The 53,081-nt window shown below is 32.5% G+C and overlaps 5 protein-coding genes across 8 annotated transcripts; 4 read left to right on the top strand and 1 right to left on the bottom strand.

Moving 5' to 3' along the window:
- Positions 1 to 8,166: 8,166 nt before the first annotated feature.
- Positions 8,167 to 12,800, top strand: LOC18588837 (Voltage-gated chloride channel family protein). 2 transcript variants are annotated; one of them, XM_088809463.1, is made up of 8 exons: positions 8,167 to 8,591; positions 8,681 to 8,881; positions 9,076 to 9,253; positions 9,622 to 9,884; positions 10,696 to 10,965; positions 11,082 to 11,805; positions 11,968 to 12,210; positions 12,556 to 12,800. In XM_088809463.1, the coding sequence occupies exons 1-8, from the start codon at positions 8,446 to 8,448 to the stop codon at positions 12,688 to 12,690; spliced, it is 2,160 nt and encodes a 719-aa protein (XP_088665589.1). In that variant the 5' UTR covers positions 8,167 to 8,445; the 3' UTR covers positions 12,691 to 12,800. The 2 variants fall into 2 exon arrangements, with proteins under 2 accessions (XP_088665589.1, XP_007013577.3); XM_007013515.3 differs by having other exon boundaries at positions 8,168 to 8,591; positions 11,082 to 12,210.
- An 843-nt stretch (positions 12,801 to 13,643) lies between these two features.
- On the bottom strand, positions 13,644 to 19,052 carry CRCK3 (calmodulin-binding receptor-like cytoplasmic kinase 3). Of its 2 annotated transcripts, none has more exons than XM_018127381.2 (8): positions 18,811 to 19,052; positions 17,807 to 18,597; positions 17,444 to 17,659; positions 16,877 to 17,145; positions 15,686 to 15,851; positions 15,504 to 15,593; positions 14,959 to 15,257; positions 13,644 to 14,141 (listed from the first exon to the last, which is right to left on the bottom strand). In XM_018127381.2, exons 2-8 carry the CDS (start codon positions 18,093 to 18,095, stop codon positions 13,932 to 13,934), a joined length of 1,539 nt encoding a protein of 512 aa, XP_017982870.1. In that variant the 5' UTR covers positions 18,096 to 18,597; positions 18,811 to 19,052; the 3' UTR covers positions 13,644 to 13,931. The 2 variants fall into 2 exon arrangements, with proteins under 2 accessions (XP_017982870.1, XP_017982869.1); XM_018127380.2 differs by having other exon boundaries at positions 18,857 to 19,052.
- Positions 19,053 to 25,156: 6,104 nt separating this feature from the next.
- Positions 25,157 to 32,618, top strand: SPS1F (sucrose phosphate synthase 1F). Of its 2 annotated transcripts, XM_018127918.2 has the most exons (13): positions 25,158 to 25,543; positions 25,688 to 25,777; positions 26,781 to 27,022; positions 27,401 to 27,464; positions 27,570 to 28,268; positions 28,525 to 28,641; positions 28,767 to 28,898; positions 29,064 to 29,240; positions 29,771 to 29,824; positions 29,907 to 29,969; positions 30,081 to 31,025; positions 31,225 to 31,352; positions 32,061 to 32,618. In XM_018127918.2, the coding sequence occupies exons 1-13, from the start codon at positions 25,361 to 25,363 to the stop codon at positions 32,332 to 32,334; spliced, it is 3,168 nt and encodes a 1,055-aa protein (XP_017983407.2). In that variant the 5' UTR covers positions 25,158 to 25,360; the 3' UTR covers positions 32,335 to 32,618. The 2 variants fall into 2 exon arrangements, with proteins under 2 accessions (XP_088665887.1, XP_017983407.2); XM_088809761.1 differs by lacking the exon at positions 29,771 to 29,824 and having other exon boundaries at positions 25,157 to 25,543.
- Positions 32,619 to 44,844: 12,226 nt separating this feature from the next.
- On the top strand, positions 44,845 to 47,866 carry HHP1 (heptahelical transmembrane protein1). Its single transcript, XM_018128415.2, has 4 exons — positions 44,845 to 45,365; positions 45,516 to 45,608; positions 46,695 to 46,752; positions 46,872 to 47,866. Exons 1-4 carry the CDS (start codon positions 45,049 to 45,051, stop codon positions 47,541 to 47,543), a joined length of 1,140 nt encoding a protein of 379 aa, XP_017983904.2. The 5' UTR covers positions 44,845 to 45,048; the 3' UTR covers positions 47,544 to 47,866.
- A 2,520-nt stretch (positions 47,867 to 50,386) lies between these two features.
- Positions 50,387 to 52,317, top strand: LOC18588832 (xylogalacturonan beta-1,3-xylosyltransferase-like). The gene is made up of 2 exons (XM_018126792.2): positions 50,387 to 50,750; positions 51,485 to 52,317. Exons 1-2 carry the CDS (start codon positions 50,400 to 50,402, stop codon positions 52,145 to 52,147), a joined length of 1,014 nt encoding a protein of 337 aa, XP_017982281.2. The 5' UTR covers positions 50,387 to 50,399; the 3' UTR covers positions 52,148 to 52,317.
- Positions 52,318 to 53,081: the final 764 nt, after the last annotated feature.

The following is a 53,081-nucleotide window of genomic DNA, read 5'->3' as shown; positions in this document are numbered from 1 at the left end:
TCTCTCCTCTTTTCCCTGCGTCGATAGCCAAAACTCTTTCTTCTCTTTTTCACCGCTAGCCGAACACCTACACAGATCAACTCCCTCTCTTCTCACCCACTACCCAAAAAAAACTTTTTCTTTACCCTTGAACCCCCCTCTCAGTCATTTCTCAGATCTAACTAGTTTTCTTTTTTGTTTTTTTTTTTCGTGTTTGTTTTGATTTTTTGTTGCTGTTGATTGTGGTTGTTTTCGGCTGCTAGAGATTTTAGGTTTTTTGGTTTTCTCAAAACGTTTTCTCTTCCCCCTTTTTTGGCTCCCCCCTTGGTTCGATTTTTAATAGCTGGGTTGTCCAAAAATTTGGACAACTCGACAATGGGGTTCTAGCACCAAGGAGTTGGTAGCCAGAGCCCCATCATTTAGGGTGGTTGGGGGAAGGGATGGCTGGGCGTACGCCCAGCCATTCCTTCTCTCTTTTTTTTTTCTTTTTTTTTTAATTATTTTATATTATATTATATTTTATTATAATTAAAAAAATTTATTTATTTTTTAAGTGTCTACATTGTCAAATCAATACTTTCGAGTATTTCATTATACACGATTCAAACAATTTCTATTCCATTAGAAATTTGTAAAAAGATAGAGTGTTTGTATAGAAATTTTCTGTGGCATGGTGAAAATCAAGACAGGAAGGTAAACTTGTTGAGGTGGAATACACTTTGTAAACCTGAGTCACAAGGAGGGATGGGCATTCGAAGATTATCTTTGATGAACAACGTTTTTATTCTAAAACTTTGTTGGGGACGGTTTTCTAAGTCTGATGCACTTTGGGTAAGGGTTATTGTGAACAAATATAATTTTAGCAGAGCAGATTATTCAAAAGATCCTATGTGCTATGGGTGTTCAAATGTATGGAGATCAATGAGTAGGTTATAGGGTGAATTCACCAAACATGTGAGATGGTCAATTGGCGATGGCGCTTTTGTTAATTTCTGAACAAATAGTTGGGTGGGTGAAAGGCCATTGATTAATGTTGTAGCATATATGGGTTTCATGTTAAATTCAATAGCACGGGTAAGGGATTATATCATGCCTAATGGAGATTGGGATAAGGAGAGGTTAACAGCTTCTCTACCAATTGAAGTGGTGAATCAAATCCTCTGCATTATCCCTCCCACCTTATTAGCCTCACCAGATACGTCTTATTGGGCTCTTTCTCCTTCTAGGTATTTTACTATTACCTTAACATATGAGCAATTAGGGAGTTTTGCCGATTCTAGTCGAGTAGAGAACAAAAAAATGTGGCACTTGACTTGAGATTAGAAAAGTCCCCATAGAATTTGTCTTTTTCTATTCCTCTGTTTGCATAAATGCATCTTGAAAAATGTAGAAAGAGTTAGATGCAGGATTTCATTAGAAGCGTCATGTCCCCACTGTCATGGAGTAGAGGAAACATGTCTGCATGTGCTTAGAGATTGCCCTTTAGCAGAGGCTCTTTGGAGGCGTATATTGCCTCATAGTGGTATTAATCAATTCTTCCAAGCACCATTGATTGATTAGTTGTCTATGAACCTTAGTCTTAAGTATCTTTATACCATTTATGTCCCCTGGAATATTGTTTTTGGTATAGCTTGTTGGTATATTTAGAAATGGCGAAGCTTGTTTATATTTAAAAGTCGCGAACTCTCCATTGAAGGCTAACTGAGTATAATCAAAAGCATGGTTGTGGATACTCATAGCACATGGACAACTCTCCCTTTGATAAGTGGGGATACGAGGCGACAAGAGGAGATCCTAGTGGGATGGACACCACCACCAAAAGAATGGATAGCAGTGAATTCAGATGGGGCGTACAAGAGTGCAGTAAGGATTGCTTCTGCTGTATGAGTGCTGAGAGACAAACATGGTACTTTGATAATGGGATATGCTTGCAAGGTAGATACAAGTTTAGCCTATCGTGCGGAGTTGTAGGGGGTTTACAAAGGTCTCCAACTAGCTTGGGAGCGAGGCTTTCGCAAAGTTAAATTACAAAATGATAATAAGGCAGTGGTTTAGGCGATCAGCTTTTATTCTGCTCATCCTTGCTCTAATCTAGACTTAATTAGAGCAATTAAAGGCTTGTTAAGTAGGCATTGGGAGGTTAGTATAAGTCATATATATAGGGAAGTCAACAAAATTGCTGATTTTATGGCTAATCTAGGGTTTAAGTTAAACTCTGATAGTATTTTGTACTATTCTCCACCAGAAAAGGTTTCCTCTCTACTCCTGAATGATATGATGGGAGTTTGTACTCCACGTTTGATTAATCAATAAATTTCATTTAAAGAAAATAAATTACTATACTTTAAGTATATTATTAATTAAGTTTATTATCAAATTTTCTTAATAAATATAAAAAATATTATATATATTAATATATCTATAATATATATAAAAGTAGGATGTTTCAATTTTTTTCAATTTGTTTCAATTAAATGACAAGTGTCATTCAATTATAACTCTTTTTTATTTTTTTGACCTTTCATTTTCTATTGAATTAATTTTTTTTACACCTTATGTCAAAAATAAGTTGTTTTTGACATTTAATGGGTTTTTTTTTTACTTTTATTTATTTTAATAAAAAAACTTAAAAACAATAATTTCTAACTTTTAATACTTAGAAGATAGATTCATTTAATATTTATCAGTTACAATTTAATATTATTTTTTATCTATATTCTCTTATTCTGCATGAATCTAAATCTATAGTATATAGATATCTCTTTTATACTTAAATGTTTAAATTTCAATAAATATCCATCCAATTCGTTATATAAAAGTAGGATAATTGATTGGGTCAATTGATTGACATTTGTCATTCTTAATTAAATTAATTTTTTTTACACCTTATGTCAAAACTACATTGTTTTTTGACATTTGAAGGGTTTTTTGTTTCTTTTTTACTTTTATTTATTGTAGTAAAAAAATATTTGAAAACAATAATTTTTAACTTTTAATGCTCATAAGATAGATTCATTTAATATTTATCAATTGTAATTTAATATTATTTTTTATCTATATTCCCTTATTCTGCATCAACCTGAATTTTTAGTATATAGACATCTCTTTTGTACATGAATTTTTAAATTCTAATAAACATCCATTCAATTCATTGAATAAAATAAAAGTAAAAAAAAACCTACTCATTTCTCAATATACATGGCATACAATCATCAATGAATAAATAAATCAATTAACTCTTTTTTAGAGGCGGAGGTGGGAGGGCATATAATTAAAGAACAATTAACTCTTTACTCACCTAACAGTTATAGGTAATTGCAAAGGAAAAGTATATAAACTGCAAGGAGATCTAATTACCACATTATGAACTTTTTATCATCTTGCAAGGAGAAAGCATTACTAAGCCTAAGATTTTAAGGCCAGCAACAATGAGTTTAGCATGTTGCGGGTGTTCTGAAGTCAAAACATATAATAGTAGAAATTACTGACTATTTTATATTGGTAGGATCTTTACATTATACTGTTGCCTTATATTCTACAACTGTTTATTTTAATCTGTTAATAGTATAGGTTATATACTTTCTCATTTCTTAATAGTTTATTATACATCTAATAATCTTTGATAGGATTATCGTCTTTTTTTGGATAAATTCTGTTTTAAATAGGATAACTTATTAGGTCAATTGGTTGTCATTCTCAATTGAATTATTTTTTTTTTTTACACCTTATGTCAAAGCTGCGTTGTTTTTTTACATTTGAAGGGTTTTTTTATTTTTATTTATTGTAGTAAAAAGAACTTGAAAACAATAATTTTTAATTTTTAATGTTTAGAATATAGATTCATTTAATATTTATCAATTGTAATTTAATATTATTTTTTGTTTATATCCTCTTATTCTACATGAACCTGAATCCATAGTATTTAGACATCTCTTTTATACATGAATGTTTAAATTCCAATAAATATTCATCCAATTCATTGAACGAAAAAAAAAATCAAGAAGGTTTATTCATTTCTTAATATACATAGCACATAGCATCTTTGAACAAATAAATCAACTAAATTTGATAACCTTTAGCCATTCATTTTATATATAAAAGATATATTATTAGAAATTAGTAATTATTTTATATTGATAAGGTATTTATATTATACGATTGTCTTATATTGTACAACTGTTTATCTTAATCTATTAATAGTACATGTTATATACTCTCTCATTTCTTAATATTTTACTATTTTATAATCATATATGTAGGTGCAAGTTTTCAGCAATTGAAATCAGAGCAAATAATTATTTTAAATTAATACCAATTTATTTTTTTCTCTACCAGTACAAACTAAACATTTATACAGTTGATTAATACATTATTGCTTTCTCTACAACCTCTTTTAAAGGTACCAAATTGAAATTTACTCTAACATAATCAATATTTCTTGTGATTTTTTTCGTAGCGTAGTTACGAACACCATCCTAGTATATATAATATATAAAAAAATTAATTTAGTTTTTTAGATGAATTGATCTACAAATTTTAAAATCGAAAATCGATCAAAATATCAATTAAATCAAACATTTTAAATCCATTAATTCAATAAACTAATTAAATCAAATCATCTTATTTAAATTATATTTAATTTAAATAAACAATTAATCTAATTTAATTTTACTCACCTCTAACTGCAGGCATCCAAACCTTTCGTCTGGTAATGATGCTGTTAACTTTTGAGAAGGAATTAGTAAACCAGCAACAATGGATTGACTGACAGGCAAAGAATAAACAGCCTACAAACATTCTATCTATATTTGTTGGGCTGCTCAGATCCAACTGATCACAATTGAAAAAGCACATCCATAATAAATTAAAAATGGGTTATGATTAATTTAAAGACAATTTTCATAGTTATCTACTTTGTGCGGTGGCAGCTTTATTGTCTAGCATGTTAGGTCCTTTTGGATTAATTAGATCTAATCAAACACTAAACATAGTTTATATGGGCAATTTTTTAATCTTCAATGTGAGCTGGAAAATAAAGAAATGGACCACACGGATCCAGAGTCAATGTTGTCAACCAGTCCATAACCAAAAGCCTCTGAATTTGGATAAGACTGCAAACCAAATTATATAGCACCAATTATTATTTTCCTCTGAGTCCAATAAGGCAGAATGGTAGATGCACATCTGCATGTGCATGTGATGTTAGCTTGTTATTCAAACTACGAAAAAAACCCATGTGATTGGAAAGGACAGAATTGATTAAAATGAATTTCACAGCGCTTCTTCAATTAGCTCAGTGTTAAAATTGTTAAGATCTTGTACTTCAGTTGGGTCTGTTCACTTTTTTTCAATTATTTTCAAATATATGTATCTAAAAGAAAAAAAATATATAATGGTAGGTTAAATGTCATCAAAAGCTGTTGTTTGTTTCCTCCCCAAAAAAAAGCTGTAGTTATTTTCGTTACTACGACATTTTTTTTGCGATGTTATCTCTCTTGTCTATTATAATATACTTGGCCCATTTTGCTTCGACGTTTTATCTTCGGTGCGGTGCAGCTGGGACGTCCAACTGCCATCGGACCCCGCTCGGCAAGTAGGGGTCGGCATGGTTGGGGACTTGGGGCCATTTCAATCGTCCTGAAGCCGCCAAAGCCACTAGACCTTCCCGCTCCAGTGGAACTCCTCTCCCCTTTGTTTTTTTCCTCTTGTTTTTCTTTTTTCTTTTTTAACTTTGCTATTAGTATAGTTTATTAAATTTTTTCTCTATAATACTTTTTTCTATATAATAATTTATTTCCTTTATGTTATTTCATATTCTTTATTTTCTTTGTAATAAACAAATAGCTAAAAAATAAAAAATAAATAATTATATACTTATAAAAGTAAATAATTATACAAATAAACACGTAAAGAAGTGAATAAGTAATGATTAAATAATCATAAAATATAAAAGCAATTCATTTTGTAAATAGATAAATACATAAATCAAAATACATATAAATAACATTACTTTATCAATTTCAAACATGTGTAGTTATATTATTAATTATTTTTAACAATAATTTATTATTTAATATAAGAATAATTTTTATCGATTTTCGTTTATAAATTTCATTAGTTTAATAAATGTGATATACATTATAAAACGAAAAATAAGGGCTTAAAAAGGTCAAAAAAAAATATTTTGAGGAGTTAATTGAGTACAACAAAAATACATGGGCCTAGATAATAAATTTAATTAAGTTTAGGGTTCTTTTTGTATTTAAACATTAATTTTATATCATCCAATTTATTATAAATATAAAATATCTGTCCACCCGTTAAATCAACGAGTTACTTTTTTGTCATTATTGTCCATATCGGATTACGTAATTATAAGATGCTTAAACGGCGTTACTACATATGTCGTCATGTCATTTTTTTTCTTTTTCATGGGACGTTATCCTCATGTTGTGAAATGGATAAAGCATGAGTCATTTTCTTTTTTTATATATTTCAGCAAAGCATAAATTCGAATGTATTTCTGATTATTGTCAAATTTCCGTCTTATTCCTTATCATGAACGGAAATCAATTGTGCTTATTCCAATCTTTGCGTTAAAATGCCTTTTGTTTTTATACAAAACAGTAACAGTAATTTCATATAACCTGAACTATGAGTCTATCAGGCCATCTAAATTGTAATAATTTCAAGGTTTTTTCTTATAAAGTTTGTTGTGCCCTCAATCTCCATTTTAAGTGAGGAAAGGAACATATAAAAATATCCTGGCGTATGATCTCAAAACTTGTATATATGGGCTTAAATTCAGGAAATTTTATTATAGGAGGGACTTAATGTCCAAAATATTAAAGGTGCATCACTGTGGAAGCAACAAAATAATTTTAAGAATAAAGCATGAAATTATGTAAAGAGTCGATGATTTTTGTCAATTGTATTAATTTTAGATTTGAAAGAATAAAATTTAAATTTTATTTTTTAAGTAAAAAGATTATATATGAATTAATGAGTTAAATACAAATACATTCATTAGCTTATAATTGAATACGATGTAATAGAAAAAAGACTGCAAACTGACATTGAGAGAGTGAAATGATGGAGACTGGTTTCGAACTAAAAGATAAGAGACGGTGAGGAGGGACGAGGCTGTCCACACAATCACAGAGATTTGCGTTTCAGAGAGAGCGAGACAGAGGCCGCCACAGCCAGTGCCAGGATTCAGGCGAAGGGCATCAAAAAAGTCGCTAAACGCGAAGTTTCCACCTTCAGGACGTGGACGGCGCATGAGGACTTGAGGAGTGAGGACATCTGGATACGGACTTCCTGTCTGATGCGCATTTCCACTTTCGTCATCTTCCAATTTGTAAATCGAACAGCTTCGCTGTGGCCCCCTTTTTGTCCCACTAATTGACTTCTCACTACTTTTTTTTTGTATCACTTTCGGTTTTAGGAGGATCACGTTTTTCTGCTGTATCACTAAATTTCTCTGGTGGTGTCAGTTTTGCATCTCGAAAAATAACAAATTCGAAAAATTTCCGGTTACCTATGGGCAAAGCGAAGGCTATTATTTTTACTACTAAAGCGTTCAATTGAGAAAAAAAAAAAAAAGAAAGAAAGAAGAAAAAACACAGATTTCTTTATTATGTTGGGAAGATTTAGGACGAAGGGGAAAGTTATCCATTACGTCCTACTGTCTTTAGGAAATTTGTTACACGTCCCTAGATCGTTTAACACAAACCAGTGGAAATTTTTGGAAGAAAATTCATATTCACTTTATTTTATGAACTAAAAAGTAATATAATAATTGATTAAAATTATAAATTGTATTATAATAGCGGCCAAGCATAATTATTTTGTGTCGTATTTGAGTGTAAAGGAGGTGGTTGAGATGTTACTTTTTACTCAGATCATGATTTTATTAAAATTGTTTATTATAGTTGGACAACGCAAAAAAAGCTTTCTCTATTCACTCTTGAATAATTGATTTGGTTAATTACTAAAAAACCTTTGGCATTCTACTTTAAAAACTATTATGATATTAGTATATATTTTGATAGTAATACAGTGATTCACCATTTGGATAATCAGACAAAAAAAGCAATTTCCCCGACGCAATAATAAGAAGAGAAAATAAGAAGTAAGAAAGAAATGTGTTAAATCATACTATAATAAGAAGGGAAATAAAACAGCACCACCAACTGAAATTCAAAAGTGAACGGAAGCATATCATCTCTTGGCGCTAGACTGGGAGGGATTAGGAGTGTTCCACTCTGTCACAAACTCTTCCTCCTCTCATTTTCTAAGTGATTCTTTATTTTATTTTATTCATAACCGAAATTCTCCTTTCCTCCCTTGAACCTTTGACTCTTCGGTCTCTCTCTCTCTCTCTCTCTCTCTGTGTCTCGAATGCTCCTCGCTTCAGCCTAAGCTCCACCAAATCCAAAACCCCGCGCCACGCCACGTGACGCCATGTCAGACAATGCGCCACCGGACCAAAACCAAGACCATGAGTCGCTAACCATTCCTTTGCTCTCTCACGAACGATCCCTCAATTCCACCTCTCAGGTCGCCATCGTCGGCGCTAACGTCTGCCCTATCGAAAGCTTCGACTACGAGTAAGCCAGCCTCCACGGGGTTTTCAATTTTTTTAAAATTTTTTCTGTGGATTTGTTTATGGATTCGGTTTTTTTTTTTTTTTTTGAAGAATTGCGGAGAATGATTTTTTCAAACAAGACTGGAGGACACGTGCCAAGATCCAGATTTTTCAGTATATTTTCATGAAATGGCTTCTCTGCTTCTTGATTGGCGCTATCGTCAGTCTTGTTGGTTTCTGTAACAATCTCGCCGTTGAGAATATCGCCGGCATTAAGTTCGTCGTTACTTCTAACATGATGTTGGCTCGCAGGTCTCCTTTTTTCTTTTTTACTGATTGGTTAAATTTCATTTAGTATTCTTTTTTTCTTAACGGAAAGTAATTTGCACCAAATTATTTGAAAAGTTCCCTCCCGAAGATTTGCTTGATTGTTGAGAAATTCTTAAATACTTCTTTTTTGTCTCACTATATTTTAAAGAAAATCTGGTTGTATTTTTTTGGTGCAGATACGGGATGGCATTTCTAGTGTTTTCTCTATCCAATTTGGTTCTAACTCTATTTGCCGCCATCATTACGGCATTTATTTCGCCGGCAGCGGCTGGTTCAGGTATACCGGAAGTGAAGGCTTACTTGAACGGTGTAGATGCTCCGGGAATATTTTCACTGCGAACTTTAATTGTTAAGGTTGTTTTTTTTTTCTTTCTTATAATGTTTTTTTTAAAGTTGTTTTTAACTTAAATTGCAATCTATAAATTGTTATTAGTCTTATGGAAAATCCTTTAGCTGAAGAGCTTCTTTTTTCTAAGTTTTTTAATCTATTTGAATTTTTTACTTGTAAATCGCTAATAGATTGAGTTAATATATAATTAGTCATCAAGTTCTCAGATTTGTAATTTCACATTATTTATTAAAAATTGAATTTTTTCACCTACTGTGTGAAGTATGATCTATACCTTAGATTTCTTATGAATTGAGAGAAACCATTGTTGGTTCTTTCTTTTCCTTTTCTTTCATTTCTGTGTAGAAATTTCATAATTTTGTTGCATGTGCAGATTGTGGGAAGCATTTCTGCCGTGTCTTCATCTCTGCTTGTTGGAAAGGCAGGGCCTATGGTGCATACTGGTGCATGTATTGCATCATTGCTGGGACAGGGTGGGTCTAGAAGATATGGTTTAACATGGAAGTGGCTTTGTTTCTTTAAGAATGACCGAGACCGACGAGATCTTGTAACGTGTGGGTCAGCAGCTGGAATTGCAGCTGCTTTCCGAGCCCCAGTTGGAGGTGTGCTGTTTGCTCTTGAAGAAATGGCGTCTTGGTATGTAGATCAGATGCATTTGCTTCTTTTGTGGGTCATGGTCTTTTTAGCACATATAAAATTGTGTTGAATGAGAGGGTTCTGTAAGGACCTAGAATATTCCACCCAATATTTATGGATTCCCAGTGCCATGTTGATATATTATTTACCTTCCTTTCGGCATATCATTCATTGTTGGTATTCTTTTTGAGTTTTTACACTTCTCTCATTTCTTTTTCTCCCCCCATTGTTTAACCAAAAATGAAATCATATCTGGCAATAGAATAGCTCAGCCTTTCATGTTAGCTACACACATTTTTTGCTTATTGTTCCTTGACACTCTAAGACTTTGTAATACTATAAAGCATGCTTTTTCAATACTTTATTAAGATTGTTTCCCTGCTTGATAGGTAATAATTTATTACAATTTATGTTATCTATTTCTATAGCCTGCCGATCTTCAAATTGTCACATCTGCATTTGCTGATTCATGAAACATATCTTCTCTTGTTTGTATTGCTGGTTTGTTAAATTGTCTTTATGGATGTTCTTTACTTCATAGATGAAAGGCAGAACAGCTTTGGGGACAGTATAGCCAATAATATGCTCAGGAAATGGCTCTTCTAAATATGTGTAGCCAGTTCATTCATAATCATAACTGGATTGAAAGGCAAATTAAGCTTCCTTTATGCCCATGACATAAATTATTTTACTCTGAGAATCGCCTTCCTTTCTTTCATTCATCATCTACAGGTTTTCATGATGTCTGTTGGACAAGATGAAACGGCCAAAAGTTGGTACCTAATGATAATATCATGGTTTGGTTCTGCAGGTGGAGAAGTGCCCTTCTTTGGAGAGCTTTCTTTACAACTGCTGTAGTTGCAATTATTCTTCGAGCTCTAATTGATATTTGTTTAAGTGGCAAGTGTGGGCTGTTTGGTAAAGGGGGTTTGATAATGTTCGATGCCTATTCAGCAAATGTTTCGTATCACCTAGCTGATGTGCCTCCTGTACTTGTTCTTGGAGTTATAGGGGGCATATTGGGAAGTTTATATAATTCCCTTTTGGATAAGGTCCTGCGAGTTTACAACCTCATTAATGAGTAAGTTCTGTTTTCATCTTTGTGTTGTTTGCACCAATTACTATTTCAATATCTGGCATAATATAATTTTCAGGGTTCATTCTCATTGCTTATTCCACCCTTTTTTCTCCTCTCAGGAAAAGCGTTGTTTATAAAATTTTTCTTGCTTGCTCAATCTCCATTTTTACATCCTGTCTACTTTTTGGATTACCATGGCTTGCATCTTGCCAACCATGCCCATTGGATGCATCCGAAGCCTGTCCCACAATAGGCCGATCTGGTAACTACAAGAAATTTCAATGTCCTCCTGGTTACTACAATGATCTTGCCAGCCTCATTTTCAACACAAATGATGATGCTATCAGAAATCTTTTCAGCAAGAATACTGACTCTGAGTTTCAGAAGTCAACGATGATCATATTTTTTGTCACCTGCTTCTTTCTAAGTATTGTTAGCTATGGGATTGTTGCTCCAGCAGGTCTTTTTGTACCTGTCATAGTTACTGGTGCATCTTATGGGCGCTTCATTGGTATGCTACTTGGTTCACACACAAATCTTAATCAAGGTCTTTATGCTGTGCTTGGTGCTGCTTCATTTCTTGGTGGCTCAATGAGGATGACAGTCTCTTTGTGTGTTATTATTCTGGAATTGACCAATAACCTATTATTATTGCCATTGATAATGATGGTTCTCCTCATTTCCAAGACTGTAGCTGATGCTTTTAACGGCAACATTTATGACCTCATTATGAAAGCAAAGGGTTTTCCTTACCTAGAAACTCATGCTGAACCTTATATGAGACAGCTGACAGTTGGTGATGTTGTCTCTGGCCCTCTTCAGCTCTTTCATGGAATTGAGAAGGTTGGTAATATAGTACATATCCTCAAAACCACAAGGCATCATGGGTTTCCTGTTGTTGATGAGCCTCCACATTCTGAATCCCCAATTTTGTATGGTTTAATCCTCCGTGCTCATCTTATTGCACTGCTAAAGAAGAGAGTTTTCTTGTGCACCCCTGTGCAGATAGGTGTTGATGCTTTTAGGCATTTCTCAGCAGAGGATTTCGCAAAGAAGGGCTTAGGTAATGTTGACAAGATAGAAGACATAGAATTAAGTGACGAAGAGAAGGAGATGTTCTTGGATTTACACCCTTTTACCAATGCTTCACCATATACGGTTGTGGAGACAATGTCGCTGGCTAAGGCTCTCGTACTTTTCCGTCAAGTTGGTTTGAGGCACCTACTTGTCATACCTAAGATCTCTAACGTAAGAAGCTTTGTCATGGTCATTTGCTTAAAGCTTGATTTCTCATTCTTTGTCTGCTTCTTCACGTTTCTACCTTCTGATTTAAAGTTTTTACTGCATTTTGTTTTTTTCATTCCAAAACCAAAAGCCTACTCTGCTTTGGCAGTGCTAGTTAACTCCACCATAGCGTTCAGTCTTTCTTTTTCCCTTTTGTTTTTTTTTTTATTTAAAATTTTTTGAATCCTTGCATCCATTGATTTTCTCACTCTCTTACTCACACACCAAACACTGATGTTTTTATTGTAGATATTAGTTTTATGCTTGTCTACTAACTATGTTATTCCAATGCTGATGTTGGGATTGCAGAGAGCACCCGTGGTGGGCATATTAACAAGGCATGACTTCATGCCGGAACACATATTAGGTTTGCACCCCTTATTGATAGGGAGTAGGTGGAAAAGATTAAGACTTCGATGGCCCCGTTTATTGAAACTGTTTTAGGGGATCTCATTCACTCATCCTAGATTGGGTGGGGGGTTTGCTTACCCTTGAAAATAAATTTTGTACATAGTCTTGTACTCTTAATTGAACTGCACAAGTTTGTGGGATCATTCTAGCCCTTTGTTACTCAGCCGAAGGCAACCAGACGGGGGAATCACACTGTACTCTTTCCAGCTGTATTTTTCATTTACCGTATGAGTTGCAAGGAGGCAAAGTCCGAATGATTCAACCTTTACAAATTTTGGTCAGGTGAAATCTGTGTATGCCAGTTCATGCCGTTCCAAGATTACATTTGTTCTCATCAAAAGCAGATAGCATGTTTTTGGGCTTTTGGCCACAAACTGAGACTCATGTTTTGATACCATCTGTGGGGAAAATATGTTGTTGAAACTGGAGCAACGCCTATCATAATTTATTTGCCCAAACAACTTGTATAACTTGGGGATAACAATAAACAACACGTTTCAACATGTCACGCAATGGAATCTTATATCCCAAAGCAGTTGTGTAACGGTAAAGAATGATGAATTTATTTGTTATTAGTTATTATTATATCATAGTAAGTGAGAAGCAAATGTAACCATTGGTAACAATTCAAGCTTGGTCTAGTGTTACTCCCCAATCGGAGGGTTGAGGTTTATGGTTCAGCTTCCCTCTGAATTTATCCAAATACACAACAAAGTTTCACCTGTTCATTCCATAATATAAGAATTTGGGCTACATTTTAGTAGCTTTGGCTACCGCTTTTCAAAAAACAGAAAGTAGCTTTGGCTACCCTAATTCTCTAATGACAGAAAAGAATAACATGTAAAAGTATTACAAAGGCTTCTACAATCGCCTCAACATAAACAATCTGTATTGGGGGAGCTGTAATAGATTGCCATACCATAGGTGATCAAGCCAATTAAAATGGAAAGGTAAGCCTCCAAACCTAGGTCAGTAAAATCGATCACTGAAACAAAATGAAATCAAATATAATTGAAGTATATATGCTCTTCATATTTACTCTTGACGCTTTGCCACAATGACACTGTCAGAAACTTGAAGCAATAGAACAAGGCAAAAGCGCACAATATCTTTTGGTTTACACCAATTTCGGTTTTACAGTAAGCTTGAAAAGAGGGTGGAAAACAAAAGAAAAGAAAGTGAACAGCAAGAAGCAGCAAGGAAAAACACAAAACAAACAAGAAAGGAAGGAAAAAATTTAAAGGGAAGAGGAGACTACTCTTCAATCTCTTGTGCTACCTTTGCCTTGAACCCTTAAGGTAGTCAGCCCTTATCGCCCATAACTGTTCAGCCACAGATTTCATGTCCGGACGGTCATTTCTTACGGGTGCTGCACATTGAAATGCCAAAGCAAATATCTTCACTAGTATCTCTGCATCTACAACTTCTCCCATTGCAGGATCCACCAATTCCACTACATGTCCGTCATTATACTTACGGAATGCCTGTATGACATTGACACCATTAATTCTGAGTACACTCAGTTGGAAGCAAACAAGAAGGAGTTAGTTTTGAAGACTCAACAACTTGGGTCTTGGGTAACTTAAAGGCAACTTAACTACCTTGCTTCTTTACCCCTGTTATTTGTTCCTAATGTACGCCATGTTAGACATACATCTTTAAAATGGAAAAGTCTATTTGAACATGATCCGCTAAAAATATAAAGAAAACCCGTAAATTGAGTGTACTCATGTTGGACACAAACACCATATCCAACACTATTCCCAAGTCCAGTAGCATAGGTCCTTAGCAAGATGTATCAAATTTTTGAGAATTCCCTTCAATGCTAGTTGATTGTAACCGTGCAGCTGTCGTCATCAGAAGTTGCACTACCTTATTGATAAATGGAAGTGACTTGAGACTACTAACAATAAAGATTGAGGTCGTGAGTTTATCAATCCATGCCTACCAGGTTGAAGTCTGGAGTTAGTTCTCATAACTCAACCAGACTTTTTCCCTGTATCTAAGGAAACTACAGAATAGTTCTTATATCCTTGGTCCATATCTCCATGTGGCAGAACCAAGGCAAGTTATGGCCATCCTCATAAAAGGTTTTGCTTGCTGGACTCTGCAATAGATCTACTTCTTTTTAATTAAGACATGAGATTCCTAATAAAAATAAATTATATGGCCCAAAAAAAAGGATTCTAAAATTAGATGCAGTTGCCTCTCTTTCTGACAACTATTCTATGTGCCCTGTACTGAAATAAACACAACAGCCATGAAGTAAAAATTTAACAAGGGAATGAAGGGCAAACTTACCCATCTAAGTGTCACACGCTCTTCAACCGGTCTCCTTAACTCCACAGGACGGCGGCCAGTTAAAATTTCTACAAGTAAAATCCCGAATGAGTACACATCACTCTTGGGTGTGAGTTGATAGGTTTTCATGTACTCAGGGTCAAGGTAACCGACTGTTCCTTTCACTTTGGTTGAAATATGTGTTTGGTCCGAGTCCATTGGGCCAAGTCTTGCAAATCCAAAATCAGCCACTTTAGCTCTCATGCTTTCTGTCAGAAGAATGTTGGATGACTTCACGTCTCGGTGAATAATTGGCTTCTCTGTTGCAAGATGAAAAGAAAATTAGGCATTATTTCACTTACTTTTTTATATGAAAAAGCACAGGCTGAAATTGCTTAGAAATGAGGAGAGTAAAGCCATGTATAGCTGAAATTAGTCACGGGGATACAATGGGCCGGGTGTGATTTGGCATTAACTAAAATGTGAAACAAAGACAATGAATGAGTGTGTTTTACTGGTGCCATGGTATGGGCCAAAACCAAGATATTTCAGCGGGTTTTTCTCACCTGCATAGAGATGGAGATAAGTAAGGCCATGTGCAACATCAATGGCAATTTCAAGCCGCTGATTGAAATCCAGGATTCTGCCACGCTGACCTGCCAGGAATAGGAGCAAAATATTATTTTTAAGCCTTTAACAATATTGTTGACCAAAAACTTTGGCAGTTATTACAGTCAAGAGAACATACCATCCAAATGATCTCTCAGAGTACCATTTGGTACATATTCTGTAATAATAAGCCGTTCATTTCCTTTATCGACATAACCAAGTAGCTTCACAAGGCTCCTATGGTCAATCTTGGCTAGAAGTTCTACTTCACTGCTGAACTCAGTTCGCAGATTCTCAAAATGTTCCTAGACAATATTCTTATGTCAACCGAAATAACATGCCCGAATAATAATATGGTTTGAATCATAAAACAAGCACTATAAAGAAAGAACAACTTAAATTCTTAAGCCAGTTCCATGTCTGTCACCAACAAAGCCAATGTAAAGCCCTTTGCTTAGAGACCTACCAGGTCGTTATCTGAGAATCCAAATGGAAAAAAGAACAAGAAATTTTCAACCATGTTATGAACTATACCTCTAGTATTTGCCACATTTGATCCTATTTGCACATTTTCCTATGTGTGCCATTAGCCCCAACTGTTAACAATATAAGGCACCCCCCCCCCCCCCCCCCCCATAATACAATTAAACCACTCCACAAGTTTACTGTCTAATAAGTGAATAATATGGCAGTTCCTTGTATAACCTAAGTGGCATTTCTTTACCATGAGCCATATAAGATGTGTTTAACATACAGAACTGAGATGCCTCCAGAATGCAGAGGTTTACTATATTTACTCTTCAAAGGAAAGATTCATAGTTTTAGACCAGGGAAAAATACAGCCAGCCATACAAATTGTTTAAACTTTTACAGAGTATATATTTTTAAACAATTTGGGAAGCAAGGATAGTGTATTTGTAGGTCACTGTTATCTTCCCTACAAATTATTAGATGATGAAAGCCCTGATGCTTCCATAATTCTGTTTTAATCTAATGTTTAAAAAAAAAAAAATAGAGCATGTCAAAAGAGAGCCAGTCACTGGACTCTGATACTTCTAAATATACTTTCTTCCCTTGTGCTTTTATATGTGGCACTCCGGAACACAGGCAATAGGAGAATCCTCTGTATCTCTAATATGCGGATAGTTAACTTAGTTAATGATCTGAAAGTTCTATCTTGTAAGTTTAATGATCAGAGCAATGATTCACACTTGTTCAGTCCATATATAACATAAATTTCACTAATCAAGCAGAAAACCAGTTTAAAGAATTACTGTACCAACAGGGGCAATGTTGCAGAAATAGTATCTCCATGATCATATTTACTTACTTTCTTTGCTCGTTTAATGGCAACCACCTGGCCAGAATCTAGCTGGGCCTTGTAGACAGTTCCAAACCCTCCTTCACCTATCTGTAGTGCTGATGAGAAATTACAGGTAGCTCTGGCCACCTGTGTCATATTAAGATGCACTGACCCAATTCTACTAAGTTTTGGAGACATTGAGAATCTGGAAGGACTAGGTGGTACCCTGAGTGGGCTGGCTGGAACCTTTGCAGGAGGAGAATGAACACTCATTTCCAAAGCGGAAGCTGAATCCACTGCAAGAACAAAACCATCCATTTGTAACTAGAATCCAAAAAACAATCAGCAAATTATGCTGCATTAAGGAAAAAGCTAAACTGACAAATATGTGATAACAAAGAGGACATACACAATTACTATGCTGTTTATAGATTATAAAGAGTACACTTGAGAACTGAACTATTATTCCTGACTACTCATTTAAAACTCGCATCTAATTGTTGAATCTTATCTACAGCAAACTTGTTCAGAAATTCTCGAATTTTGATAAATTACAAAATTGACCAGATACAGCTTAGGTAAGTTAAGACTTACTTGAATTTGGATCCTTTTCAAGAACAGTGTGGGCAGTTGCTCTCTTTTTCCTATAAAAACAGGGGCACATAAAAACGCAGCATGTCAAAAAAATTCCAGCTGCTACCATCCCTACTTTGGTTTTGACCGAATACCCTTTTTTATTCTTATCCTTTGGCTTCTGAGCAGATTTATCATGTTCCTTCAGTGTCTCCTGCAATAACTCTCTTCCTCCTCCTAAGGACAAATCAGCAGCCAAAACCATTACACATTGATAAAGGTTCTACGAAATTTACTTCTATCATGCAGTAAACTTCATAACTAAAATAATAAAATAAATCGTCTAAATTAGAAACCTGACACCTCATGTGTTACAGTGCATACCTAATGAAAGGTCCAAACCACAGTAATCAGTTCCAGTATAGCCTTCAAACACACAATCATCGGCATAGTGCAACCGTAGGGCCTTACAGAACAACACTTTATCTACTAAATTCCCATTCAAATAAAGCAATTCATGACCATACAAATTTGAATAAGCAATGTGATCTGCACCACAAATCTTCGACTTTACTTCAAGCCCAGAGGCAAAGAATCTTGATAATTGCATAAACAGCAGTAGACTAAACATAGAAGCAGCCATTCTCGGTAAATTAATGCACTCAACTTCCATAAAAACTAAATTATAAATGAAGCAGCACTTATTCTGCGAATCACCTCCAAGTGCCAAAAGAGAAATATGCAAAATCAACTCCAGAAGCCTTAATTACTTCAATCAATGTTGTCCATACTCAACACAGCAAACCAATGATGCATGATTACCAAGATAAACCCCAATAAACTTGATTCAAAGGTGTGAATTGGTCTCAACAGAACAATCTAGTACTCAACAATCACAGGAAAAAAAAAAACCCGCATATTGAATTCCCTTTATCCAAACAAAAAATTAACAAAGCTGGTGCATATCCAGGCAATAAAGGAGATGACTCCAAGAGACTTTCTAATTGCTAAGTTCTATTTCTTCAACGCCACTGCAAAATTTGACCAAAGTCTTCACGGCTGAGTTGCCTGAATCAACATGATTCCTGAATCCCTGATAGATAATACAGCTGAGCACTTTATTTAAAGCGTACCAAAAAGTGTTTCAAACAGTTAACTCCAACATCTAGCAACCCCTGCAAAATCCAATCAAAGCTTTAAACTGTATGACCAAGCACATTTAGCTGACAAAGTAATCAAAAAACACAGTTGGCACAGTACTAAGAGACATGTTCAAACCCTTCAGAAACCCAAAAAACCACAACAGATAAGCTAAATTCCAACGACCCAATTCACCAAATCATGAAATGAAACAAACCCAGATAGCAGAAACATCAAAAAAAAAAAACCTCAAAAGAATCGAACAGCATCCAAGAACTTGACAGATATCCCAACCTTAAAAGTGACAGAGGGCGGCTAGCTAAAGGTGAAGGGCAAAGAGCTAAGGTCGTTGTTGTTGTAGTTGTGGTTGCTGTTTTAGCGTGTGAAATATCAAGGAAAGACCTGACCGGCCTTTTGTTTGAGAGAAGAAAGCAGAAAGAAGGAAGAATATGGTGTGGTGTTTTGACGTAACGCACTGCTGTCTCCATGTACTTTACTTGGAAATATACTTGCACAAACAACAAAACTTAAAACCCACCAAAAAAAAAAACAAATAAAAGAAAAAAAACCTGACTAGTTGGACAACGTTGACCTCTAAGAACTTTCCCCATTGGTGGCTTGTCCTCAGGGTCATTTAGGTCATTTGCTGGTCCTTTTAATAATGATCAACGGTTTGATTTGAGATTTTATGCAAGTTGGCAATTTTTTCTTACTCATAATTTACGCCTTCCTCTTGTATTTTAAGATATTGGAATTCTTTCATATCAATCGTTTTTATTACAAAGATTTAGAATTCCTTGTAATTGGAAGTGTAATGTCAAACAATATATTAAAATTTGGGCTGTAAATTTTTAATTATGATGATGAATTCAGGATGAATGTACATTCAATCCCCGTACTAAACTAAAACTCAAATGGAATGATTCTTTGGGTTTGCGCCACGTGTAAGGATGAAGATACGTGAGCAATGAAGACAATTTTGAGGTGTGAAACCATGATCATGATCTCTTCAATGCAAGTGTAAAACCGATTGCACGTGAGGTTGAATAATCGAACCTCCTTGTACTAAACTAAACAGCAATAAATAAAATACTTAAATTTATTACGACCTTAAAAAAAAAACACACTAGGAATTAGATAATTGAATGAAGATAGTACTTGTTAAATGTTTTCTTGGTCAAGAATCAGTTCAGTTGTTATTATTATTATTATTTTATGATGAATAACACAAATGATATGCCCTATGGGGGATGCATCTTGATTGGACAATCATTTGATGTTGGTGTGGGCCAAAGTGGGAAGCAGAAAACGAAAAAGCAAATAGAAACCACCAGGAATTAGGGTTTGATGGGTCGAGGCTAAAAGAAGTGGCCTTGATAAGTAGATAGATACAACAATCTACCACCATAACCATACCATATCCATTGTCACCCCTCTGTCTCTCTCTCCCAATCCTTTTTGCACAGCATTACATCTTTGGGCCCCCAGAGTAATTGGGGGGGTCTAAACTCCCAACACTAATTGAAGGATTAAAACTTTTTGTTCACTTTGTGTTCAGTGTTGAATAAGGTGGGAAAGTAGAAAGAAATTCACTGTGTTGAATGATAGCTATTTAAGTGGGCATCTATGGAATGATGTAACGTTTAATTTCAATTGGTTTGTGTTTTTGTATTTTCACCTTATTTTGGGTTTTGTGGACTGAGTATTATGTGCAAGTAACTGTTCCTAATATCCTTTTCATTTGAAAAATACATAAATGAAAAAGACTAGACTGACCAGTCAATACGTAATTTAGACTAGGCCCATTGTCAGATAAAACCAGAGTTTGCTTGGACCATTTTCATGGGTTGAGTCCATTCACCTGTTGATACCTCAGCTGAGCCTAAGCCCAGCTTATTGCAAATGTTGATGTCATTTAACAAAGTAATCGTTCCTTTGCGTTTTCAGGAGCTAAAGCCGAAATTTTGGCTGTGCTCTGCTCCTCCCATGGGTCACGGTGAAAGTGAAGTCCATCACATGCAAGCACCAGATATGCCTGAGGCAAACCAGAGGAAAAGGAAAAATCACAGAAGCTTCGGACATCAATTCAACATCACTTTCGTTCCCCCATGTTCAAGCTTTTCTTCAGATCTAAGAAAATCTGCCTGCCAGATGAAACAAAATGTCAAAAGCTTTCGAGGAAAAAAAAGAAAAAGAAATTAAGGATCTTGCTGAGTCTCTGATACGTCAGAGAACAAGTACACCCCTCAGAACCACTTCTTGGGAGAAAGGTCTACCACATAAAATTTTATGTTCACCATGTTAACCCCTCGGAAGCAATGACCCGGTCTTCAATGTGTTTTGCAATTTAACTCTAAAGTCATTTTACAGTAATAGCTCGATGAGTAATATGGTTTAATGGGCCGCAAAGCTGTTTTGCTCACTGTGCTAACCCTTATCTACGTGAACCAGTCCAATCAATCAGTTTCAGACATGGATCATGTCTTTGATTTTTATGTAGAAAGAGTCCAATTTTTGCATGATGCCTTTCTGGACCTGAAAGCCTCATAGCTCGACACAGTATATACTTGAGAAGTAGTGATGTTTGTGACTTGCTCCTGGAATGGATAAGAAGAAAGAGCAAGCTTCTTTTATTCATTCACATGGATATTGAGACAATGTAATATAGGGACCAAGAATCTCTAATCCTGACAAAAAGTAAAATCTTCAATGTTGTTCATATTCTTAACTAGCCAATTTAAATGTTTTTGAAATAAGAACTTCAAATCAAATAGTGATGAAGTGGATAATAATTGGCAAAATTTTACTACTACAATTAGGCGAGACATATCCACATGCCACATGCCGAGCTTATCTCGTCCATTTGCCCTTTAATTACATTGTCTAATGTCTACCGACTTTTCTTTTTAGGCCATTTTCAAGGCACTAAAGTGGTTCTTTTCTTTGACAATTCACACATATTTTCTTTTTGTTTTTTAAATTATTAGAAAAGTAAAAATTACACCCAAGCAATTGATTTATTAATTAATACATATTTCTACTTAAAGAGTAAGATTCGAGATTAATTATATAAAAAAAAAAAAGCAAAGGTTCGTCCTTCATTTATTTTCTTTTAAGACCAATTCCAGGTTTCTAGTCCTGCATCGCATGTCGCTGGGTTTATGACATAGATGGCTCCCCACCCCAATTAGCAAAATTATATATAGTTATTGATGTATTAATTTGTCATAGTCTATTAAAATCTCACATATATAATAATTCTTATATTGAATTGTGTGCTTGTCATGTCAAATCAAATTGACAAAAATCATTTCAGAGTTCAGCCCTTGAAAATGAAATTTGATTCTTGTTGTATAATTGGATAAGCAATAAGCCTCCAGGCTGCACATATATTTCAATATATTACATTCTCAACTATAGTGTTGCTCCTTTTATTTAATAAATGTATCTCTTCAAAAAAGTCTGATTTGTTGCACAAATTAATTCTAGAATTATTACAGTTATCGAGCAGTGAAAGAAGTTTTTTTATTTTTTTACATATATATATATATATATATATATATATCATGAAATTCGTTGCATTTTGAGTTTCACAACAAAATTCAAGAGAAACAGAAAAAAAAATTATTAACTTGCCATTTTTTGAAGCAAGTTCGATTCCATTATTGCTTAACATATTCCCCCATAGACTAAGAGATATAATAATGCGCCACCGTAAGCAAAGGACTATGCAAATTGTCAGACGATTCCAAAGCAAATTCAAGTATTCTAGAGTTCACCCAATGTTATAGGAAAATGAATCCCCTTGATATATGCTTACCCTTTATATCAAATCAAATTTTGGAAAGGAATAAAACGTTTCCATCTCAATGGATCAACTGCAACTACTGCACATTTATAGGTATCCAATTCAAAGAATAGTTGAATAAAAAATTGTTCCTAATAGAATCCAATGAAATTTGGTATAAAATACAGGAATGTGAATAAAGATATGTACATATCAAAGCATCAACTATGCTTAGGTGTCAATCATCTCTTTTCATCATTATTGGATTCTCTAATTCCGGAAAAAATATATATATATATATATATATATATATATATATATATATATATTCATCCAAATACCATCAATTTAAGTCTTGCTTTGGGAAGAAATATGATAGCTGTATAAAGAACCTTCAATTTAAGAATGCAATCATGAGAATCTTGGTAAAAATTAATGACAAATCATGTCACGGGTCTACAATTTTAATTTAAAAAATATATCAATCAAATGGAAAAAAATTCTTATTTATATGTATAAATATTTATTTATGTAATTTTGTATTATCAAATAAAAAAATTAATTTTTTCATTTTTTAAACTTTATTCCCTTTAAAATTTCTAATATTAAATTTTGGCCGTCCAAGTGTATTCATTTATTCCTAACGACCTTAGTCAAAAAGCTTCACAGACATGCAGTAGCTCCAGCTAATCACCATCAACAATATAAGTAATTGAAATTAATTTAAGAAAAGGCTTAATATGAACGCATAATTAACAGACACGTCAACAGTGGGAATAAATAAATAACTAGTTTAGTGGGACCACCCTAAGGGTCATGTGTTCCAATCATCGGACCTGTAAATGGCAATGCCATTATTATATAACCTAGAGTGTTGCCCATGCTACGCGTCGGGTACAATTTTTTTATATATAAATAAAATATAAAATTAATTTATATTAATAAAAATAATAATTAAAATATTATTTATAAATTACATTATAATATGTAAAGATAAATTTTTAAAAGTCAAAAGATATTGTGATGAAATACTAAATTTATTTAAAATGAAATTGTTTATTAAATTTGAACTTATTTGATCTTCTACAATACTATCATGTATAGGTAATACTATTCCTAACATGTCTATATAATGCATTGTTAGGATTTTTTTTATTTCTTGCATTGTCATAAAAAATTATAAATATAATCAATAAAAAATTAATATTAAAAAATAATAACAAAAAATTAAAAAAAACTACAAAAAATTAAATCTCAATTTTTTCTCAATTACAAATTAAATTAAAAAAACCACACGAAAAAGTAAAACATGCAAAAGCCAACTTGAAACGTGATGATTTTTTAAGTTAACATGTGGTAAAATGAAGAAGTATTTTTAGATTTCCTTTTAAGTATGTAATAGATAAATTATTAGAGTAATGCATACACATAAAATAACATTTAAACTCTTATTTTAATTGGACAGATGCATAAGCATATGATACGTCCTGGAAACCATATAAGTCTTTGTCTTGTTTATCATGATGAGAGGGGAGTTTTTCTTTTATCTCGATAATTTAGTAACCAAATTAGTAATCAAATGAATGTGATTAAGGATAATAAACTTAAATATGGGGGAAAAGTAAAAAGAAAATATGGCATAATCTAAAAAAAATAACATTTTAAATCAAATTGAAAATTCAAATATTAAGTGATAAATTTGATTTATCACATGAAATAAAAAGTAATAAATTTGGACCTTATTTATATTTCTAATGAAAAAATAAGTTAAAATATTTATATTTGTTTTTGCTTATGATCTACAATTAAAGTTTTTGTATGCGCTAAAATGTAAATGTTTAATTACTTTTAACTTTGTAATACATAAATTATAGAGCCATTCTCAACTAGACCCAAATGTCAACATAATCAAGAACATTAAGGAGCTACTTCATCAACCGTGGGACTACAACATTTCTTATGTACATCGTGAAACAAATCAATGTATCGATTGTTTGATCATTCACAATGAGAATTTTTTTTTTGAGTTTACATTTTCAGACTCTTTGAATGTTGTCTAGCCTAGAATGATGTATTGATTTTACGTTGTTTTCTCTAAATATAAAAGAAAAATTACTTTTTAACTTCATGTAAAGTAAAAAAAAAAAAAAGGAAAATGTCAACAAGGACAGTAAAAAATAACAATTTACATAACACTTTTTACGTTTTTTTGCTTTAAACAATAAAAAGAAAAAAAAGTGAAAGGTTGTCATGAGATACGCTGTACTGTAGTGAATGATATATCATCATTCATCTGCCGATAGAAAAATGTCAAAGTTAGATAACCAAGGAAACTTGGGATGCAGGAAAGTCAAAAGTGAAAGGGCTTTATTTCTCACATAAAAGTGGTGGTCAAGCCTTCCAAAGCATATTACCAGAATGATTCCTCAATCAATCTGTTCAATGTATCCTATCAAAATTAAATGAAATTATGAAAACAGTTAGACCAGTTATTCTATTTTTGATATAATATTTTAAAAAGTTTTTAAATTATTAAATAAATTTTTATAATTAATTATTATTAATTAAAATATTATTATCATTTTATATTTACACATGATATTAAAGTAAAATATAAAAATATTATTTGATTATATTATTATATTATATATACCATGTTACTATTTTATATAAAATATCAAAATATTACATCTGCTAAAATGAAAATACACTAAAATGAGAAACAATACTAGCAAATGTTACTACTATTTTTACTGTCGGAAGATTTTCACTGGCATACAAATCATTGCAAGCGCCGTGGTTTCTCTAACAAAAAATTTTCATTTTGCTCTTTCTGGATTCACTGCATTACAGTTACAGTTTGGCAACAGTGTCCTTATCGTGTCAGCAACAAACAATTACCAATAACCACCGTCAAAAGAGCAAAACCAAAATTTTCATATCATCACCCTTTTTTTTGCCCTTCTCTTCTGTTTCATACCATCTCTGATCTTTCTGCCTCTGTAAAGAAAATGGCGGGTAACGACTGGATAAACAGTTACTTGGAGGCGATATTGGATGTGGGTCCAAACTTAGACGACGCCAAAGCGTCGCTGTTGCTCCGGGAACGAGGGAGGTTCAGCCCAACGAGGTATTTCGTGGAGGAGGTCATCACTGGATTCGATGAAACTGATCTCCACCGTTCCTGGGTTAAGGTACTCTTGTTTCTTTACAATCCGTTAGAATACACTACTTTTTTTTTTAATTATGTTTCAATAGTTTTTAGCTGAATGATTGTTGTTCTTCTATTTTCTTTCTTTTTTTATTTTTATTTTTTGTGGGGGTTGTGGACGGTATAGGCTCAAGCAACAAGGAGTCCCCAGGAGAGGAACACGAGATTGGAGAATATGTGTTGGCGGATTTGGAATTTGGCTCGTCAAAAGAAACAGGTTCTTTCTCTTTCTTTCTTTCTTTTTGGCTTTTTTTTTTTTTTTTTTTTTAAGAATGTATCTTAGATGTTGAATTGTGTACTGATGATGATGTTGATGATGGTGAGAATGTAATGTGAAGAATAATACGTTAGGGGTATTTTTTTTTTTTTTTGCGTTGTTAAAGTGGTTGAAATGCTTAATAAAGTTGTGAAGTATTTGAAACGTTTGAAGAAAATGTGAGTCTGGTTGGTTTCTTGAGGGGGTTGATGGGTGTTAATGGATTTTCAGAACTTTAACAAATGCTACTAATATCTTGTCCAAAGAAGAATAGGTTTGATAGTTGTTTTTCCTGCTTGCGTTTGCTTCCACACTGAAAAAGTAAAAAAAGTTCGATTACAGGTACAAACAAATAGTATTTTTTTTTTGCATAATCAAAATTTAAAAATGTTACTTTTTCTTGTGTTACATTTTTCATGTCTAATTCTGTTTTTTTGCTTCCTAAGTTTGATCCTTCCTCATGTCTAATTCCTAAATATAATGTCCTTGTTTTTTTAATTCAACTTAATATGTATTGGAGAGAATAGAATGCTAATGATTGATTTGGTTGCTTAGAGTGGGAGGTATAAGGTTAATGAGAAAAAAGAAAAAAACTCTTGGCTTGTCTTCACCCATAAAATAACTTTTCACTGTTCTTCATATGCAATGTGGATGATATACTGACTGATTTGTTTTTTCTTCTCAACATTAAGGTGATAATCTTGAGTTGGAGTTATTTTGGTTTTTGTAAGAATATGTATGTTTCCTGCTCATTCCTTAACCAATGAAGAAATTTATGAGACTTCTTCTGACTTCAGAGTTCAAAGTATGATTTTGTTGCCTCCTTGAAAGGGTGTGGTTTGGCATAATTAAAATTAATTGGTAAATTCAAATTTTCTAGTTTTCATTATCTTAATATACTAAGAGATATATTGAGCTGCCTGTAACTAAATCTTAAGTTATTTGATGTTTCCTTCTTTTGTAGCATGAGGGAGAGTTGGCCCAGCGAAAGGCTAAACGCCGTCTTGAACGTGAAAGAGGCCGCAGAGAAGCAACTGCTGATATGTCTGAAGACTTATCAGAAGGGGAGAAAGGAGATATTGTCAGCGACATATCAGCCCATGGTGAGAGCAACAAAGGCAGACTGCCTAGAATAAATTCTGTTGATGCAATGGAGACTTGGGCTAGTCAACAGAAGGGAAAAAAGCTATACATTGTATTAATAAGGCATGGACTTAACTCTATTGCTTTATTTTCTTCACATAGTTGTGAAAAGGATTATGCATAGTTAAGGCATGGACTTAACTCTAGTGCTTTATTTTCTTAACATAGATGTGAAAAGGATTATGCATAGTTAAGTTTCTGTTGCAGTAGTTATAGCATTTTAGTTAAACAAAAATGTTAACAGAGTTGTGCCTCTGGCATCTTATTTAGCACTAAACATTGGTCTGAAATCGATCATGTAGCCACTGAAGGTTAATTTAATAAAAAGAAAATGAAAATTTGTTGACAATAATTGATGTAAATGTAACCCTAGATGTTAGGATGTATCTGGCATGCATGATGGTTTTTAATAGTAATTTTTAACAACTAGTGTCTATGCAGCATTCATGGTCTAATTCGGGGTGAAAATATGGAGCTTGGTCGGGATTCTGATACTGGTGGTCAGGTAATTTGGTTGTGGAATCTTTCTCTCTCTATTTCTGGTCATAGAAAACTTGTTCTATGGCATATGCTGATAACTGACAAAATCTTGAACTTTTGTTGTGTATAGGTTAAGTATGTTGTGGAACTTGCTAGGGCTTTGGGCTCAATGCCAGGAGTTTATCGGGTTGATTTGCTGACTAGGCAGGTAGCATCACCAGATGTAGATTGGAGCTATGGTGAACCCACAGAAATGCTTACACCAAGAAATTCAGAAGATTTCCTGGATGAGATGGGAGAGAGCAGTGGTGCTTATATTGTCCGAATACCATTTGGCCCTAGGGATAAATATATTCCCAAAGAACTTCTGTGGCCTCACATCCCCGAATTTGTTGACGGTGCACTTAACCACATAATACAGATGTCCAATGTTCTGGGTGAGCAAATTGGTAGTGGGAAACCAGTCTGGCCTGTGGCCATCCATGGTCATTATGCAGATGCAGGTGACTCTGCTGCTCTTCTATCTGGTGCATTAAATGTACCGATGCTTTTTACTGGCCACTCGCTTGGCCGAGATAAGTTAGAACAACTCTTAAAGCAGGGCCGCTTATCAAGAGATGAAATAAATACAACATACAAAATTATGCGCCGAATAGAGGCCGAAGAATTATCTCTTGATGCCTCTGAAATAGTCATAACCAGTACTAGACAGGAGATAGATGAGCAGTGGCGTTTATATGATGGTTTTGATCCAGTCCTGGAGCGTAAACTGCGTGCAAGGATCAGGCGTAATGTCAGCTGCTATGGAAGGTTCATGCCTCGCATGGTTGTAAGTTCTGGAACATTATGTACTTTGCAAGGTGCTTTCATTGGTGTCAAAGAGTGCTGTTGAAACCCAGGTGCAGCTACCAAGCTTTGGAGCTTGGCTTATGGATAGTATTACATGTCTAGTGTGTTGTATTTCATGAGCTTGGCTGGGCGAGGCATGGTGTTTGATTCTTGCTTCACTCAGAATAAACATGCAGGCATGTTGAATCTCTTGCTAGGTCATAGAATGTTCTTTGTGAATCTGTTTTTTTGTGCAGATAATTCCTCCCGGAATGGAGTTTCATCATATTGTTCCACAAGACGGTGATATGGATGGTGAAACAGAAGGAAATGAAGAACATCCATCTTCCCCAGATCCACCCATCTGGTCCGAGGTTCTAATTATTCCTTACGCATTGCTACATAGTGCTTCACATTTATGTGCCCAAAGCCAAAGATATGCTACCATGTCTCTTGCTGCCATTAATTTTGATACTAGTTTTGAAATTGTTATTTGTAGATAATGCGCTTCTTCACCAATCCTCGCAAGCCTATGATACTTGCCCTTGCTAGGCCAGATCCCAAAAAGAACATCACGACTTTGGTCAAAGCCTTTGGAGAATGTCGTCCTCTAAGAGAGCTTGCAAACCTTGTATGTTTGAATAATCTGATGAGATTTGGTTGATGAAGACAGCTTTTTTCATTCCAACTGACAGTTCTTTTGTTATAAGCTTTTCTTTCTTGTGCTTAAAAGCTGAAATGATTCTGCTGGATCTTTCATTTAATTCTATATTTTTCTTTCTCTGGTGCTTCACAGACATTAATCATGGGGAACAGAGATGGAATTGATGAAATGTCAAGCACAAATTCTTCTGTTCTTCTCTCAGTACTTAAGCTTATTGACAAATATGACCTTTATGGACAAGTGGCATATCCTAAACACCATAAACAGTTTGAGGTTGCTGACATTTATCGTCTAGCAGCGAAGACAAAGGTGATTTTTGTAGTGTATGTTCTACAATAAATTCATAGGTGGTTTGATGTTGTGGTCTACTTCCATTGCAGTGCACAACTGTACATGCTTTGAACTTACTTTTTCTCTTTGGTCTCTTCCTTGTTTCAAAGCTCTTGCCAAGTGCCAAGGGTGCTGCATTGACCGCATTCTAGTTGTACCCTAAATCTTATTTGTGAAAGAATATGTTATTGCAGTTGTTGTCTATGTTCAATTAGTATTACACACACACTCACATACATACATAAATACATATGTATTTGTATACAGCTTGATTTTTAGATTATGGAACTTCTATTTTTTTTCCCTTATGTTGAGGAGGGATATAACTCAGCGTAGTTTTGTTATGCTATTATTGAGATTCTTGCTTTGAGTTTCTAATAGTTCTTGTTTAGTCTTTGGTTGTTATTTCTCACCCACACTATCTTCTAAATTTGTTGTAATCTCATATAACTCTCTCTCTGTTAAGATTATCTAAATATTTCTGTTCCTGATCCAATTTTCTTGTGCAGGGTGTTTTCATTAATCCAGCTTTTATTGAACCATTTGGCCTTACTTTAATTGAGGTGCTCTATAAAATAGTTATAAATAGTTCATTAATTTCATCTTAGTTTAGAACCATATATGACCATGGCTCTTTTGTTCCAGGCAGCAGCTCATGGTTTGCCTCTTGTTGCCACCAAAAATGGAGGTCCAGTTGATATACTTCGGGTATGACTTATCAGTTAGAATGTGTTTATTAGACATTAGAGCATGACAAGCATACATTAGACTGCTAAGTTTAAATCACGGTTTTGATATTTAATATGAGATGTTATGCAGGTGCTTGACAATGGCCTTCTTATCGATCCTCATGATCAGCAGTCTATTGCTGATGCCCTTCTAAAGCTTGTTGCAGACAAGCAGCTCTGGGCTAGATGTCGCCAAAATGGTTTGAAGAACATTCACCTATTTTCTTGGCCAGAGCACTGTAAAACTTACTTATCTCGAATTGCTAGTTGTAAACCAAGGCATCCACAGTGGCAAAGGAGTGATGATGGAGGTGAAACTTCAGAATCAGATTCACCAAGTGATTCCTTGAGAGATATACATGATATTTCTTTGAACCTGAAGTTTTCTTTGGATGGGGATAGGAGTGGAGTTAGTGGAAATGATAATTCTTTAGACTCAGAAGGAAGTGCCGCTGATAGAAAGAGTAAGTTAGAGAATGCTGTTTTATCATGGTCAAGGGGTGTTTTAAAAGATCAAAGGAAGGCTGGATCTGCAGACAGAGCAGACCATAGTTCCAGCTCAGGAAAGTTTCCAGCATTGAGGAGGAGGAAACATATCTTTGTCATTGCTGTGGACTGTGATTCCGATGAAGATCTTCTTGATGCCATTAGAAAGATTTTTGAAGCTGTGGAAAAAGAAAGAACTGAAGGCTCTATAGGTTTTATATTGTCAACATTCATGACAATATCTGAGATACACTCTTTTCTGACATCTGGAGGCTTGAACCCTAATGATTTTGATGCTTTCATCTGCAATAGTGGCAGTGACCTCTACTATTCAAATATTAATCCTGAAGATGGTCCCTTTGTAATTGACTTTTATTACCACTCGCACATTGAGTATCGTTGGGGTGGGGAAGGATTGAGAAAGACTTTGGTCCGTTGGGCAGGATCGATTACTGATAAGAAGGCAGGGAATGAGGAGCAGATTGTTACTGCTGCTGAACAGCTTTCAACCAATTACTGTTATGCTTTTAGAGCAAAAAAAGCGGGAATGGTAAATTTTCTTTTTATTATACTACTAACTACTGGTAAATGACTTTCTCATGAAACAGCTTGATATTTTCTCACCAAATAAGGATGAATTGGAGTTTACATTTCTAACATGTCTAGCATGTGATTATATATACACATATGTTTATGAATTTTTTAACAATACCATGGGAAACACATATTTATGTTTATGCTCTTCTCAGGTACCGCCTGTTAAGGAGCTTCGGAAGTTGCTGAGAATTCAAGCTCTCCGTTGTAATGCTATTTATTGTCAAAATGGAACCAGGATAAATGTAATTCCAGTGTTGGCATCTCGTTCCCAAGCCCTCAGGTGGAGTGTTTTATGTTTCCTTTATTAATGCTATAATGTTTTTTCTCTTGAATGTTGCCTTGATTTCCATGGTTATCCTTTTTATTCGTCATGAAACTCTGGCTATCCAATCTTCATAACTTAAAGTTGATTAGGTGCCTTCCCTCATTTATGGCTGAAGAAAAAAAAATTATTGTCCCATAAGTTCTAATGCTTTCTATTAATTTGTAATTAAAGGAATTGGTTTGGGTCCATCAAATTTTTCTAGTGTAGTAGTAGTCAATAAAGCAATGCAATTTTATCCTTTCCTTTTCTTTTTCCTATTTATTGGAGAAACAGTCTGCGTGGTATCCAAATTTGCAAAACTAAAGGGAAATTTATTGGGTTTTGAACATTTTGTTTGAATTAGATGATTGACCTGATGAATATGATCTATTGAGTCAAGAAGCAGCACTTTTTTGAATGTTTTAGTTGCGGTGGCCTGAACTTCTTGCATTTCTCCTATACTTTTATATTTTTTGATGACTTTTGGTACTGAATAATCATCCAGCAAGGAAGGAAGCTGTTATTAGCCAAATTCAAGAGCCCTCTCGATAGAACATAGTTTCAATTATCTTTATCAGTACTCAAAACAGTTGTTTTCTTCTTTGATCAGTGACATTCTAGCTTTTAAACATTTTTGATCTGTTGAATCATGTTTGAATTCAATGACCCCAAAACACATGTCAGGTATTTGTACGTTCGGTGGGGTGTTGAACTGTCAAAGATGGTGGTTTTCGTTGGAGACTCTGGGGATACAGATTATGAAGGGTTGCTTGGTGGGATGCATAAAAGTGTAATATTGAAGGGAATTTGCAGCAGTGCAAGCAATCAATTGCATGCCAACAGAAATTATCCGCTCTCTGATGTCATGCCTGTTGACAGCCCCAACATTGTTCAGACATCTCAAGACTGCACCAGCTCTGACGTCCGTGATTCCTTGGAGAATCTACTCAAGGGCTAGAAAAGTCACAACTAGAGCTTCTCTCTTTCTCCGGCTCCTGCTCAGAAGTCATAAGCATTCTCCTACTGTTAGTAGTTTTTCTCCCTGGAACATCAAAACCAATCTAAATATGTTTCCCTCAGATTTGTACATTCCTTCAAAACGTCCATTTGCGGATTGCTGATATAGCAAATAAGTTTGATCACCAGCTAAATTGTATGGGTGTTGTATCATTTAAAATGTGGGTGCCTGCCTGTCTTGCTATCATAATTATCCAACGGGAATGTGATAATACAAGTTGCTAATACCGATATCTGCTGGGCCTTGGGACCCTCCCAATCCCTTTCCATCTTTTTCTAGGGATCATCATGTACAAGAATAAGCGATAGAGCCCATTTTCGCCTTTTTGTTGACACTTATTTGACCCCACAAGTCGCAAGCCAACTTTGCCTGGCGAGGCGGCTTCAGACTAATTAGAGCTAACGACATTGGCAGGGAAATTTGATACTACTTTTTTTAAAAAAAAAATTTGGTTATACTGTATAAGAGTGAACAAATGAGTAAATTAAGTGGTTTAGTTTATCATATTTAAAGATCAAATGAATTAAGTATTTTTAGAAAATTGATTAAACATAAATGATGAGTAAACTCACTAAACATAAAATTGGTTTGGTTGGTTTGATTGTGGATTTTTTAACAAATTATAATATTAAAATTTATAAATTTCATTCATAATTATAATATATATAAATTATGTATAAATTATATATAGATATATAAAATATATTACTTTATTATATATATATATAAAATTAATGATACAATTTATATATTATAATATTTTAATTTTTATATCAAAGTTTGTATAAATAATCACAAATTATAAACAATATGTTATAAAATTAAAGCAATAACTAAAAAATTTATTAAGAGTAATCATACAAAAAAAGTCTGTCATAAATTGTAGTAATACTTATATATAAATTAAATATATGTATATATATATATATATCTAATAAATTATTTTATTATGTATATATGAAATTAATGACAAATTTATATGTTATAATGTTTTATATCAAAGTTTGTATAAATAATAGCTAATTATAAATAATATGTTATAAAAAATAAGGTGATAATTAATAAAATTATTAACTGTAATCATATAAATAAAATTTATTATAAGTTATAATAATGCTTATGTATAAATTAAATATATATATATATAATGTTTATATAATTATATATATATATATATATTCATAGCATTTTATACTATGAAACATTACTAAAGTGTAATAATTATAACATATTAATATGTAGGATATTTACTATCATATATTATAATATTAATATATAAGTTATATCATTTAAAATATATTAGTTGTAATTTCTTATTAATATAGATTTATAAATAAATAAATAAATAAAACTAAAATTAAATTACTTTGATTATGATTTGTATACATACATATAATAAACTAATATATTTTAAGTATATTATTAATTAAGTTTACTATTAATTCTTCTTAATATATGTAAAAAATATTATAGATATTAATAAATGTCACGACCCGGAACCTCTCTCAGGCCCATGACAATCGTCGCGAGATCCCGATTGACACTCATTATCCGAAATGCCAACCGGAACCCCGCAAGGCTTACATATCAGTTTCTTTCCTTTCCTGTGAGCAATCATTGTTAAATATCGAGTTTTTAGAGAATATATACTATTTTAGATAAAAAACAATCAAAATAAAATTTTCGCCACACAAGGGTATTTTGGTCATTTTTTTCTCAAAAATTTCAAAACTGGCTAAAACGTAATATACAAGTACAAAATACATAATTCATATTCAAAATGAGTTTAAAAGTCTAAAATCGTCATTTAAAACGAAATTACGATTATTTGAATATAATAAGAAAATAAAAGAAATATTAAGGGAAATATTTTATTTTCTTATAAAACAATATTTATAGAGTTATACGTGAATAATTTTTATAGCGTAAAAGCTAAATAAATTTATACATACTGAAATACAGTAATTCAAAATATTTAATTTAATTTACAATAACAAGAGAGCCCCCGAATAAACAAAAGTAAAGAGGACTGTGAACCTACGGTTTGAAAAATGCAGATCCAATGGTAGTCCTCGATGAGATCAGCTATCTACAGTCTATACTGAACCTGAAATGGGTGGAAAGGAGTTGGGTGAGATTTTGCAATCTCAATGAGTAAACAGACATTATCATAAATATCTAAAGGCGAGTAAAATGGAGGCAAGTTTAAACAACAAATTTCAACCCATTTCATAATGTTTTCAATTTATTTCTTAAACCATAAAATATTTGTAATTTACCAAAACAATTGTTAAGGCTTATGTCTTTTATTAAAACAAGGCTCAAGCCAAAACTAATCCTCGGGATACCTTGGCCGAGGCATCTAACCGAGTCCGCAAAGGGTGTTAAAATATTCACACGTGAAACACATTTTTATTTTTAAAAACCAGCCGTTCCTTGGCGTTGGCCGAGTTACACATTCACGTGGGGGTTCAACGTGAAGTGAGCTCTAATACTACCCCAAGAGTTACCCTCATCGCCTCTACAACCGGAGTAACTATATAACTGGGTTTACCGTGCCCCTCTAATAGGCAGTCCACGAAAACCCGTCACTGCAGTGACTAACCCACCAATTTTAATAAAATTTTGACAGTATAACGTGACTTTTATTTATTTATCCAGTCTGCATAGTAAAACAACTTACATAAATTTCCCAATGCATTCACAAAATATAGCCACATATACTCATTTCTCATAAACCATTTCTAGGAAAATATATATTTTTCAAGTCAATTTGTAGCCTCCAATTACTCAATTTCATAATCAATACAATATATTTTTATTTGTCACATTTATTCCTAAAATATCAAAAATCACGTTTTAATCTCGTTCTCATTTCATAAAATACATAAAGGGCATTTAAAAATAAACTCTAGATAATTTACAATAATAATAAGTTTACTCACCGTTTGTACAAACTAAAAGCTTTCTAAGCTCCCCGATCACTACTCGTTGGGTACGACTTCTTTGCCTTTTCCGGAAGGCTCTCCTCCTAGACACATTACAAAAGTTTACACAATTCATCACATTGATGCTAAATCATTATATAACTAACTTAAATCCTATACTAATGCATGGTATGAAATGCAATAGCCTAAAACGGCTTAAACGCGGTATTAACCTATTTTTGGCACTTTGCTCGATAAATTGCTAACGCGATCCATTTTAGCTCTAAATCATCCCATTCTCTCTCCAACATTTCTAACCATTAAATATCAGCCAATAACCTTCTAAAAACAACAAAATCAGCTCACTCCCTTCCTTGGAAAATTCGGCCAAAAATGGGACATTAAGTCGGTTAATTTTCTACTTTGTTTTTCTATCACGTTTAATCATTTTTCATCATTTTCTCTTCATTTTTCTTAGAATAAAATCAATTCATCATCATTGTACAGCATTGAGCATCCAGCCAAGAGTGGGTATTGTGAAAATTTACTGATTTCTTGCCCAATTTAATTTCTAAACACATTTAACTAACTAAAACTATCAATTTAACTAAAAATCAAAACCTAAAAATTTCAATTTCTCTCCCCTAGAATTTCATCCAGCCCTTGATATCACTTTTTGATCTCTCTCCTCAAGCATGCTAAATGGAAATAAAGGCATAGGAAAGGTAGAAATCAAGCTAAAATCGAAAAATCTTACCGTTAGACGCGTAAACGGTCGAAAACCGCGAATTTCCCTTTGAATTTTCTTGTTTCTCTTTGGTTTTTATTTTTTTCTTCCTTTCCTCTCTATTTCCTCTCTTGTTCTTCCTTATGGCCGGCCAGCACTTAAAATTTGGGTTTAAATGGGCTGACTTTTCATTAAAATAATATTATATCATTAAAAAATGCCACATGTCACTTTCCCATTGGCCCATTTTTAAAATTTCATCCATTTGTTTCCAAATTTTTACCATACACTTGTCTCATATATTCATAGCTTAGATAAAATTCTCAGACTCATCCAAAGTCTCGGTGGAGTAATTTTTTGAAATTTACACTTTTGCCCCCGTAAAAGTCAAAAATTACATTTTTGTCCCAAGAATTGAAAAATTGCCCATAGACATATTTTTCATCCCTTATACTCATACCATTCTCCAATTTGTCAAATTTGATCTAAATTCTCTCAAAATCTCAAATTTTGTCCGTGGGTGGCAAAATTACGATTTTGCCCCTACACTCCAGAAATCATCAGAATTAAACTTTTTCACTTCCTATCATTAAATTATACTCCAAATAGTTAATCTTGGTAAAAAAATTCACTCCATGATCAAATTATTATCTTAGGTGGCAAAATGACGATTTTGCTCTTGAATATCAAAATTTTCAATTTTACCCCAAATGAACCCTCGAATTTCGAACAATAATTTTTAGTCATTCCTGAACTATAAAATATTAAATTTCATCCTACAATTCCTATTTGAACTAGTTCGAGGTTAAATCAATTTAAGTGTACCGTTAGGGACAATATCGGGTTTCGTTTATTCTTAGGTGCTTTTCTAGCGTAATAACATGTTACTCAATGCATGTATGTCATGACATATATTTATAGGATCGGGTTTACAATAAATATAAAAATATATTATAATAAATTTATTTGGTTTTTTGAGTCGATTGGTTTAAGAATTTTAAAATCGAGAACTGATCAAAAAGCCAATTAGATTAAACATTTTGAATCAATTGACCTAATGGATCAATTTGATCGAACCGTTTTACCCAAATCGTATCTGATTTTGGTGAGTTATTGGTTTAGTTTGGTTTTTCTCACCTCTAAACATATATATTAGATTCATTGTATTAAATATTAATTAAAAATTTTTTATTTTTATTATTTAACTTGTAAATATAAGTTAACAAGGTATCTTTTAAATTGATTACGTTGATATCCTTCATTCACATTTATAAATATCAATGTAAAATTTGACCTTACTCAAGATAAGGTCAATATTTGCTTTATTTTATGTTGAACATCTACATTCAACATAACATGAAAATTAAAAAATAAAAAATATTTTTTAATTGTAGGGTTATATTATTATTCACTTCTTTTCTATTGAATATTTATATTTAACATAACATGAAAATTTAAGAAAAAATGAATAAATTAAGCGTTTTGTATATATACTAATTTTTTTAAAATATTTGATATTTAATAATTTTTAATTTTTAAAAACAATGTATATGTATATGAACTATATGTAAATGTAAAAAATAAAATTGATAGCTATAAATGTTTAAAAAAGAAATCATAACATAAATGTGAGACAAATTCAAAGAGAAAGAATATTCGACGGACAAATTAAAAGGTATAAGCGACAAATTTCAAGTTATCTTCAATATCTCGAATGAAATGTATCTAAAATCAAATGTTCCGACATTTAACTCACAATGCGGGCTAGTGTCCCCTAGCTTGACGTACTTTAGTAATTGCTACCCCCACTACAAATTTAATTGACGGGTGTTGTACATAATTTTAGTTGGGAAAATTTTTTACCTTAAAATTCCAAAATTTTTCAATACCAGTTATAACACCATTTATTTTGTTCTCTCACATGATTTTGTAGATGGTCGGTCTTTTGTGCAAAAGTCACGGATCTCACATTGAAAATATATGAAATAAATCTTCATACGTCTTTTGGTAGGGGTGAGCAAATGGGTGGATTGGGTAATTTAGTCCACTATACCTAAAGATCAAATAGATCAATCATTTTTAAAAAATTGATTAAAATCGATCAAATATAATGGAAGACCAAACCAACTAAATATAAAATTGGTTTGATTGATTCGATTTTGAACCAATTGATCAAAATTTTATCCTTTTTTTTTTTACAAATTATAACATTAAAACTTATAAACTTTATCCATAATTATATATATATGAAATTAATAATATAATTTATATGTTCTAGTGTTTTTATATCAAATTTTGTATAAATAATAACTAATTATAAACAATATGTTATAAAATCTAATGTGAGAGCTAATAAACTTATTAAGCACAATTATATAAATAAAGTATATTATAAGTTATAGCAATGCTTATGTATAGTTTAAATATATGTATATATATATAATATTACATTATTATATATATATATATAATTAATGATATAAATTATATATTAAAGTGTTTTATATAATCATATAAATAAAGTCTGTTATAAGTTATAGTAATGCTTATGTATAAATTAAATATATGTATATATAATATATGACTTTATTATATATATATATATAATTAATGACATAACTTATATGTTATAATATTTTATATCAAAGTTTGTATAAATGATAACTAATTATAAACAATATCTTATAAAATTTAAGGTGATAACTAATAAAGTTATTAAATATAATAATATAAATAAAATTTATTATAAATTATAGTAATGCTTATGTATATGTATATATAATATATTTATACAATTATATATATATATATATATATATATATATAAATATATATATATTCATACCATTTTATATTACAAAACATTACTAAGGTGTAATAATTATAACATAATAATAAGTAGGATATTTACTATCATATATTATATTATTAACATATAACTTATATTATTTAAAATATATGACTTGTAATTTCATATTAATATAGATTTATAAATAAATATATATAACTAATATTAAATTACTATGATTATGATTTGTCTATGTACATACAATACCTTAATATATTTTAAATATATTATTAATTAAGTTTACTATCAATTCTTCTTAATATATAAAAAAATATTATATATATGACTATATATATAAATATATAAAAAATTAGTTTAGTTTTTTTTGGTGGATTGGTCCAAAAATTTTAAAATCGAGAACTGATCAAAAAACCAATTGGACCAAATATTTTGAACCAATTGATCTAATGGATCAATTAGACCGAATCATTTTACCCAAATCGCATTTGGTTTAAGTAGGTTATTGGTCTAGATTGATTTTACTCACTCTTATTTTTTGAGATTAGAAGTGTGAGTTCATGATAAAGTTGTATCAAAGTTTACTTATTTTTTCACAGATATAATGAGATATCAGAGTCGAGATAGCTCCGAACGAACTATGAGTGAAAAAATCAATGTCAAAGATTTCACATTAAAAATAGATAAGATATGTCTTAGATTTATAATTCGAAGTTTCCTTCAACCACACATGCACGTTTCTATATATCTACCATTTTTAATTTCTCTCACATTTATTATTCCAATAATGTATCCAAGAAATACATTAATATAATTTGTCAAGAATAATTATTTTTTTATCTATTAAAGATAATAAATGTCACCCACTTTAACATTCCATTTGGTAATGAGTTGTTACAAAATAACTATACACTTGCATATATCATTTAACATACTATGCATTATTGGTATAGACTTTAGCAAAGAAAATGGAACCTTTTTGTCCGAGTATGGTTTATTTTCTTAACAGTAAAATTTTGGGCCTCAAAGCTATTTTTAAAGACTAGTTGGTATCTAGTCTAAGAGTGAACAAAATCAATTCATACTAATTATCTATTCAAATCAAATACATTTTGGATAAAATGATTCGGTTTAATTGGTCCATTAAATTAATTGATCTAAAATATTTGGTCAAATTGATTTTTTTGTCGGTTCTCTATTTTAAAATTTTTAGACCGATTCATCCAAAAAAGCAAACTAATTATATATATTAATATATATGATATTTTTTATATAAATTATGATGAATTGATAGTAAACTTAATTAATAATTTACTTAAAATATATTAGGTTATTATATGTACATATACAAATCATAATCATAGCAATTTAATATTAATTATATATATTTATTTACAAATATGTATTAATATGAAATTACAAGTTATATAGTTTAAATTATATAACTTATATGTTAATATTATAATATATGATAGTAAATATCTTACATATTAATATATTATAATTATTACATTTTAATAATATTTCGTAATATAAAATGTTATGAATATATATATATATAATTGTATAAATATATTATATACAAATATATTTAATTTATATATAAGCGTTACCATAATTTATAATAAACTTTATTTTTAAGATTACATTTAATAATTGTATTAGTTATCACCTTAGATTTTATAGTATATTGTTTATAATTAGTTATTATTTATAGAAATTTTGATATAAAATATTTTAACATATAAGTTATGTCATTAATTTTATATATATATATAATAAAGTCATATATTATATATACATATATTTAATTTATACATAAACATAATTATAACTTATAATAGACTTTATTTATATCATTACAATTAATAATTTTATTAGTTATCACCTTAGATTTTATAATATATTATTTATAATTAGTTATTATTTATACAAACTTTGATATAAAACATTTTAACATATAATTTGTATCATTAATTATATATATAATAATATATATTATATATACATATATTTAATTTATACATAAGTATTACTATAACTTATAATAAACTTTATTTATATGAGTACACTTAATAAGTTTATTAGCTATTACCTTAGATTTTATAACATATTGTTTATAATTAGTTATTATTTATACAAATTTTGATAGAAAACATTAAAACATATAAGTTATATCATTAATTTCATATATATATATATAATTATGGATGAAGTTTATAAATTTTAATATTATAATTTGTGAAAAAAAAGTGATAAAATTTTGGTCCAAAATTGGACCAATCAAACCAATTATATATTTGGTCGGTTTGGTATTTTTTAATACTTGGTCAGTTTGTTAAAAATGATTGGTCCATTTGGTCCTTAAGTATGGTAGATCAAACCATCCAATCAGGGCCGGCCCTTAGGTGAAGCCACCCAAGTAAGGGCTTTAGGCCCCTAATTTGAGAAAGCTTCAATTTTAGAGAAAATTTATAATTTTATAATAATTATAATATAATTAATTATATTAAAAATATATAAAAATATAAAATAATTAATAAAATTTTTTATTCTTTCACTTTTTTAATTATGTGCCTAATAAATTTTAATTTTCTATTACTTTTTTATTTCTAGAATGCTATTAATTCTCAACTATATTCTCTAATTTTCAATAAACTAATAGTCATATGTATTTAATTATCTCCATCAACTATTTTTTTCTCACTTATTTCTCTTATTTCCAATCAACGCATTTAATAATTTACAACAACTATTTTTTTTCTAGATATAAAACTAATTATTTTTTTCAATGTATAATATCTACTTTTGAAATTTTCCTTTCTCATTTTCTATTTCTTCCTTTAATTTCAATTTTTTTCAAAAAATACACAACAAGTCTGTTCTTTTATTATCTTCATATAGCTATGAGCCTCATTTGAAAGAATATTACCTTAATCTTGAATGTTATTTAAAATATAATAACTATTTTGACATTGATGGTTTCGATTCATTTTCAAAATTAAAATATAATAACTAATTATTTTTTTCAATGTATAATATCTACTTTTGAAATCTTTCTTTCTCATTTGCTCTTTCTTCCTTTAATTTCAATTTTTTTCAAAAAATACACAATAAGTCTGTTCTTTTATTATCTTCATAAAGCTGTGAGCCTCATTTGAAAGAATATTACCTTAATCTTGAATGTTCATTAAAATATAATAACTATTCTGACATTGATAGTTTCGATTTATTTTCAGAGTTAAAAATTTTAAAAGAAATTATATATGAAGAAAACAGTCCAATTGACATACTTAATCATATAAGAAGACTCGATTCTTTTCCAAATGTATATATTGTTTTTAAAATAATGTTAACAATTTCAGTAAGTGTTGCTTTAGGAGAAAGAAGTTTTTCAAAACTAAAATTAATAAAATCTTATTTAAGATCAACAATGTTTTAAGAAAGATTAAATGGATTGGTTATATTATCAATTGAAAAAAAATTAAAAAAACTTAATTATAAAAGTTTAATTAAAAATTTTACATCTCAAAAAGCTAGAAGAATAAAATTTTAATAATTTTTTTAATTTCAATTAAACAAAGCCTCATTTGAATATTTCGTTTTAAGCCTTTGAACTTATTGGACCGCCCCTACATCCAATCCACCAATTTGCTCACCCCTAATCTAGTATGCTTCAATAGGTTTTTGTTTTCTATTAAAAACTCAGTTTTTGGTGAGAAATATGTTTCATTTTGTTCTATAATTAATTATAGCTTTACAAATATTAAGTAAGGAAAAAAAATTATATTCCTTCTGTTCATATATTAGTAATGAAAAATTATGTTTATTCTCTTTTTTTTTTCTCTTATTTTTAGCAAGCACCATTTGTAAAAATGATTAAACAATTGATCTATCATCATTAAATAGATTTTAATTCTTGTAATTCAGTTCTTATTGGAAAAATGTTAGTATATCATCTTCCTGTCTAGGTAGAACATCCTTTCAGGCTTAATTAGAAAAATTAGGAGTTAATTAGTTACTTCAAATATGAAATTATTTCATAAATTTGGACTATACAATAAATGAAGAGTACGTAGTAGCTAAGTTATAGTACTGAAATTCAATGATTTGTTGGTTTCCTTTGCATGCTGGCTGCTGAACAAGTTATTACAAATCATTAATAATATTCAGTATCATACAAGCTAAAAGTGCAATTTAACAAACAATTCAATTGGAGCTTTAATTCCAATTTAGATCTATTACATAATCTTTTTGCTTTCATTGTGTTTGACTAATTTATCACATGTTGTTCAAAACTTTTTGTTGTTGACAAGTCAAAAGAATATATATTGATATTTGGAATTATGAAATTTATTCATGGAAAGCCCTAGAGAAACAATTCATTAAATATTCAAGAAATTCATGGCCCATACACGATTTAATACTTCAAGTTAAAATTTCACTTGAATTCAATTTGACACCAAAAAAATGACACAAAATATATAACTCTTGAAGTTGAACCTTAATTGTGCTTACAGGTTAATTAATTAGGGTCATTGAATTAATTATTCTATTTATTAGGTTCTCTTATGTTATTTAGTTTTTTTTTTTTACAGTTTAAAGAATTTTTATACCATAAAAATAAATAGTAGAATTTGTATTTGATTAATAATAAGCCAAATAGAGAGATTTAAATATTAAGTTGTGTAGTTGAGATTGACTTGAGAAAATTAATTATCTTTCGGTAAGAAGTAAGACCCATAAATACATATAAAAGAAAGAAAATATTGGTCCTATGATTATGAACCAGTAATTAGTAATTAATAAACCAAGGGTGTGCTTAGCTGAACAAGTTATTGCACAGACAAGCAATCTGTGTTTTTTGGCAGTTAAGTTGAAGTGTCTTAAGGGCAAACGAGAAATTAAGAACAACAAAAAGAAATCAATGGTCTTATGGTAGGCCACCTGTCCAGCTCTGATAAAGAAGGTTGCCTAATTATCTAACTAATCTTTAGATCTACAATTAAATAAACAGGTTTGCATATATTAAAAAAAAAAGATAGGAAGAGATCACTAAGATCTACTTGTATATCCCATAAGGTTGGGAATCTTTTTGTAAAGTACAACTTCCACAAAGGTAAAGCTTAAGGAAAATGCCGAGGGTCTTTTCTTTGAGTCTAGGCAAGAAATTGATCCTAAATATAGCTGGACTTCTCAACAAGGATTATTCTAATTCTTTTTGCTATTTAAGAATATACATAGAATTTACTCAATCCCAACTAATTTCCTGAAAGATTAAGTTTCTAAAGAGACTTTCTTGATAGTAGTTGTCAATATTGCTTAATTTACGCAAAGAAGATATTGTTCATGATGATGAGGTGCTTATTCATGCACAAAATATTCGTTAATTAGGGAATACAATCATATCTTAATTGTTATATCTTTAATATACTATGAATATCATTTTGTAATGTCAAAAGTTTTATTAAAAAATATTAATAATTGTATGAACTTATTAACGTATAAGTATTTGATTCAAGGATGAGTGTAAATTAAGTTAAATTTTTTTAAAAAAATATTAATTTATAGTTAATGAAATGTATACTTTAATATCAAAATTTCCGTATAGGTAATTAATTGTAATTATAAAAAATCTTGACATGAGAATGTTGACCACGCCTAGAAGAATAATCCTCAAAAAAAAAAGAAATATTCCTTTTCAATTAGAAATGAGATGCCATATATACTTTATCTATCTATCTACCTATCCACATGTTGAAAATTTCACTACTTAATTTAATTGTTGAAAGGGAACACAATCAAGTGACAACTTTTTGCTTGTTCAAAGTTGAAAACTCGAATCAATTTATTTGGGCGGTTTTTGAGTATCCCATCCCATTATCCCATCAAAGCTTACAGTATTTATTGATTACCTACCAACAACTCTTTCCCTTCCACACGCTTTGGTTGCATGCAAAGCACAGCCCCATACTTGTAACGACAACAGATTAACTTATAGCTAAGCTATAGACAGGGTCTTCCCTCCCCTTTAAATGTTGCAGTTGGTGTAGTTAGCTATCTGCCATCCTCCAAACAAAACTTAAATAACCTTTCAAAAAGAAAAGAAAAAAGAAGGAAAACTCTAGTTAGCTTTCTTTTTCATTTCCTGCAGGCCCTCAACTCTGTTTATAAATCACTCAAGGTTCCAGGTCATGACTTTCATCGAAGACCAAGCCGTTGTTGTTTTGAAGAGAAAAAACAGAAAGATGGATCAGACCCTCGATTCCAAGCTCGTTTCTCAACCAGTTCAAGTGGAAAACAGGAAGAAAGGTGATGATGAGGATGATGATGATGATGATCAGAGCTTGAACAAGGCTAGAAGGCGGTATGCTTTGGTGTCGTACAAGGAGCTGCCGGACTACATGAAGGACAACGAGTTTATCCTGAATTATTATAGGGCTAATTGGTCTATCAAGGAAGCTCTCTTTAGCATCTTTCGTTGGCATAACGAAACCCTTAATGTTTGGACGTAAGTTGCAAAAGAAAACAAAGGTTCATGATTTGTCTGATGGTCTTCAGTTTTGTTTTCTGTGGAGTTTCTTCATTTGTTTCTTCTCATGATTATTTTCAGTCTTTTTTTTTTTCTAATTTTATTCTGGTTTTCTGTTGGACTCTCTAGGCATTTACTTGGGTTTGTTCTATTTTTGGGATTGACCATGGCTAATTTGGTGGAAGTGCCACAAGTAGCGGATCTCATTACCTTCTTAGCCAGGTTCGTTTGAGGTTACAATTCTTAATTTTAATAAATTTTAACATTTTTTTTCAGTAATACTTGTCGAAGCAAACAAACAAATTTGTTTTTTCTCTTAATTCTCTGCAATTTCATTCATATAGTTCGGTAGAAATGGTAGTATATTCCTATGTTTCCTTAATTTTTTGTAGTTCTTAAGAAAAAATTGCAAAATCTTGTGTTGTTCTTTTAGCTTTTCACTTTATTATAACAGTAACAAAATTGACATGATCATGCTCCTATGAGTATTGTCCAGGCGTCTTGCAAATACTAAACTAAGCTCCATCAACTATTTCATGATATATATATATGTATGTATGTATGTATGTATGTATGTATATGAGATGGGATCCAATGATATTTTACCAATGGCTTACAACTTGCAAGTAAGCCTGCACGTGCCAGAGTCAAAGAGAGGACTGTTAGTTAAAATTTTGGATTAATCTGAGTCCAGACGACTGGAAAGTGAACTGGTGAAAGAAAGGGAAAAGGGGAGGGAAGGGAAGGGAAGGGAAGGGAAAGGAAGGGAACTTACAAACTGACCAGCTGGAGGGCTGTTACTCGTGGCAAAGTGGGGCAAGTTTATTTTCAACTAGTTGCCATGCCATTCCTCACTAGGAAATAGGAAGTGACAAAATAAAACAAGAGAATTTATTTATTTATATTTATTGTAAATGATTCAGAAAAAAAAAAAGTAGATAAAATGGATGTTCTCACAATAAAAGCTTTGACTGATGCAGTGGCCTTTAGGCACGGGCAGGTATTTGAATTTGATGATTCAACCAAACGTAATGAATGCTTCGTACCAGGAGGCTCATTACTCATAAAAGTCAAAATACGCTGTCAACTCTTATATCTAAGAAAGGCTCACCAATATAATTGTGGCTGGAATTTGATGGTCTATTTTCACATTATATTTGTGGTAACTGTGCACTAATTGACAGAAAATTTTCCAATATATATATGCCAGCCTGCTAGTTAAGTGCCTTACTGATGACAGATAATAAATCGCTGAGCATAGATTTTCCTTGTCCTAAATCAAGAAGTTATATTTCATAATTGGTGCAGGTCTTTTCCTATTAGTGCCGACTCCAATGTATCTCATGATTCTAAAGAACTCTTTATGGTGAGTATGACCCTGTGGCATTTATTCATATGATTATAACAATGTTATGCCTACTTTTCACCCCATTTTTTTTCTTTAATTTTGGTTATGCTATAAAGCTGATAGTTTGAGAATTGCAGGGAGCAACAAATCTTATTGATTTGAAGCGGATAACAACCCCAGAATTGGATATTACCCCTCCAGTGTCGCCGGTTACACGGTGGCCATTCTATGTATTCTTAGGCGGTTCCATGTTCTGCCTCCTATCAAGCAGCATCTGCCACCTCTTTTCTTGCCATTCACACCATCTAAACCTTACATTGTTGCGAATAGACTATGCCGGGATCACTACCATGATCATCACATCATTTTTTCCTCCAATCTACTACATTTTTCAATGTGATCCGCAGTGGCACTTTGTCTACCTTGGTGGGATCACGGCTCTAGGCTTGTTCGCCATCGTAACACTGCTATCACCATCACTGTCAACGAGCAAATTTCGTGCATTTCGAGCTTTACTCTTTTCTTCCATGGGGCTCTTTGGCATTGTCCCTGGAATCCATGCTGCAATTGTCAACTGGTCTAATCCGCGTCGCAGTATCACTCTGGCCTATGAGGCCGCCATGGCCATATTCTATTTGACCGGGACCATGTTCTATGTTAGTCGGATTCCAGAGAGGTTGAAGCCTGGATGGTTTGACTTGGCAGGGCATAGTCATCAAATATTTCACATTCTCGTCGTGATGGGTGCATTGGCTCATTATGGTGCTTCTCTTGTATTTTTGGAGTGGCGTGACCGTAATGGCTGTTAATCATCAAAAGGTGGGTTTATGTTTGTTTAATTTAGTCATGTAACTGTGAGTAATATTCATTTAGTATAGTTTTCTTTTTCTCTTTTGTGAGGTTGGGGGTCTTGGGATTTATATGTATGACGTTCAGGTATTTTTCTCTAAATGTACATCAATGATAGGTAGCATCTTCATGAAGGGAAGGCTATCAGTAGAGCTGCAATATACAAAGAATCATACTTGAAATTCATGTATTTTTTTTTTCCTTTCTTGTTTCACTTGTTGGGGATTGAAGAGAGTTAAGAACAGCTTCCTCATTCATATATATGTAACCTATCAATTAATCATTTTTTTGACTGTATCATCAACTTATTAAGCGAAAGTGTTCTTCTATGAACAATGTTGTACTTCCTTTATTGAACTGATAGTATCTGATCGATGTTTGAAAAATTCTAGCAACTGCATGCTTCAGGAGAGTATCCTCAGTCAGTAGCTACCAGTTTCCCGCAATCTGGTGGCTTTTAGCGTGGAATATCATAAGTCCGAATGCTCAAGCCGCAAGGTTTGGAAAGTCCAGAGAATTAACCAGCAAATGGTTATCAATTCTGTCAATTCTCTGATCTAGACTCCAGAAAAATGACATGAATTGGAGCTTTCAAATTAAAACAAAGCACATTATGGATCAGTTAAAGCTTATTAGAGTGCATTAACTCTTTAAACAGAGCAGCATTAAGCCGTTAACTGAGTTAGAAAAGCAGGGTCTAAAGACTAAGCAAGAAAAAGAGATTAAAGGAAAAGAGGAACGGCTTACAATTCTCCAAGCTGGCTACTAAGCCATTACTTGGAGGACTATTATAAAAAATGGTCTAAACTCTAATGTCTACTTATCACCTGAAACTTGGACCTTCCAGATCGGTGAATAGAGAAGATTAATTCTTACCTTTCAATTAATATTTGAAACTACTTTCAACGTATGTATGAGAGTTTGCATAAATATCTGTAAACAATTACAGGATCCAATGCCTAGCTGGTTGGACTTTTAGTACTTTGTGCCTTCAACTTCACCTAAAGGGCACAGGGCTCTAGAATTTTGTGATCCGAGACTTACTACAAATGCTGAAATTGATGTGTAGTCATATGAACACCGTCTTAGCCAGCCAGATTTTGTGGTTGAGTAAATCAGTAAGCACCCGGGTTTAGAGCTCAGACTATTCTCCAGAATCTCTACACTACAAGCATCACCATTAAAATAGGTGACTTTCCAGGGCCTTCACACGTGAAAAGCCTAATAGAGCTGAAAAGAATAGTTGTATATTCAACAGGGGAGCAACATCGGTCTGCAAAAGCAAGTACTCTGTAATCAACCCAGAATTAAAATTAGAATGGGAAAATGAACCTGTAAATTTTTAATAGCTCTGATCTGATTGAGTTCAAGCTTAGAAAAGGACCGACACTGGAGGCAAGAATCATTTCCGAGCTTAGAAAGTCTAAGCTATCATCTGTCAATATATATGATATTTTTAATAGCGATTGATTATCACTTTGCTTTTACCAGTGGCCATCTATAGCTGTCTCCGCCAAGGACAATTACCAGTCATCAGTAGCCAAAAAAAAATGTGGCAGCTGCGACCAGTGGTCATAATCAAAGATTAAGTATCAACAACCATCGCCTTTAACTAATGATGACTGGTATTTAATTTGGAGGATGTCAATGACAAAAAACTATAAGAAGCAACATCCATACAACTAGTAGTCAATGCATTATTTTCTTAGTTACCAAATATGGAAAATGTTAAAGAAAAAAAGTTACACAGTTCAATGCAGAACAGAAAAATAGTTAAACAGTACAGAAACCTATACTAATTTCTGTAAAAAAAGAGAGGAGGTTTTGTTATTTTAGATATGAAATAATCAAATTAAGATCATTGCTGAAATAATTAAACATCATAAGCCTTCCTCAATTGCCATGTGATTAGTCATTATATCTTATTATTGAACTGATTAAACAAGTGAATATCTATAAAGAATAGCTAGCAATAATCTTCTTTTCTTGCCCATCATTTTAATATTCAGAGGTTGCAGTCAAAGGCCTTTTTACTTTCGTATGATATATATATGTATGCAAACTAAAAGGTTAGCTCAACTTAGTTCTGCAACTTTCATATATAGCCGACAATATCTTCCTACCTTTCTATCCAATGAAAGAAACGCCATAGGAAAGGTGAGATACAGAGAGTTTTCATGAAGTCATGGGAACCTCAAGCTGCCATTCATCGTCCTTTCTTCTTCCAGCTCTTTTACTTCTTCTTCTGGGCCTTCTCTGTTTCTCTCCCTTTAATAGCAACCATTTCACTCAATTTGTAACTTCTTTCTCGCCTTTCAGTCTAGGACAGACCAACCATACAACAACACCACACGTTTCCCTTGATGGGTTTTTATCAACTTCCATGTATAAAAGCAGTAAACATAAGGCTGCTATCATCAAAGTGAGCATTATATACATTTTTGCAAGTTTATTTTTGCAAGTTTTGTCTTAAAGCCTCACTGAATGATGACTGTTTTTGGCCCTGTTTTAATCCATCAACTTCGTAAATGTTTCTCTATTGGCAGAAAAAGAGCAACTCTGAGAGGATTGAAGAAGATTTAGCTAGAACACGAGCAGCCATTCTCAAGGCAGTTCAATTGCAAAACTTTACATCAGAGAAGGAAGACATTTTTGTTCCAAGAGGGTCCATTTATAGAAATGCAAATGCTTTTTATCAGTTAAGTACTTTTATGTGAACCTGGCACTATAGATTATATTTGAGAGGACTAGTATTGATTTCCGATCGATTAACATGTTCTTTCTGTTCTTCGTATATAATCAGGAGCCATACAGAGATGATAAAAAGGTTCAAGGTGTGGACATACAGGGAAGGAGAGATACCTCTAGTCCACAACGGGCCATTGAACGATATATATGCCATAGAGGGGCAGTTCATTGATGAAATGGAGAGCAAGAACAACCCTTTCAGGGCTCGCCATCCTGATGAAGCGCATGTATTTTTCTTGCCAATTAGTGTAACAGGAGTGATTCACTATGTTTACAAGCCTATCACCTCAGTTAAAGAGTATTCTCGTGATCGATTGCAACGATTAGTGCTGGACTATATCAACACCGTGGCAAGTAAACATCCATACTGGAACAGAAGCAATGGTGCGGATCATTTTATGGTTTCATGTCATGACTGGGTATGTTTCAACTTTTTTTTCTCTTTATTTTCTCAGTTTCTGGGCGTTTTCAGCTGATGTTTATATCCAGGGATGAGTTTGCTTTATATTTTATTGAAAATTTACAGATTTCCTGATTCATCAGAAGCGTCTAAAGTCCTGCTGTGCCTGAGCATGTTTAGGTGCATGACAGAAATAAGGCTAGTGATTGGGATACTTGGGAAGGCAAGGGACCTTAAGAGCAAATAGTAAATTCTTTGTTTGTTTAGTCACTTAAATTATAAGTTACAACATGTGATCAACCAAGGATTTTGGTGTGAAAAAAAATGTGGAGTTTCCATATTTGTCTTCCTCACTTCAGGTCTCACATGGCAGACTGAAATGAAAACTGACAACCGTTCAACAATCTTCCCATGAAGCAAGGCTCTAATTAAATGGCGCATTTTTTTCACATTATAAAGTGCATTCAAAAGCAAGAATCTAACAGTGTGCAAACTTTATTTATACTGCAAGTGGCATTTTAAATACCCCATCTCCTCTCCTCCAAACGGTGGGTCAAAAGAACCAAGGGTTGATTTTATACAAACAATTGTGAGTACGGCACATAACTCCTCGAAAGGAATGATGACAAACACTAGCATATTCTAGACACAATGCACTTTCCGAACTTACATTATTTTTTAATCTATTGCTATAAATTGATGAACTTATTAAGAAGAATATTTAGTGCTACTTTTCTCTGTTTGACATTTCAGGCACCGGAAGTTTCACAAGCCAATCCTGAACTCTTCAAGAACTTCATCAGGGTCCTTTGCAATGCTAATACTTCTGAGGGGTTCAGGCCCAAAATAGACGTCTCGTTGCCTGAAATTTACCTACCTTTCGGAAAACTTGGGCCACCCAATCTGAGCCAGGGTCCTAATAACCGGCCTATCTTGGCATTCTTTGCGGGTTCAGCTCATGGATACATCAGGAAAATCTTACTCGAGCAATGGAAAGACAAAGACAATGAAGTCCAAGTCCATTCTCGCCTTCCTACGGGTGTAAACTACACCAAAATGATGGGGCAGAGCAAGTTTTGCTTGTGCCCAAGTGGGTTTGAAGTGGCCAGCCCAAGAGAGATTGAAGCAATCTATGCAGGGTGCATCCCAGTCGTAATCTCAGCCAATTATACATTACCCTTTAGTGACGTCCTCAAGTGGAGCCAATTCTCAGTACAAATCCCCGTGGAGAAAATACCAGAAATTAAGACCATTCTGCAAGGGATACCAAATAGAAAGTACTTGATGATGCATGAGAGGGTGAAGAGAGTACGCCGGCATTTTGAGTTGAACCGGCCGGCTAAGCCATTCGATGTAATTCACATGGTGCTTCACTCCGTATGGCTAAGGAGGCTCAACTTCAGGTTGTCTTCTTGATCTAACAGGGAACCCTTTGTGAAGAACATGCTTGATTTCATTGTTTCTTTTTTGATGTTAAGTGAGATACAATTTTGGACCACATTTGGGGCCAGAAAGGCAAAGGCCAGCCTCAAGTTTGTGCCATTAAGGAAATTTGCAAAGAAAAATGTACTATAACAGCACTCTTTGATCACAAAACATAAGAATACTATAACACATTTTTCATTTCTAATGTTCATTTTAGTTTCTTCAAGTGATATTCTTGGGACTAAGTAACTAACAACAACTCGACAAGTCATGTTTTCACTTTAAAAAATCTTAGCTAACATTCATTTCAAACTCATGATGGCATGCATTTAATTAAAAAGGAAGCAGGCTCGAGAAGTTTGTGATCCAAGGCAGAGAGTACTATGAACTTGAGACATTAGCTCAGATCATGTGGCTCTTTCTAAGTCGTAAACATGCTCCTCCTACATAAGATAACGCCTTGGCTCAACCTGGCTAGCGATAGTATATAGATACCTTAGGGTCTTGTCTTTTTCTCATTTATATTATTCAAACCCCTCATCTAAAATTTCTTCACCTTCTATAATTATAATTACTTTGATCTAAGAACTAGAAATATAAAGAACTATTATTCTATATATTCTCCTTTATTCACCAAAATATTGTCAAGGCCTAGCTAGTCAAATAAACTCGTTTAACGTCATCCTTAAAAATTAAGGAACTAAATATAAACTGATAGAGATATATATGTACATTAAAAAATGGTCCGAACAAAAAAAATACAATTATTTGTCTCAAAATTTTAAAACATGTTAGAAATTATATAGAACCCACCTTTTATATATATATGTATATATATTTGATATGAAACATCAATATAAGGGATGGATCATCAGGTATACCTTTACCCCGGTTGGGTATTAACAAAAGTAAATACCTATTTCCG

Source organism: Theobroma cacao, chromosome 9, assembly GCF_053813885.1.
Source record: "Theobroma cacao isolate CCN51 chromosome 9, ASM5381388v1, whole genome shotgun sequence".
Lineage (NCBI taxonomy): Eukaryota > Viridiplantae > Streptophyta > Magnoliopsida > Malvales > Malvaceae > Theobroma > Theobroma cacao.
Note: the sequence above shows the minus strand (reverse complement) of the source record. Positions and strands in the feature narration are given on the sequence as shown.

Excerpts from the sequence above, each read along its gene's own strand:
- LOC18588837 (XM_007013515.3), top strand. The coding sequence starts at position 8,446 with ATGTCAGACAATGCGCCACCGGACCAAAACCAAGACCATGAGTCGCTA. Across the intron at positions 9,254-9,621 it reads TGCGAACTTTAATTGTTAAG|ATTGTGGGAAGCATTTCTGC; the intron begins GTTGTTTTTTTT and ends TTGCATGTGCAG. Across the intron at positions 9,885-10,695 it reads CTTGAAGAAATGGCGTCTTG|GTGGAGAAGTGCCCTTCTTT; the intron begins GTATGTAGATCA and ends TTGGTTCTGCAG.
- CRCK3 (XM_018127381.2), bottom strand. The coding sequence starts at position 18,095 with ATGGAAGTTGAGTGCATTAATTTACCGAGAATGGCTGCTTCTATGTTT. Across the intron at positions 17,146-17,443 it reads TGAAAAGGATCCAAATTCAA|TGGATTCAGCTTCCGCTTTG; the intron begins GTAAGTCTTAAC and ends TTGTTCTTGCAG. Across the intron at positions 15,594-15,685 it reads TCTGAGAGATCATTTGGATG|GTCAGCGTGGCAGAATCCTG; the intron begins GTATGTTCTCTT and ends TATTCCTGGCAG.
- SPS1F (XM_018127918.2), top strand. The coding sequence starts at position 25,361 with ATGGCGGGTAACGACTGGATAAACAGTTACTTGGAGGCGATATTGGAT. Across the intron at positions 25,778-26,780 it reads TGGCTCGTCAAAAGAAACAG|CATGAGGGAGAGTTGGCCCA; the intron begins GTTCTTTCTCTT and ends CTTCTTTTGTAG. Across the intron at positions 29,970-30,080 it reads GTCCAGTTGATATACTTCGG|GTGCTTGACAATGGCCTTCT; the intron begins GTATGACTTATC and ends GATGTTATGCAG.
- HHP1 (XM_018128415.2), top strand. The coding sequence starts at position 45,049 with ATGACTTTCATCGAAGACCAAGCCGTTGTTGTTTTGAAGAGAAAAAAC. Across the intron at positions 45,609-46,694 it reads CTCATTACCTTCTTAGCCAG|GTCTTTTCCTATTAGTGCCG; the intron begins GTTCGTTTGAGG and ends TAATTGGTGCAG. Across the intron at positions 46,753-46,871 it reads ATTCTAAAGAACTCTTTATG|GGAGCAACAAATCTTATTGA; the intron begins GTGAGTATGACC and ends TGAGAATTGCAG.
- LOC18588832 (XM_018126792.2), top strand. The coding sequence starts at position 50,400 with ATGATAAAAAGGTTCAAGGTGTGGACATACAGGGAAGGAGAGATACCT. Across the intron at positions 50,751-51,484 it reads TGGTTTCATGTCATGACTGG|GCACCGGAAGTTTCACAAGC; the intron begins GTATGTTTCAAC and ends TTGACATTTCAG.